This window comes from Phymastichus coffea, unplaced genomic scaffold (genome assembly GCF_024137745.1).
Source record: "Phymastichus coffea isolate CEN01 unplaced genomic scaffold, Cenicafe_Pcof_1.1 PCOF00050, whole genome shotgun sequence".
Classification (NCBI taxonomy): Eukaryota; Metazoa; Arthropoda; class Insecta; order Hymenoptera; family Eulophidae; genus Phymastichus; species Phymastichus coffea.
In genome coordinates, this window is record NW_026706861.1 from 390,744 (window position 1) to 462,832 (window position 72,089).

The 72,089-nt window shown below is 41.0% G+C and overlaps 1 protein-coding gene across 3 annotated transcripts; it reads right to left on the reverse strand.

The window, feature by feature from the left end:
* Positions 1 to 8,975: 8,975 nt before the first annotated feature.
* Positions 8,976 to 34,726, reverse strand: LOC131665374 (zinc finger protein Gfi-1b-like). Of its 3 annotated transcripts, none has more exons than XM_058937232.1 (2): positions 34,329 to 34,726; positions 8,976 to 12,568 (listed from the first exon to the last, which is right to left on the reverse strand). In XM_058937232.1, exon 2 carries the CDS (start codon positions 12,479 to 12,481, stop codon positions 11,141 to 11,143), a length of 1,341 nt encoding a protein of 446 aa, XP_058793215.1. In that variant the 5' UTR covers positions 12,482 to 12,568; positions 34,329 to 34,726; the 3' UTR covers positions 8,976 to 11,140. The 3 variants fall into 3 exon arrangements, with proteins under 3 accessions (XP_058793215.1, XP_058793216.1, XP_058793214.1); XM_058937233.1 differs by lacking the exon at positions 34,329 to 34,726 and adding an exon at positions 27,787 to 28,018; XM_058937231.1 differs by lacking the exon at positions 34,329 to 34,726 and adding an exon at positions 12,748 to 12,807.
* Positions 34,727 to 72,089: the final 37,363 nt, after the last annotated feature.

Here is a 72,089-nt window from a genome sequence, read left to right on the forward strand (position 1 = left end):
TCCAACATTAGTCGAATCACAATATCAGAAGACGTCAAGAAAATGTATTTCATAAATGACCATCACCTTACATCCATCAATATTCATGCAAACTAAGCCCTTCATCAAGTCCTAAATCTTATGCATAAGTATTCCGTTACGCGTAAATGCCAATTCCTCAAAGCACGTGCAGTAGAGCGATAAACAAAAAAGAATATTCCGCGATGTTTCCACCTGACCATCGACCGAGTTGCGGCAGTAACAGCAGCTCGTTAATGATTTGTAGGCTTCCGCATCTCTCGCCCACGCCAAAGTGAACCCGAAGGCTAAACGAGCCGCAACCGCCAGTGCAAGAAGAGAGATCGTAGATCCTATCTGTATACCGCCTACGACTCCTGCATTCCGCTGGCGCAAAAGGTACATATATATACTATATATCGAGAGCAACGACGATGGGAATATGCCCTGCGGGGAATGACACATCTCTCTCGCTCTCTCTCTCTCTCTCTCTCTTTCTCATCGTTAGCGATTTCTTTTTATTGGCGATGGAAATTTTGAAATCTTTCGCGTGCCTAATTGATTGAAGTATTTCAAACAATGCAAAGCGAAATCGATAAATTTCGTATGCACTCGATGCGACGCTTGCACCACCCGCATGGAGTAGACGCGCGGCATTTAGACGAGAGTGTTTGCACGCGACATCGGCCCATTCGTATTCCCCTTGACTTGTGCTACACTCGAGCTCTTGAAAATATTGTCGAGGACGATACCGTGACTATCAAGGACACGTTCCATTGCTTTCGATATCCTTTGCGACAGTTGAATTTGACGTCTCATCCGTCGATGTGAACGAAATTTCGGCAAATTTTATCTCCACAGCCCAGGTCAAGCGCTACGCGGTGTGCCGAGCTACAAGCGCCCGCGCGGAAAAAAAAAACTTCCTCGTATACGCACACTAAGAGCGATCTCATCAGCGATCGAGCTGAAGACGCGCGCGGGTTAATCTGCCTCAACACCGCCATTCAAAAGTCTCTCTCTTTCGGCATTGTCTTACCCGCGCGTAGCACACGCCAATGATTTATGCTGCCGCATACACGTGGAATGCTAATTTCTCATCGCAACGATCGATCCCCTTTTACTCTTTCCCGCGCACGATTATAATGCGCCCGAGGTATTTCCTGTTTTGCGCGCGGCTCACGCCCGATCGCCTTTCTTTTCCGCCGATCTTATTCCCTTTTTTTCGACTGAAAGAGAGAGAGAGAGAGAGAGAGAGAGAGAACGCGCGTGCATGAAAGTAGAGTTCTGGCCGATCATCGCGCGTATAACTGACCCTCGGGCTACGACGGAAGCTGCGCGCGATGTTGATTTTTGCGCTCTCCTCGTTCTGGTTGAGATTATTAAGGGTGTTCTTTGCTGCTGTGCGATTTATTTTTGAAATGAAATAATCATATTTGAAATTGATTTCTATCGATACTTGTTCATTGTCGTCTGAGGCTGATATTACCAATTTCTTTTTTAAATACACTAAGGTAGATCTACTCAATAACGTTACCTGTGATGCACGAACTATTTGATGATCTACAGTCGACTCGACATACAATAAATAAAGTTTAATACTAACTACTTTTTTCGATGTTCGTAATTGAATATACCTCGTAATATCATTTTAAGAAATAACATGTCTCCGATGATTAAAATATTAAGATATAAAATAAAAAACCGAAGTATACTCCGCATTTGGAATGATTTGAAACTTTAAAACTTTTCATGATATGAATGCAATGCCTGCTGCAGCAAGCATTATATAAATTCGAAATTTGAGTAAGTAGAGTTACGAACCTTAGATAACTTTATGAGGTAAACCAATCATATACAAAATTATACGAAACATTGTTAATTTTATAACGGTAAGTTTATATTTTGTACTGTGAATTAAAAATATTTTTACCTTGTACAGCTTCCTGAGTTATTCTAAAAATAATTATGTAAAAGTAATTAAAAACGCAATGCCGTCGTAATAATAAATTTAATTCTCTTATTTCCTAATATCCACGAACGAATATAAACTAATATCTTGAATGATAGAGAAAACTCGTAGAAGAAACAAGTCTGCGTACATTTACGTCAAAGGAATTTTCATTTATTTACTTTGTATTTCTTTTTTCATGAGCACGCATCGCCAAGTGTTCGTGTTATACTAGCGTTATAAATATTTTTATTGGTGAATTGAATGAAAGAAAATACTACAGTCTCTATTTAAACCACACACTGTCGCATAAAAATATCTAGGTGCAGAAAAAACACAGTTGTAAAACATAGTAATCGATTCCCTTATACCGAAACAAAACAGCCGTAGCACGCGCAAGAGCTAACATAATTTCCTCCTCTGCAAAAGAAAATAACATTTCAATATACATCCTATATATCGACGCGCGGTCTTGACAAAAGAAAAACAAAGGCAAGAGATATTTGCGCTGGCGCTCGTGGTTAAAAAATCTCGCGGAGAACGGATTCCTGCGCGAGCTCGCGCGTCAATTTTCATTCATCCTCGTCGAGGCTCGCAATCCGCACCCGTAAATCCTTTCTAACAAAGCTCCACGCGTGAAAAGAATTTCGTTTTTCTCCCACCATCGTGTATCAACTTTTCTCTCTGTCGATCTCCATTATCATTCGCGCGCGCGCGCGCGAGAGAGAGAGAGAGCGAGAGAGAGAGAGAGAGAGCAAGAACGCACGAGCAAGCAGCAACAGCAGCAGCTCGTTTTGTAATGGTAATACGAGTGAACCGGATTGTGAGAGAGAGGTACCAATAAAAACTGGCAGACCACTGATCGACGAGGGGCTCCCGATATATATGTGCCTTAGGCTGCCAGCCCCGACGCCAAGCGTGGGCGGTAGTGCGGAATGTATAAGTTTTCGTGTGCAGGGTTGATTACTTTTGCTCTGATGATTTCGTTATTCCACAGGGGACTTGATTGGTGCCGAGTTTGGGTTTCGGTCTTCTTGGAAATGGAGAATTGGATTTAAACTTATATTGGATCGAACAGACAGTTTATATTTGGTATGGTTTGATTTCAAGAATCCAATTAATTTATGATGCTTTGAAACTCAGTATTAGGGCTCATTGATATGCGCTTTTCAATCTATAACTATAGACCAATAAAATAATAAAATACATGAACTTATTTTGATGAAGATTTTTATTAATTAATTAGAACATATCGTGGTCTCGGTAAGGAATGTTTAGAGGATAATCAGACTGCGAATTGAAATTCACTTGTGAAAGTTATAAAAGAGATTATTTGTTTTTCATCAACAGACGCAATGATGATTGACACATCGACATCTACCACATTCTGAGTCGATTCTGCAATCCGCTTCTGAAATATATCGTTAAAATATCGCTTAAATTAACCGTTACATTTACTCTCGATGAAACATTGTCAAATTTGTTGCGTGCAAAATTTACAACGATCAGAACAGTAAATTAAGATAAATTAGAATATAAAACCTGTTTGTTTTGTTAAAAACATTGTTCGATCGATCTTAATATGAATACATAGCAACAGTTGATTGTTAAATAGCATTCTAGTCCTGTTTATAACGAATATTGCTTATTTTTAATTATTAACATCAAAGGTTAGTGATAGACTTCAAATACTAAAACATTAAACATTAGATAGATCCAGACGCTAGTCCAAATCTTCTGTTCACTGTGTTGTTCGATTTTAGTAATTACCACAAATACTTATAAAAAATTTTTAACGAATATGAGTATTTTTTTAAGAAAAGCGAAATTAGTATCATTGTCTATAAAATCAGTCAGCATAAAGTAAAAGAAAATAGATCAAATTTCAATACTCACCGACAGCAGTGCTGGCCAAGCAAACGATGAGAGCTACAAGAAGCAGCAAGTAAGCGAGAATTTGGCTCATGTTGGCTAACTGTATTAGCTAAAGTTTGACGTACTGTCTAATTCTAAGCTGAAGCGTCGACTTACAACCCCGATAGTTAGGTGTCTCTATTATATAGTCGTCTTTGAGGAAAATATTAAAAACCTTGTATTTCACTGTATAATTAACTGATAAATCCCGTCTATTTTTAGTACAAGAGCTTTGAACCTTATCAATTTCATAATCGTGATAACATACAATAATGATGACGTCACAAATGCGTAGTAGAAAAAAATCTAAATATGTAACAAGCAATTGCTGAAAACCAATATGTAATTTAAACATTTCACGATTAAAAATTCTTGATCCAGTGCTACAATCGATGAAATACATGAATTTAGCAATGTCAGCGGGTCACGCGCGTGTTGCAAATCAATTAATCAGATCAGGAATTCGCCGCAGCTAACAACCTGAAATCTTCATACGGCGGATTGAGAAGAAAACTTCGTCTACGTTATTTTACGAGGCTGAAAAAAAAAAAGAACGTCTAGTTTCTCCAGCTTATAATTAACCTGTTGAAGCTGCGGCCGTTTAACTTAAACAGCGGTGGAGCGCGCGGCTTGCATTATAAGCGTCCGAGCCGAGAGAGAGAAAGAAAAGGCTGCACGTGGTCGTAAGTTATGCCTAGTGATGCGTCGGTGGTACGTACGCAACAACGGGCATATGTGAGATTCCTCGAGAGCCACGAGAGCCATATGGATTATAAAATTCTGGGAGAGTTGCTAAAGCAGATCTGTCGCCCTTTGGATGAATAGTGCCGCGGGTCAGTCGCTCGCGCGCGCGCGCGCGCGTGTGCCACATTTCCTGTGGGAGGAATTGATTTTGCTGAGCGAGAGGATGAGTATTTATACCCAGTGTACAGGAGTTATTTATCGAGCTTTCGATCTCTCGCGCTGACACGTTTGCCAGTGCAATCTTGGTTTGGCTATATACCCAACAAGCATTGCCAATTCCTATTAATTACTAGCCAGCCACTATTTATCGTCAACGTACTTTTTCTGCCTGATCCAAAATATCCATTATTTTCGTGCATCGGCTGATTACTTTTTCGAGTCTTCGTCTGTTTCATTACGCTCGACAAACAACGAGCGTTGCCCGGTGCTTGGTTTTTCATCTTTCGTCGCGTCTTTTCATACGCCTCGAGCGATATACTCGTAGATATAGACCGCGCAGTGCCGTACGCGAAAAGACCACACGACGATAAAGAAAGTTGTGTGTATTCAGGTAAAATGTTGTACAGAAGCACGTCAACGCACGTTCGCGTAATCACGAGAGAGAGTGTGACGATAATGTTAACATACGCTTAGATTTTAGCTATTACAGTTTTGCGGAAACAATGGGTAGACTAGGGAGTGCCGCATTGATAAAAAGCTCGTCTTATTTATTGCTGCTCGCTGCTGACTGTTACATGCCTTCGCGATAATTAAACTGTACTTTTTATTCTCCGATCGATTTTTCTTTTATCTTGCTTGCGGATGAAGCAATAAAAGTCTCGAATATAACTTGGTTTTCAGAGAAAATCACAGAGCTACTTGAAAAATCAGATATCCTCATTCTACGATAACCGAGTGAACTTAATTCCATCGATCCGCTTGGCTAAACCAATTTGCATATATCTACGTTTTCATGCCGACTCCACCGCCGCCGTTGCGACCCCATCGTATAATTGTATCAGTCTCGGGTGAACGATCTCTCTACTATTTGGTTGAATATACTATATTCGTTTTTTAGAATAAATGTGTCAGAGTTTTTGACATTTGATTTCGCATAAATTGGACATGCAAACATTTATGTATTGGGCCAGCGGCGGTGTTAGATAACTGTATATTGCTTCTACTTTTACGATCGGAGGTTAAAATATTTAAACTACTGTACAAAGCGAACGAACAAAGTTTGTAAGATAATCAGGATTCGCGTTAAGATCTAAATGACGAGTAATATACTCGTAGTGGTATGTTCTTGAAGTTTATCAATTATTTATATTGGAGTATTTTTGGAAACAGCAGTAGTCACGCTGATAACCAAGTAACTACTGCATATCAAAAGATCGTCGAAAAATTAAAAAAAAAGATCCAGCAATTTACCTTCAGTATTTGAATTTCAACGACACTTCATCAAGTCGGTAAATACTGTCTGGCGATAAAAAACATGATTTGCGTTGCTAAGAATCCAAATTTACGAGACGAAAATGGCATTAGTGAAATTGGCCCCCCGTTGTTTCTCAGGTCGAAAGGTGAGTGGTTGTAGCATAGGCAGCAACCGATTCGACGACGACGCCTTATCGAGTAACTCGATCATCGTCTCTGCAGTTGAATAAGTTACGAGGGATTATTCTTGCCTTTTCAGCTCGATAACCGTTCCTGCAGCTACGACGGCGTTTTCCGTTTTGAATGAAGTCGCTCGGAACATGACAGTCTTTATACCAGGATTTATGTGTTATTCATTCTGATGGCTGTTGCTGCTTCTGTAGCAGGTTTTGCATACGTGAGATATTTAAATGATAATAAGGATTAATCAGGAAATTAAATCTTTTTTTCACTCCGAGATATTATTAATTAAAATTAAAAGTTATATAAATTAGCATCAAAATGTTAATAACGGCAAAATACAACAGAAAATCACAAGGACAAGGAATTTCAACGCGGAATGAACAACGCAATCATCTCATTTTTCCAAATATATTTTTGTTATGTTCATCTCGTTTAGGAGACGCAATATACATAATTTTTTGTAATTTATTATTCACAGGATAGAACAAGTATAAACAATGATCCGCTCTTTTTTGAAAAAGAGGGATATGCACAGTGTTTACAGGGAATATTCTTGACGGTTACTTTTTCTTTTAAATGCGTCATCCGCATACTGCTATATTATTACGTATGTATCATATATTTTAAAATCACAACCAAACGTAAATGTATAATATCGTGTCACTGTAACATTATACATGAATTGCCAATTTTCTTATCAAAACAATGTAAGTAGCAAACGTTTCGTAGTTCACGCTGTCAAGTGATTGGATTACTTGTAGTGTAAATGAGAATTGTGCCGTATTGTTTATCGTTCTGACGAAAAGAAACAGATCAAGTTAGGATACTATTATACTTATTGGTACTTTATATTTATCTTTTGCTATTACACACGTTCTACAGGTGCTACGCCAATATATCTAATATTTTTTTCTCAATTGGAGACACCGTACAACCGTGTATATTTATATTTATCGCTATTTGTACATACATCGTACATTTAATTGTTATATCACTCGCTGCATCACTTTCTATGATGCAGTTTACAACTGCCGCACGTCGAAAATTCGCAATGTCTGCCAACTTTAAAAATTTCAGTCCGGGTAATATTTAATGCCTTTCTTTCGAACAAAACCGCACACGTACTATGCAATTTTTGCCCGCATCGAGGGAACGCATGCGTGCACATTACTCCACGCTTATTGTCGATGATCAGTGGGCGAATAACGGTGCATGACACTTACAATAAACGCATATGTTGATTCTATCTTTTCTACCTTTTTTATTACGTTTTTAGCTTGCCATTGCGTGTAATGTGCAGGAGAGACTATGCTTATCTAGCTGCGCCTAATACTCGCGCGTGTGTCTGTGTGTGTTACAATAGTTGCTACGAATTCGTTTCTTAACAGCTTCGGCAATACATATATAGTATCTATGCTTATTTTATATTAGAAATTTTATCAAAAATTAGAATTTGTTAAAAATAGTTTTCTCGATCAAATTAGTACACGATGGTTTTCTGATAATTTTGAGGTGGTATAAATATATCAAGACTTAAAATTTTGCAGTTGACTTCATACGAAAGACATGAAAAGTCGATTCATATGCTTGTAGCTTTGAACCCATCGAAATTTTCGAGTAAAGCTGGAATGGCTAACAATATTTCAAAATTTTACTCAGTTTCAAAGTTACTAAAACTTGATACTATTGAGAAAATATATTTCTTCTAATCTTGTTTCTTAAATATGAGGGCAATATATCAGCACTCAATAAAAATTCTGATCGTGTAAAAACCTTCGGCCACTGGACATTCAGTTTTCATTCATCATTATTTAAGAAAAACTATATAATCTGAATACAGTAATGAAAATATAATAAGTAAAAAATTAACAATTTTCGTTCAACTGTGTTGCAGTAAAACATTTTCTTCTAATAATGTAAGTAACGTTTGTTGGAAAATGGAGGATACTTGGTATTTAGTAACAATGTAATAAGCGAATTAGAACAATTATTTTAACAAAGAGCTAGACTTGATTAAATTTTGAATTTCAATTTTGAAATAGTCTAGTTATATTTATCACATTTCAGTGGCAAAGTCATTTTTGGATACAACATCGTTTCGCCAAGCTTCCATTTTTTTCAGTCTCTCCTACAGTATACATTTATGTACAATATGACTTTGAGTCATGGATATACATAGATACAGCGCTAAAAATTTCTCAGTTTGATAGACATGACAGAAACTATAATATATAGCAACCGAAACATCATTATTTTTATCATCATTTTATAGACATGTGTTTTTTTCTGTAACATATTGACTAGGTTATATAATTATTTTTTTTAAATGGTTTCCATTACCATCATGACAAATTGTTAATGCAATGAATATGTTGCACACTTTATTTATATTTTTCTTCAACAACAGTGATATGTCCCATACGACGGTTCGATGCACCATGTAAGTCTATAATTCGTCTTTATTCAAGGCACGATGTTCCTATTTCTCCATTTTTCATTATCAAACAAATTATAACTGAATAAATAAAATAAAAAAAGAGATGATATGATGAAAGAAAAGGATAAGGCATGCGGGATGAACGAAAGACAAGCTTAATGAAAAAATTAAAAAACAGAAAGAATTCAATTAAAAAAATTATATTTTCAAATCTGGCACATGTTGCTGCGACACAACATAATTTTCTTTTTCGTCTCTTTATAAATAAATCCTTACGCATCGTAGACAATATTAATAATTTACAAAAGCATTTGAGATTTTCTTTCTCTTTGTGCTCATATTATAAGTTTTCTCTCTCTCTCTCTCATTCGCTCATTTGTCGACTTTACCATTCTCTCTCTTTCTTCTCTCTCTCTCTCTCTCTCTCTCTCTCTCTCTCTCTCTCTCTCTCTCTCTCTCGCTCTCTCTCTCCGACGTGTGTCTTCAGCGCGCACTCAATCACTTCGACGTGCATCGCTTTGTTTATGTATATACGGAGATTAGCAAGGAACTTGATTGTACACGATGAACAACGACGTAAATGCAATAACCGCGCGCGCATTTTTATTTGTTAAGTAATAATAAAAAATAATAAAAGACACTACGATAGGAGACTTCATTTTTTCATTTTATATTCGTGTGAAGATTCAGAGAGAGATACATTTACATTTTAACGTTTACATACGTTTACATTTTAACTGTTTTGTTCATTTTCTATAGTAAACTTATGCTGGTTTACTATTTTTGCTCCTTAGATCAGTTGCACTTATGACTTCGATTTTTTTAATTGTTTGTTTGTTCTCAAACGGGATAACAAAATAAATAATAGAAGCATTAAACATGATTAATAACGTAACTAAGTAATAATAATAATGATAATATAATAATAATAATATAATAATAATAATAAAAGTAATAACTTATAATAAAAATAGTGATAATTACGTCACTAGCGTGCTCGTGAAGGGACTAAGTGTCAAGATGATAATTACAAAGAAAAACGCAAGCTCAACGCACATACGAAGAAAATTTAGCAAACAAAATATAGGAGAAAAAGTATAATGACAACGAAGAAATAACATTTTTTTTATTTACGCATGTGGTAGTTCTTGCTTGCAAAAATACTTTGTCCGATGAAAGAATGAAAATAAAATAAATAGGCAAGTTGAGTGGCAAGCATTGTCTTCGTGTAGATATCATACAAGAAAGAGAGCAGAAGTAAGTACTTGGCAAATTAAAAAACAACGACCTATCACTTGGTGCGTCGTTTTTTTTTCTCTTTATTATTTATATTCAAACACTTAACGTTTAAAGTACGTACTAGAAAAACGTGCTGTACAAAAATATACAGTTAGAGAGATTCGACTATATTATGTGAATAAACACGAGAGTGAACTTTCAGTTCAAACCTTCCGTTAAATAGTCGCGCGGAGACTCGTGAGGAATTATTACATTCTAATAGACAAAATGGGAGTGGATGCATGAGATTTTATTCCGTTTTTGTGTTTTTATTTTATTTGCTTGGTCCGCGATTTCACAAATAATTTTCTTTTGTAGTTCACGGCCTACCTGCGACCGAACATTATTATCGTCGACAAACAAAACAAATAATTCAATTTTTCAATTAGTAGGGGTAACCTTCACAAGTTTTCCTCCTTTGCTGTTCAGCATTTGTCGTTACAAACAACATCAACGATAGAGCTTAATTATCGACTAAAATTATAATAATAATGCTACAAAAAATCTAACTTCCGCTCATTTAACAAAAAAAAAAAGGAAACGCTCGGTCCAACTGATTTTTCAAACTTAATGTTTTTCCTACAGTCAATCTTCGCGCAGGTACATGTTCGTATGTTTCCAACGAAGAAAAAACATAAAAATAGAAGAGATGAGAGAAAAGATCATCGAATTATATCGTCGAACTTACAAAAGAAAAAATAAACAACCAACGTTATTTGAATTTGTTCTCGTCTTGAAGGGAAGAAAAAAAAAATCGTCACAAATCCATATTAACTACAAATATATATCAAATAAATAAAGAGTTTACATCGCGTTTAACGCGCGTCGCGAGTAAAAAAAACAAGAACGAAAAAAAATAAATAAGTTAAATTCAATTTTATTTAGAGAGCAAAAGAATATCGACTTTATTTTCTTTCAGTCCTGCCGCCCACAGTCTGCTGCGCTGTGTCGAGTAAGTTGCGCGAATTGACGATCACTGACCTTCATTTAAAAATTTGGCACATTTGTGTGTGTAAGTAAGTGTTAAGTGTATGTACTGTGTCAAACACGTAATAATATTCTGTACAAAGCACCTAGTTACAATCAACATGAGAGAGCTTGTTTTTTCAACCGACCGAAGAACATCTTATCTTCGTTTTTCCTTCGGAAAATGATCGGCAAAGTGACACCGATAATACTGATCTCGAGATTCGCTGTCGTTCGGCGGATCATCCAGCGGGTAATCGTCATTCCTGCTTGATCATCGGCAAACTCGTCGGGCTGTCGGGCAACTCGGCTTTGAGCTCTTGCTTGGTCGAGTGCGCGTACCTGGAGTGTGTCCTCATATGCCTGGTGATCATATCCCTGCGACACGCTGCGTAGATGCACTGCGGACACTTGTACGGTTTCTCACCGGTGTGCGTTCGCTGATGAGTGCTCAAGTGATCAGATCTGCTAAATACTTGACCGCACGTCCGGCAAGTGTACGGTTTAACGCCGGTATGCAACCTCATGTGCCTCGTCAACATGTCTGACCTAGCAAAGCTACGTTTACAAACATCGCAAAGATACGCCTTGGTCTGAGTGTCTTGCGAGTTTTGTCTCCGATGCCTGGACGCCATGTGTTTCGCCAGTCGGTCGTGTAGACTGAACATCTGACCGCACACAGGACATACGTAGGCCAAATCAGCACCGGGAGGCATTTCCTCGACCACCGGCGACACGTCCAGATTGTAACGAACAGCGACGCTTTCCTTGGTCGTCGGAGAAGCTACGTCACCTCTGACGACCGGCACGCTTACCGAGCCTCTCGACACCAAACCCGGAGGTAGAAGCTGTAACGCCGGAGGTCTCACGGCTGCTAACAAACCCTTCATCGACAGGTCCAACGGGGAATCTTGCGGACTTGCCGTCGAGTCTGATTCGAGGCTGCCACTTCTTGGCAAGTAAACCTGTCGACTATTCGGTTGCCGCTGGCGTGTTTGCTGGTGATCCCATGGCTCGTCCGAGTCGGAGTGGCTACGCGACAAGGGCAGGTACTTAGTATGCAGATAATGTTCGAAGCTGAACGACGACGGCGACACCGGTGTTGCGAAACTCAACGGCGTCAGCGGTGTCAGCGGCGATGTCGGTAACATCGGCGACGACGAGCAGTGCATGCAGCTGCAGCCGCTGTAAATCGGCGCTGGAACTTGCTGCTGCTGATGATGATGATGATTGTTGTTCCGATGATTCTCGTGATTGTGAAGATGACTGTGATGCTTGGACGATGACTTGACGGTATTGTCGCTGGATGGACTTGGTGACGACGACGTGGCTAGGAATACGTCCTCCTCCTCGCTGTTACTGTCGCAACGCTTGCTCGTCTTTTGGAGTTTGTCTACCACCTGAGACAGTCGCTTGCGTTTGCGTATCGGTGCGGCTGCCGCAGCTGGCTGTTGCTGCTGTTGCTGCCCTTGCTGCGTCTGCTGGTTGCGATTTGCCGTAGCGGCGAGGGTGTTGTTGTTGGTACAGGTGGGTGGTGGCTTGGCCGGGCCCGGCGGTGCGGCTTGGGCCGAGTCCTCCAGCGCGCTCTCCGCCATCGTCATCGAGGTGGCGCGGCACCCGCCGCCTGGGCCCCCCTCGGCTACGACTCTACCCGCCTCGGCTACCACCGTACTGCCGGTTGTGTCCTCCTGTAAATATAACCAAATTACGATTGAGGTTAGTCCTTTGTACTTTTCCAGCAAGAATGTGCGCTTATTATGTACTTTAATTTATTATTTATCGCGTGGAGCGCAAAAACGAAAATATAACCTCAATTATGAAGGAGCGTTCGCTTAAAAAAAAATTTATTGTCGCTGAGAAAACTTACGAATAAGTCAATCGCATCGAGAAGAATGTAAAAGTTTCCAATCACACGTCGGCTTATCATCGAGAGGAGAGGAACGTTTTGAGAAATGTGCGAACGTGAGATTATATTCTCTCTCGAGAGAGAAGAGACGTGACGACGGCAGGTTCACGCAACCCACCCACGGCGATACGAGACAAGAAAAGAATGTCGACGATATTACGATTTCTGGTCACGTATTACACACTATGCAGCTGTGTGATATGTAAATCTTCTTCTCCTTATAAGATGAATTAAAAATTACAAATTCGCAATTTATAAACATAACCTTGCGCACTGTGATATTTAAAATTCCTTTCTCTCCGCGAACAACGGCGGGCAAAAAAAGCGAATTCTCACCCACGCCGCCGCCGACAGAGACCTCTTGTACAATTTCTCGCTTGCGCACAAAAGCACGCGGCGATAAATAATTCGATTCGTTCAAGTCTTTTGCGCGGCGCGACGCGACGCATTCAATTTAATGGTGAGTAATGAGCCGAAATCCGTTTTCATTATTCTCACTCTCTTCTTCTGAATTATAAATCTCAAGCCTGTAATTTAGGCATGCACACGCGACCTCATGTAACGCATTTTCTTTTTTATACGTTACAACATAGTCTATTGAAACTCGTCATTGCGTTAAACAATTACAGATTATAATTTGCCCTTTTGCGCGCGTGGAGAAGAGATTATTGATTTAATGCACTGCAGGCAGGTTATTGGTTTTACAATCGGTCTTAAGAAAAAATCATAAAAACATAAATTTCGCTGTAAATCAACGCGTGCTGAAAAATAATCAATCCGAGAGAGCAGCCATTGAATGAATTATTTATTATAGCGCACATAGCTGTATAATTAACAGATAACAGAGTTATTTAATAACTTTTTCTTTGCACGCGCAACGAGTGAAAAGAGAAAAAACGAGCATCGAGATATATCGTGAGCCGAAATGCGCGACACATACATTCGAAAGGTTGTCGTGAAGCAGGTGCCAATAAGGAAAAAAGTTTTTTCGCGTCGATACACATCGATACGTGCCTTTCATTGTACGCCTGTTCATATGAATTGTGGAGCTTGTCAAGTGATAACGTAGATGGAGACAAATTGCCGCGCGTTCGCCGAGAGGAAAAAACGTGCGACTCGCAGGCCATTGTGCAGAAATTGATTGTCTGTATAGATTCAATATAATCCCTTTAAGTTTTAATAACGTTTAATTGCAAATTAATTTGTGCGATTGGCCAATTGCCAACGGTTCTCTGCGAGACTTACATAACCAAACAATAAAATTTTTTTGCACTAGATAACGTATCTCGAAAAAGAAAAAATCTCAGCTGCGGTAGTGCGCAAGAAATCGAAAGTGACGGTGCCGCTGCTGGGGCAATAAACAACTTCCTCACCGCAAAAAAGTGCACACGGGCACACTGCCGCTACTATGCACCCCGGGCCGTAATCATTCATATAAACGTGGGAGGCACGTGTGTGTTACTTGCAATTTCCTCCCGTGGTAGCCACACAAACGTTACGAGATCATTGGAGCAGTTAATGGCCGTTCTCCCGGTTATTAGATAGAGAAACACAGAGAGAAGGCGCGCGCGCACGCGTGTTATATGCACACACACGGCGACGAGACGGAGGGCACCGGAAATTGCGATAGGTGCCGGTTAAAAAATTCACCGGATTGAATTTCTCCTAATGCGCGAGCGAGTAACCAACCGCATCGATCTGTTATGCGCTGCGTTTTCACGCGGCCGGGAATATGGGGCGAAAGTTGGTTTTAGCCTTCCGTAACGAGAGATGGGATAAATTGCAACTTTACTTTTTCACGAGCGCATTTATCATAGTTATGAGTATTGTCCAGTGGGAGCATTAGGTTACAAGTTTGCGCGCGTTTAGTTATTGAAAATCTCGCGTTACAGGCAATAAACGCAACATAGTTATTTATACCGAAAAGCGTCCGTACGCGGGAGAACGTCAACGAGAGAGAGAAAGAAGGAACAGTAGCCTCTCGATATCTCGTTCGGACATCGGCAGCCGTGAAAATTCATGCGCGCGCGAGGCTTTTCCGCTATAGGCATGGTTGATCTATGAGGCGACAAGAAAAAGAAAAAAAACCCCGAGAATTCTTCTTTCTAAGTATGGTGAGCTCACGAAGATCGATATGTCAGCCCGAGTGGATTTATCGCCGTTTCAGTTGATCTATGGCCCGCAAGCTAATTTTGCAAACCATGAATAGTTTCAAATTAAACGACACTAGATGTACAAATTGAAGTAAAAAAATGAGAAGACCTAATTGGAAGATATCGGCGTGTATATACAGGTAGGAACGATTCTGCGCGTGCGTATCGAAGAATCACGCGGATCATTGGAGAATCGATCGAGAAAGGCAAAGAGACCGATGCGCCGCTGCGCGCACGTAATTGGTAAATGGAGCGCGCTCGCGGTGAGCTTTATGGCTGCGCGTATGTGTTTGCAGGATGCCAAAAATGCCAAGTTGCGGCCAAGGTAATCACCGACCTGCCGATCGAGAGTGACTGTGTGCGTGGGTGACGGGATCTACCGAGCTAGTCGTCAAGCGTTTCGATAAGGAGCGAAGTCGCGAATGCCGTCGTCTCATTTTTTTACCGTCATTTACATCCTTCGAATCTTGCGGACGCGTATGAACTTGCCGATTGAGAATGAAATTTTTGCAGGGTACTCTGGAAATTTTTCTTTTTTTCGGAAATTCACTGTATACGACGGTACGCACGCGAAAAGAAAAAAAATTACGACATAACCCTTCGGGACGTTTACACAACCACCGTACAATCGACACGCTCTTGTCAAGATTTTTTCTCTTCGCGCGGATCGCGTAATTACAGCCGGGTAATTCGCAAATTAGATAGGTTGGTGGTTGGTTTATTCATATATATATGCGACATTTATCGAGATAACCCAACAAGCCAATTACCGGCAATTTTTTTCGCATTTAGTTACCTTTGAATTACAGTCGTGGGAGAGTTGTAATAAAAAAAGAAAACAAAGTAACAAAAATAATATGATGTTTTTTTTGTCAATACGAGCGACGAATTTATGGAGAGTATATGTACTTGTTAACGAGACGTATCTAATTTTGAATGCTTTCCGGCAATTAGCTGCGTATTTCTAGCACCGAATATTCAACTACACTGGGAGGGAGGGAGGGAGAGAAAGAGAGAGAGAGACTGACCTACTTGCACACCTGAAGTGAACGGAACCGGCTTTTGACTGTCTTGTTGTTTTCTAGCCTTAAATATATTTTTGCGCTCGGATATCTTAATTGAATCCCCTTTTTATTCGAAATATCACGAATTTCAAATATTAAACGCACGGCGAGGGCAAGGAAAAGGAACGCGCGAGGCACCTGCGCATATTCTCTACAGCGGAGAAGCTGAACAGGTTGAGAGAAGAAATGCGAGCGCGTAGGTGGGGCGGCATCGCTGAAGGCGGTGGCAGCGACATACTATAGGTATACCGCGAAGAAGCGCGAGCACACGCGGAGGCTTCCAGAGAGATGAGTCGGTTCTTTCTCGCGAAATAATCAACGGCTCTCTCTCTCTCTCTCTCTCTCTCTTTCTCGCTGTTCGTTTTCGCTTCCTAATGACGCCGTTTCATTCTTGATTTCCTTTTGTTTTTGTAATTATCGCTTGTTGGCTGCGAATTTACATTTTCGAATGAGAAGTACAATATTTCATCGCTCGATAATAAAATGACGCCTGGCAACGGTCTTCGGAAAATCAAACTACATCTTTAAAAAGAAGACAGAGAAAAGGAAAAATTAAAAGGAACGAGACACCTTAGAAGTTCCCTAAACATCACCAAAATAAGTACCATCAAATATAATCTGCGCTCGTGCGCCAGGAGCGAGAGAGACGCTCTTGCGTAGGCTGCTTCTCGCTACCATCTCTCTCCTCCTCCCTCATAAACGAGCGGCTGCGACGGCGGCGGCGGCGGCGGCAGCAGCAGCAGCTCCGCCTCAAGCGGAATATCGCTCTCGCTCATATAGCTGTGCGCTGCGCCAAAAGAAGAAAAGAAAAAACGAAAGAAAGAGGGAAGGTAGACAGCCACGCGGGCTACCGAAGGGCCTGAGGCGGGATTTGCTGTTGCTGCTGCTGCTGCTGCTGGTGCGTTTGGTTTTTGCGCACGAGAGAGCGCAAACGTATAACGATCGGCGAACAATGTCGGCGGGAAAAAGTGGTCCGGTCGGAATGTTGATTTTTGCGTTGTTATTCAATGTTAAGGGCCCGTCCTACCTTGTCACCAGGTCGTTTTTTATCGGCGCGCGGGAGGATTCGATTAAAACGGGATTATTGTATTCTTTGGTGCTCGAGCTCGACGGGAATATTCGCCGTGCGCTTTCCGGTAGGGAAATGCACGGTTAATTGCGCCCCATTTATTGCGAAACATTCGAAAAGTCAAGTCACGAAAAGCCACGCGACACGCACGCACGCTCGACTTTTTGCAATCATTGAACTTTCGATATAAGTCCGAGGCGGAGTAAAAAGCGTGGCAGCATCAAAGGCAGACGACACCGCGCTTTCAATAGATCCGCGCGCGCTCGCTCGCTTTTCCGCGAAACGAGAGTTTGATTTCCGCTACGTGCGTAATTGCCGCCTCCCTTTTTTCCTCGTCTTCGCGAGCGTACTTTTATGGAAATTTCAGCGCGTTTCTGCGCCCAGTCTGACTTATGGAGGGCGCGCGCGCTTTATGGACACTTCTTTCTTGCTGCTGTTCTCCCTCAAGTTAATCAATCAAGTCATCGACGACGCCGAAAGGGGGGATTTAAATGTGCTTGTTTTTTGGTATTTTCTTCGAGGTTCGCGGACGATATACGGGTAATTGTCGTACATCGACTAATATGACAAGCGATCGAGTTTCTTTACACGTGACTTCCTTTCGCGCCAAAGGGGAGAAAAAAAAATTGACAGAAGCACGCAGACTGAAAGACCAGTGGCGCAGCGCACTTGGTCTTTTTAGAAGCAGGAAGCAGCTTTGGCCGTGCCACGATAACGTTTCTCTCTCTCGAAAACTCGCGCAGGTTATAAGCTTCGCAGCGGCTGAATGAACTGAAAATAGAAAAGGCCGATCTAATGTTTCTCTAAAGGAGAGGAGCTTAAGTGGGCGTGTTTTCGGTCTGTGTGTGGGTATGCTCATGTCGCTCGTTATATAGCCGAAGGTATAAGGGATCGCGAGCACGGGTGATAAGTGGAGCGACCGAAAGTTTTATTGGTTACACATACACGCTCACCGAGAGCTTCTATTTCGAGGATTGTAGCTCGCCGCGGCAACGTCGTTTCGCGATTTATCCCCGCAGCTACGTGGACGAAAAATTAATTTCAGACAATTAATGCGTGGCCCAGGTCCAACTTGGCAAAAAGGCGGCTAATGGCCCCCGTGCTCTGCCATATATTTCATTGTACTTAGCCATCGTACACCAATGCGCATGCGTCATTTATAATTATATCATTTTCTAGCTCCGCTAGCGCGCCTAAGTGCGGCGAGAAGCGACATTTTAGAGCGAGAGATTCCTGGCGTCGTCTATTAGTGCCTCACTCGGTTTCGCCGATTCCGACAGCTCCGCCCGTTTTCCGATATCAAACGCAATTTCCCAACGAAAATTGGCCTGCGTGCGCTCGCCCTCGCTCTCGCCCCGATCGAAAATCCGTTATTTGCCAGCGGCAGCACTTTTCCATTTGGCCGGAAATCGCCCTCCCCCTCGCCGATTCGTCGCTCGAGGCCACCGAAACTTTTCGCCTCGCGCGAGAGCGCCTTTTTATCTCTTTCGTCGCAGCGTTCTTTCCGCGAAATTCAAAGAGACACGCGACCGGATTGCGTCGCTGCGCGCGTGGCCGGCAAGAGCCCTTTACGGGCTCGTACTCGCTCGCAAGTTGGCTCATTTAACCGACCGATCTACACGCACGTTCAATGGCCAAAGCTGAAACTATTACAAACTGACGTTGAGGGGGCTAACCGTCCCGTTCGAAGCGCATAACCCCCTCCTCTGCGCGAGCTCAGCTTAATGGAAATGCGAGGCGCCGCTTGAGCATCGACCCACCCTCGCGCAACACGCAAGGTGCGCGCGACGCTCTATCGCTCGCGCGAATCTCGCGCGTATACGTCGAAGAGCCGTGCTATTATTTAGGGTGAAGCCGTCTCGTTGGAGAGTTTGATCGCGCGCGTGCACGCGAATCCACGTCAAGATTTTTCAATTCGTTTTGTCCTTTGCACAATCAATTAATCTACGATTCGAATTCTAAAACTGTCAGCGCGAATTCGAGCACTATTAATATTCGAGGCTCAAACGCGGCGAGAGAAGCGAGCAAAGTGGCTAATTCGCCTTACGAATATATATATATATATATATATATATATATATATATATATATATATATATATATATATATATGTGTGTGTGTGCATGTGTGCGCGCGCGGCAAATTAGCCGAAGATGCCGCGCGAGTGTGCGCCTATGCGTAAACTCCTCTCTTTGCGCTATTCGCCGCAGTGGAGGCGTTGATAATTAACGCCCGCGCGCGTTGGATGGAGAGAGAATTTATACGCTCCCTCGCGGCGCCGCGCGCAGATGAGTAATCGTCGTCAATGAAACTCTCAACTTTTCAACTCGACGAGTTCTTTTTTTTCTCCTCCGAGGCGCGTTGCGCTCACGTTAAATGCAAAAATAAAGAGCCGGCGCTTGGCACGGCGTTTTTTGCGTAACCGCACGGCTAATTATTACATATTTATGATCGACGTGTGCGTGTGTGTGTGTGTGTGACAATTATCATTGAATTATTTATCCGCCGGTCAATCCACAAAATAACGGTAATAATCGTTCACTTGAAAGCCACGCTGAGCTGCGGTAAACCACGCGTTTGGTAATAGAATAAGGAAAACGTTCTAATACGCGTTCGATTGTTTTCCGTCGCACGCGCGATTATCGTTCAAGTTGCGCTCTCATTATGCTCGTTGCGTAAGTGCAGTCCCAGCGCGACAAGTGCGCGCGATTTAAACGAGCACGTAAACGCGGTAAATCAATCCTCCCGTTTGTCATACGATAGTCTACGCCGCAGGTTAAAATATATCTATATCGTTGCGTCAGCTTCCACCTCGTGCGGTAGCTCAACGCACACATGCACACCCACGGAGATCGATTATTTCAACGTGATTTTTTCTCTTTTCTTTTTTTAGAGAGAGAGAGTGAAACCTTAACTGACCGCGAATGTTTCACGTTGAAGGGCTTGCATATTTCGTGTCACACTCGATTGCTAGATGAAAATTCTGTTTATTGCATAGGACAAAACTTCAATCGACAAATTAGACAACTGGATGCCCCATTTGAAAAGTACAAATTGGTAATAGAAGAGACACCAAGTCCCCATAAATTGTTTAAACTCTGCGGAAAACAGCTCGTTAACAAGCCTAAGTGTGATTAGGAGAGAGCAGCCGTGATAAAAATTTTTTCGCGATCGCGCACACCCTTTTAAAATCGCTAATGAACGCGTACATCACGTGGACAACGTTTCCAAATTCGTACAAAGCATACGTGCCATACGTAGCGAGCTTAAGAGATCTGGTTTTGATTAGCCAAATACTTTGGACAGACAGAGAGGTGGAAATATATAAAAATGTTTTACAAGTTTAGCCGCTGCACCCGTCGGCCCTCAAAATATTCAAGAATGGCAGGCTCCCTTTTTTTGCGGGTGATTAGGAAAGATAATACGAGGAACTTCGCTTTATAATTACACTTCAGTGGCTTTTGAAAACTCATCACGGATAGAGCACTCAAAGTACTAGTTAAAAAAATGTAGAAAGAGAGAGATGGAGAGGGAGAGAGCGAGATGAAACGCGATTGAAGGCAAAGAGAAAGGGGGAGGAACTAACTAACTGATACACGCACACAGGCGCGCACACTTGCGCGTACGTACCTATATTTCGAGATGGTATTATATGGCGTGGATGGTGGTGTACTCTTTCTCTCTCTCTCTCTCTCTCTCTCTCTCTCTCTCTCTCTCAAGGCAAGTTTTTATCGCGTCCGACATCTGCACGGTCGCGTCATTACCGTGCTAAGTAATCCCCTTCGTGGCTACCATTCCGTCCAAATTCATCTTCACATTGTAAATATTCTTTTTTTTTTCATTATTACTGAGAATCAAGTCGTTGTATACCGCGAGAGGGTGAGCAGAGGGCTTATTAGATAGCTCAATTAATCTGCAAGAGGAGAGGATCATAATAACAGCGAGAGAATTAGAAAGAGCGAATTGATTTAAGCCGAGGAAATGTCAATTTTCAATGTGTCTCGCTCGCCCACGGGGTTATTAGCTCGTGAGGGAGGAGAGATTCGATATCGCAAGATAATTGAAAACTATTAACTCAGCTTCTCTAAAAAAGTGTAATAAAGTGATTTTCTCGTTGATCTATGGTAGCCTATTATTAATTGCGAACTCATTCAATTTTCTTGCGACTTGATTGAAATACCTTAATGTGCGCCAGCGCGTGTGTATAATATTGCATCATGCGGCAGATGACATTAGGATAAGTTTTATAATTTTCAACGTTAACGACGGAATATTTAGATGAAATTACGTGATTTTCCACAAAGTTGAAACTCCTGCGTTTGCGTTTATATATTCTTTCTGATTTCGCAAGGCGATCGTTGGTAATTATCAGAAGATTTGATCTCGAAATGATGACCAAGCGAAATGTATTTAAAACGACGATGCAAACAAGCCTTTACAGCATCATATGAAATATGTACACGTGTCCTTGCTTTTCGGTGGGTCATATACATATATTACAAGCTTGGGCGCATGTTGGCCCAATCTCACGCACTTGTGTATGCAATATGATTTCTGTTTTCGTTTCGTGGGAATATCGATGCGCTTTTCATTGGAGAAGATCATCGACATAGATATATACATATACGTAAACACAAGTTGCTCTTGAGAAATTGGCGCTTTAATTGAACATTGCGAATGCGACAAGAGAAAGAGAAAAAGTTAGTCATCGGAGCCGAGTCACGCTAATCTGATTAGTGATTGGCGGGACAATTAAATGCGCTATCGATAGCGATTTTATCAGGTGGCATATGGCGCTCGAAGAAAGAGAGAGAAAGAAAAGGAGCTTTTACACCGTGAACACGCGAGATCATTGTTCGCTGATATCATAAAAAAAAAGAGAAAAGATACAAACCTATGACTTTTTCAATGTAATAAATTTATACCAGTCAATTAACGATATCCGCGCTCGCGTTACGTAATCGGCGGCTATCTAGTCGTAAGAGTGCAATGGAAAAATAAATTTTCGTTTTCACTTTTATAAATCGGAAAGGAAAAAACAATGCGACTGTGCGCGCATGTGCGCGCAGCGCGCGTTCATAAGAATTTACGACTGAGACGAGGCTAAACAATCGCGAGGCTTTAACGCATTTTAAAGCCAATATTTTTCGTGTACACTGTCAACGCTGCCACCGTTTGCCCCATTGTGTCCTGTGCGCTGTTTATTAATCGCGCGCGGGCGAGGGAGTTGCGAGAAAGAAAACTTCGGCGTGCATTGAAAAGCAGGTGTGCGCATATAAAGTACCAGCGTTATTACGGCGCGGCAGCGGAAAAACTCAAAAGAGCAGTAGACGCCTCCGTGGCTTGATAACTTTTACGATCGACTGAAAATATATGAAATAATTAGATTACAACTCGTTAAAAGCTCTCCGCAAAAAGAACGAATTTATGAATATGCCAAAAGATATTCCCACATATACGCGATGATGGGTGTGGAAGTTTAAAGCGATAATTAGGTTATCGTCGAATAAATTATACAAACATTACACCGGAAATACCATTCGAATGCTAAGGTATATACAGATGATTTTTATTAAAAGCTCGTAAAACGTAGCTAAGCTAAACTTTCGATCCTACCGTGTACGAAACTTTTAATTAGGCAGCAGCAGCTAGAATTTTTCGTTTGTTATCGAAAAAAAAATTTTATTTTTCCATTTCTCTTTATAAGTCGCCGCATGCAGGCATCTATCGCACGCTCACGTCATTCCAATTTGTATGTTGTTCTGCACACGCCGCTAAAGCGACTCTCGCGTTCAACGCTGAATTCCACGCGTGTCTTCGCCTTTGAAAGGCCAACAACGAAGGACGAAGAAGAATAAGGACCTTCTAACGAAAATCTTATGTAGTTTCCATCTGCTCATTATGTCTCTCCCTCCTTCGATTGTTGTCGCCCCGATTAATTGTCTCGATTGTGCATGTATTGTCCTGTCTTTCACATTTACGTAATCGTTAAGGAGGGAGGGCGTATTATGATTTCTTTTTCTTTCTTTTCAACGATTTATTCAAATCGAATTTGGACCATTTTAATTACGATCAATCCTTTTGATCTGCGTCGCATCTTTAAACTTTTATCCCTTTTAAAAGTGTCGCTGCTGCACCGCGGCTTATCTCTTTACCTCCGTGCTTATATCGTACCTGGACATCGTATATCTCGAGCGCGCGAGCGGCGAAAAAGGTGTTCCGTGGGATTCCCTTCTCTCTCAAAAAAAAAATATATACGCCGAAAGTAAAAAAAATGTCTTATCAGAGACCCTCCACCGATTATAACGCCCGAGTGAAGTTAAAAAAAAAAGTTCGCACGAGGGAGTTTTCTTTGAGAGTGGAATCCGCGATAATCCTCACGTGGGAGTCGAGGTCCTTTATTTCAGAGAGTGGCGCGAGGAAGATCACAGCTGCCGACTCACACGAACGCACAAATACTAGCAAGTGGACTTTTATCTTCGAAGATCGCCTGCTGCTGCTTCTTACAGGTGGAGGTGGACACACACGTATACGAGAGAGAGAGAGAGGAGCTTTCTCAATTGGATGCTGCCGTTGGCTTCTTCTTTTTGCTATAGAGAGTTTACTGTGATGCGGAGGGGCACTCGAGCATTATGAATTTGACGCGGAATTCTCGATTACTTTTTTTCGAAATTCAAAACACGCATTGGCTTTATTTCCTTATGTCGCTTCATATCAGATCAGTCTGAATTGACAAGATAAAAAATGGAAGTTGATCAGAAACAGAAATCAAAACATTTAAAATATGTATCTAACGATCGAGAACAACTAATTTTCAAACTCTAATCAAGCCCATTCGTATGGATATTAATTCGACTTTGAAGAAAAAAAATAATGAACCCACAGCAGCAGTCAGGCATGGAATCTAAGATGAAGATCGACATGACAGATTATAAAGACGGCAGTAACCTTTTGGGATAAATAGTATACAAGCGTAACAATGTGAGGTTTTTTAGGGTCACTCGAACATTTACGGGTTTTCGGCTCTTTGAGCTTTCAAAGCGACACCTTATTACTTGTCCTCTTTGCCTTTTTTAATGTTTTTCAGGTAGATAGACTTTATTTATTGCTGGAAAATCTCTGGGTTCTTTAAGCGTCTTACGAGAATATATAAATTTCCGATTAGTCCTCCCAAGTTTTTTTAATTTGATTTTTTTTTGTAGGTCAGGAATGTTATGCATAGTGGGTGTAGGACGAACTCTACCGTAATTAACGTCGACTAGGAGCAGGTGCCTAGGTATCGGCAGAGATTCTCAAACTGACACGTATATGTGTTTTTGAAAGCCTTTCAAATTGAAAACACAGCTCATGTGTCGCGCGGGAGTTACAAAAAAAACGAGTTTTTTTTTTTTCGTTCAAAACGATATAACCGCAAACGGCATTTAAATTAAATTTCTAAACGTTGGTATGATGAGCATCCGGCGTGTAGGAGTAGTAGTTGCACTTCCGGAGCTGGTTAGCCGCATCCTTTGAAACAACGAGCTACTTATTTTTTTCGCGGAGAGGAAGGACGTGGTCAATCAAAGACTTGGGCGATTGCATTTGATCCAGACAGAAAAATATTCCGAAGTTGTAAAAACTAAGAACCTCTGTGAAAGACCGAAGACACATGGATAGTAGGCGGCGAAGGCGTCCCTTTTTTTCGAACTCGACAGATTGCTAAGACGACGTGAGGGTATCTTTCACTTGACTTGCAAGGAGAACATAGCATGGGAAGATTTCAAAGTTTATACGAAGCCATACGAAAGTGTAGGGGCGGTAAAATTTTTCGCGAATGACGCTCGCGTGAGAAAAAGTGACGCACAGGTATTCCCATTCTAAGAGAGAGAGAGAGAGAGAGAGAGAATGTCACTCGCAACTTATTGTGTACTCGACCGTGTAAATACACGAAAGTTAAAAAACATATACTTTGAGTTAACGGACGCTCCCAGAGAAAAATCGAAGCGAGACTTTTGTGAAGGTCCAATAAAAAGTAGAATCTGTCATCACTTAAGAGATACGGCTGCGACATGGAAAATTTAGCCATCAGAATCTCGTAGGAAAGCGTTTCCTCGATATAAGGCCTGCGATAAATCAAGCTAAGAAGGTTTTTCGAATTCTCCACTAGAGAAAAATTCAAAGGAGACGCACAGAGACACGGACACGCTTGCGCAAGCCATTTCGTCGTTACACCACCTATAACGCGCGCACCTGCCGGACGATCAAACGCGGCGGCACGCGCGCGCACGTTGAGCCTTCTTTTTTCCGACCTGCACTTGAGAAAACTCGCCGTGAGGCGAAAAAGAAGTCGCGCTCGCGGGGAATTTCGTATCGGCGGGGCTTGATGCGCCTACTTCGTCAATTTGTTTTCTCTTTTCCAGTCGTCTGCGGCGGTTCGCGCGCGGTCTCTCTATCGAAAATTGCGCGAAGCTTTATTTGGTCTGGAATTTATGCGATGCAATCGCTATGATGGGTGTGGTTTTGTTGCGAGTCTCGCGCAAATCGTTCTGCGTGGTTTTGCTATTGCTAACAGGACTGCCAGCAATTAATACGTTGAATTTATCATTGATTTAAATGACCGCCAACAAAGTATTCTCAAAAACCTATCGTACATTAACATTACGATGCTAATTACAACCTACTGAAATAAGCTTCCGAGGCGCTACATTCGCGATAAATTTTCTGAAATGTCGAACGTTTTTCCAACTTGAATGAACGCACTTTTCATTTTGCCGATTAGAGAAATTTATTTGTGGCCAAGTTATTACCAAGAAAATCATAAACCCGAAAATTCGATGCGCGCAACAACCCAGACAACGCGCTGATGAGAAGAAGAAAGGGCCAAGAGAGCCATCCGTAGACGTTGACCACACGGGATTAAATCTCGGGGAGGAATTTGGAGGGCCCGCTCGCGCGTGGGTGGACCAGCGTGTGCACCTTGCTCCGAGAGGAAAAAAGAGAAAGCGTCGACGCCGCGGCCGCCGCAACAGGTGTACGTCGTGAACCTTGGGCTTTTGCCTTCTTCTTCTTCTTCTTCTTCTCTCGTGCGTGTGATCGGGCCGAGATAAGCCGCGAAGGGGACTTACAAGCCGCGAATACGCGCTAATGGCGCCGCCGCCGCCGCCACCGCCGCCGCCGCTCTCATCCTCGGCATCGATTCTTTTCTTTCTTTCTACTCCCGCGCCTTTTTTTCACCTCTCATATAGGTAGCGAGACAAATCTTTACAAATTGCTTCGCATGCAAAAGCCTTTTTTTCGGGGCAGGGCCAGGATGGGAAGCACAGCTATGACTTTTGAAAAGATCAATCGAAGGATTGCTGCGTAAAGAATCGCGGGTAATTAGTTGTAAATTCGTATATAGACTCGCGGCGACATTACACAATTACGTATGAAAATTGTAAACCGACTGCAGATAAGCATCGTGGACGTGACGTCTTGTGTACTCTACTTTTTGTGCGCGTGCGCGTTACATCGCGAAGGCTTCTTACGTATACGACGACGAAAAGAAAAATAAAGCGCGCGCGAGCGCGAAAAACGTCAATCGCTTGTTTTTCCAAGAGAGAACTCGCGCGCGGTCGTCTCATTTAGTTAACAGATTCGATTTGATTAAAAAGAGAGAAAAAGAGCGTCCGCTTCAATGTTATCTATATCGCATTATGGACATCGAGGCTTTTCGTTTCGTGAAAGAAGACGTGGAAGGTTGTGTAACGGGTTTATTTTTCTATCCGCGACTTAATGACGACCTCTTTGCTTGACCCATTAATAACGAATCCAGGAATTTTTCGTCCGCGCCGCCTCGAATGTCTCCGAAAGAAAAATCACACGCTCGAGGCATCGTTATGCAAGAAAGAAAAATTAACGAGTTTCTATTCGCGGGAAGCAACCCGCGATCTGCAAAAATGTGAGAGGGGAATCCATATGACCTCGAACTTTGCAGAAAAAGAGAGAGAGAGAGAGAGCATACACACGAGCAAGAGCGTTCGCTGCAGCCTCGAACTTGGACCCTGTATAGATGGTCGGGGCTCGGTCAGGCGTTGTGCGGTCGATAGACACGCGCAAGCTCTGCAAACGGGGTCACAGCCGCACAAGCTTCGTATACAGCATGTGAGAAAGAGTTACGGGGGCGAAAGAAATGCGCGACACGTGTGTGTCATATTGTAACTGCTCTTTTATACGGCGCGTCAAGTATCGCGAAGCGCACGTGTTTGACGATTGCACGGGCAGCGCGAGAGACACATTCTTATTACTTTTGTTGTTGTTTTGATGTGACTGGCTTTTAAAACGAGATTGAATAACTGTACACATAGTTTTAACGAGATTAGCCAAATTTCTTCTTTCTATTCTAAGCTTCGTGTTGTTTAAAATTCACGGACAATCTTTCTTTTGAAAGATTTGCCAAAGTTTTGAATATTTGTAAGAAAAAAAGTTTATAACGCACGGTGCACCTGATATGAAAGAATATGCTATAAAATTGAATGTCGCGAGTAACACATAGTGCTTCCGTTATCGAATGACGAAAAGAAAAAATGTATGATCGAAGCACTTCGTCGGAAGAAGAAAAACAAGCGATTTAAAAATCTCGTAATATCCTGAAAATCAAATTCAATTCAAACAATTTTCCGTGTCGTCTATATCATTTATCTGGCGTGAAAAATATTAAGGAGGAACTACTAAAGTATCGAAAAAGAACACTCACCCTTTGAAAATCGCTCTCTCTCTCTCTCTCTCTCTCTCTCTCTCTCTCTCTCTCTCTCTCTCTCCCTCTCTCTCTCTCGTTGTTTCTATAACCAACACACACTTACGCACAGTTTATAAACGCGTCAAGTATATATACGATCTTCACAAGATTGTACTACGTTACGTTACTCGCGAGAGGGAGAGAGAGAGCGGTGTGCTCTCACGTCAAGGTCGAGCGATCGTTTGGTGGGCTTTGATCAGCTGGTAGACGCTCGCTCTCTCTATCTCTCTCTCTTCCACTACGAAGGATATTGATTTAGCAGAGGAAATATATAGAAAAAAGAGGCTGCGCACGCGAGTGAGAGAGAGAAAGAGAGGGTAGCTTGCGATTCACGGTTAAGGTTATGTTACCCTCTCCACCACCTACCCCCAAGCGAGGGATGCTGCACACGCTCGCAGGACACTCAGATATATAGCTATATCAGCGCGTGATTTCAACTTTGTTCAACTTTTTTTTTACGATTGTGGGATTTTCTTGAGGGCAAAAGTGTTATCTAACTTACGTTAATGTATGAATTGATCAGAACATTGACGATGCTTACCTGAAACAAACAAAAAATATTTTTAAATTAGATACGACGGAAGGAAAAAATATTCAACCAAATGTTACGGGGGATTGTGCAATAAATATTGAACAAAATCGAGCCATCGAAACGCGAAACATAAACATTTAACAAGATTATCAGGGCCCTGTACGAAAGAAAATTGTTTAGATAAACAAATATTTTAACAGCCTCTCGCGTCTGGATTTTTATTCAGAAGTGTTTAAAGGCGAAGAAAATACATTTATCACGTTTAAAAATAAAGAAGGAGAGGGCGAGCTACTTTAAAATTTAAAGCATGCAATCAAAAAGCCGAAACTCGCGCGTAAAAACGACCTTATCGAGGAATTTCCTGTCTAAAAGGCCGAAAAAAAAACGTCTTAGAGCTGTGTGAATCTCGTCGAACCAGTCGTTGGCGTAGGTGGACTTCTCCCTCATATTTATATGTGCGAATTTTTTTATGACCCTGCATGGAAGAGAATTCTTTCAGAGAAAATGCGTGCACGCCTCAACTGAAAAGCCACCATGGATTTTCCAACTACAGAAAGGTTATCAAGGCAATAACTCCAAGCAAACACCGAAATAAAAGGGAAACCCCGCGGAGCAGGCAAAACGTTTAAAGCCTCCATTTTTTTATCCTCTTCTAGGAAAGTCCAAATATCTCGGTCGCTTGATAAATATTCATAGGATATAGTAGCGTGCTTATTAAAAGACGACTGCGATTGACCGAATCAACATACGCACACACACATACACACACGGTGATCACACGAAAATTGATCAGCTGCTAAGATTGTGTGCTGCGCGCGATTTATTCAACCAGCAATTCCATAACTCCCACACGGAGGAAAAAAAAAGTAGGACCGAAAAGAGGAATCTCTGGTCTATAAATATTCATTGCCGTTACAAGTGTATTAGGCTTTACCAAAGTGTACCTGCTGCTGCCTCTCGTTTCAATTTTTTTCTTTTTCTCACGCTGATATTCCATCTGTCGAGACATTCGAAAGCGGCGCGCGACGCGGCGACAGTTCATACAAGAGGGGGAGTCGACGCGAATGAGTTATACCGCTTTTACCGAAAAATCTTTTCTTTTCTTCGCTGTCCGTTAATCACATATTGCGTTCGGATAGACTTACAAGTTGACATTTTATTGCTGGCTGTCTATATAACAAGTGGTTGTACTCACTTGGAGAATTAAGAATTTACGCGAGGCGCATTAATCGTGACACCGGGAATCAGAAGCTTTTTTCCCAACGTCGCGCGTCCGTCGAATTTTCCTCGATAATGATGCACGAGCCACACTGGCTCGCGCACTCGATTAAAGATATGTAAGCTTGCTTTTCGCGTCTCGCTCCCGTTCATCGCGGTCGCGTACATTCGCAATTACGTCAAATGGATTTCCTAATTGCACAGGCGCGCGCTGCCAAGGGAGATTGCCCTGTGCGCGTTCGATCGCGCAAGAAAAAACAAACTCACCGTCATTTCCTCCTTCCGTTTTCTTATTTCTCTTTGCCGCGTCCGAGTTATTAGATGCAGTGCGCGAGCGTCGCTCAGTAAGTACGTGGCAATTTTACGCCTTCGATGCTGATTTCTTTTTTTTTTTTTTCCTTATTGTACAGTCTGATGGGTGTTTGCGTTCGGGAGTTGGCTACCGATGTAATTAAACGGCCTGTTATTGAGGCTTTCGTGTAATTACTGGTTTATCACGGGAAAAGTTGGCATCGGTAATCTCGTGACTAGTTTTGCGAATGATATTGTAAGATATTTCCGTTACATTGAAGTGCCGTGCCGCTCGGTATGCCACTTATTGATACATTAAATGTATATTATTCAATCGAACGATAAACCTCGTCGGATCGAATTGGCACCGAGGAGACAGGAGAAGCGCTCGTGCGACGCAATGGAGGCTGATTGGCTTGCGCAACTGCGTAAAATTTCGCAGGCCAAACAACAAAACGCGCGCGCGAGAGCGCCTCCCCATCCTCGTTACTTATTTGCTGTCATTTTTGTGTCACTGGAATTCTGCCAGCTGAACGTATAGTGTCTGCGAGCTCTCGCTTGGGCCGCCTGCGCGTGTACCCTAAACCGTAAGCGTATACATATACGCGCGCGTACGCATTTCCTAATATCCCCGTCGCCGTGTGAAATTTATCTGCGCGAGATACGCGCAAGGAAGGTTTTTGTGCTTCGGTTCTCCAATTTATTATTCTCATTATTTACGCGTGTGATTGAGCGAGACACAGCGCGCCGCCTGCGCGTGTTATTTTGGACTTTTTATTGCGAGACTGAATTGCCGTTTGAGCGATCATTGCCAAATTGTTATTGAGCGGTCAAGAGAAGCCGTGGCGTCTAATTCGCCAAACGAAATGAAAATCCGAACGCGGATCAAGGACACAAGGAACATTAAACAGTAGAGGCAGGAGCACGCACGTGAAAATCAATCTGTCCAATATTTATTTTGCCTCCCACTCACTTGCCCACGCGAAAGACACCTGACACTGTGTCTCTTTGGTTTGTGAATTCTCACGAGCCCAGCGAGATCCAGAGACAATGGCGCTCGGCAACGGCAGTTCGCACGAGTTGAGATGCATAATAATGTTTCGATGGGAGTGCTGGCGCAGATAGCGATTTTGACGTGTTTATCGACTCGCTGATAAAGTGCGAATATATTTATATGCTTTTTCGCGATATCGACAGTTGCGAAAAGGTTCAAACTCTCGGCGACTGTATAAATAAACGCGGGACGTTGCCCAAGAAGCGAAACAATGTGTCGCATTTATAAAAGACGCATACAGCGGATTTCGGATTTATCGGTTATATATTTATTGTGATTCGTATACATCGCCCGACCGGTATTGCGCAAACGCAGGTGCGAAAATTCAATCCGATTCCCGGAATCGCGCGGACGCCTACGCTGTGCGAGCGTGGATTAGCATACATCGATAAATTTTGATGGTACGTCTACTGCCGCATTCTTCGGGTTTTCTCTTTTTTTTTCTTCGACGCGCTCGAATGCCCGACTTGGAACAATGTTTTCGTCTTTCTCTGATTTGCCGAATATAAACTAATATAATAGAAACCTTCTTAGAAAATAATAAATAAATAAGGCTCGAGGCTTATCAAACAATTGATACCTCAACGATCAATATCGGTTGGTTTTGCAATATTTTACACCACGTACACGAGGGATCGCCACATTAACATACTAATTTGAAGAAATTCTTCGCAGGTATTTTTTTTTTAATTGACAACTTTTTTTCGTTGTATTGATTGTCATAAGCTCGAGATTTATACGCTATGACTCGCGCAAATTCCAATTCGTTTAGAACGAGCGGCTTGCTTGCATATATACGTTGCAATTTATAAATATTCAAGCTTATGTTTATTTTAGTGTTGGCTGTTCTATGCTGTAAATTATACATATTTCTTTCTCCGATACCGCGGAGTAACGAAAGAGCGATACCACAAATAATTTCCCGATAGCACGCAGAAAAATCAGTGACGCGGGGCACGCGTCGAAACAAAGGTTTGTCGTGACAAGGGATCGTCGTGGGCACGCGACGGGAAGCGCGCGTTTGTTGAAAAAGGGGGAGGAAAGGGCAGCGCGCATGCCGTATTAAACGCGCGAGGAGGAGCTGCCGCTGCCGGCGCGCGTCACCTTTGCGATGAGCCCCGCCAAGCGTGAAGCGACACACGCCGCTCGCGCGCCCGCGCCGCGTGTACGCGCGCGAAGTTTCACGCGCTAGCGCAAACCGAATGCAGCGCGCTTTCACTTGTTCACTGCTCGTCGTCGTCGTTGTCGTAGTCGTCGTCGTCGTCGTTGTCGACGTCGTCTTCGTCGTCGTCCCTCTTTTCGATTTTTTTCTGTTTAGTGCGGGCCTCCATTTGATGATCGCGATCTTAGATATATCGAGCGGAGGTTTCTCATTAATTGGGCTACTGCACTGTAGCGTGAATCGATGTGAAGCTGATGCACGGGTGGTTTCGTATTAGTCACCACTCGAATGTCCGAGAATGTGATTGATCTATTATACCGCAATGACGAGCAAAAAAGCTGATAGGTAAATTTACTGAAAATTTGTGCGATATGCACTGATTTCTTACTTTTCAATTGGCTAAAATAGGTATGATGTGTCTTATTAGCGAAAAGAGCAATCAACACCTGGAGGTTTATCACAATAAAAAATCAATTCTAATAAAACTAACTAAATAAAGCAAAAGCCAAAGCCAATGTCTGTCTTACCTCGGGCACGCGCGGACTCCTCCACATAAATGCACCTCTGCTCTGTACGACAATCTCGCGCGCATATACGCAAGGATGTATTCTTCAGAGCAGGCAATGAAAAAAAAGTCCTCATACATATATCTAAATATATAACATCATGCATACACATATATAGTAGGGGTTGAGATACGCCTCTCGGGGCCGTCGGCGCGTGTCCGCTCCACTTCCGACGCTTAGCGCCGCGACGCTCGGCCGAGCGTGTCGCAGGTGTATCACACACGTACACATAGAGCGCCGAACGCCCCCGCATCGAACGCGGAATAGCCTTGCTCCACAACTCTCTCAAACAAGATACGCGAGCGTCATCCCCTGTTTTCGTATATGTATATATATTGCTGTGTGTTATTATTTGCGCGCGCGCCAAAGCTTCGCAAGCGTGCAGGGGACAGAGCTGGCGTTCTTTCTGACGGGCAACAATTTTTGCATGATCGCCGAACGATAGTACAGTTTGATTGAGTTCGCTTGCTCTTTTCGCGCGATCGAAGCTTGACCTTTTATCTGCTCGTCGCGAGATGATCTGCGACGGCGAGATCGGATAGCCAATCTCGACATTATTACGACTTCATTTTTCCGATTGTACGGAATGCATTCACTTTGAATATCATTTTCGGGAAACTATTATAAAAGCGCACATGCGCAATTCACTATCACATATCTATTTAAATTCAAAGCTCACTATAATTAAACGGCAAAACCGCACCACTCTAAAATAGTTTAGAAACCTCTGACGTAAAACGCAACAATTCTATTTTCCACGTGGCACAGTAGCAGCAAACCATCCAACCATTCCGCACTCTTGCGATAATTTCTTTATAAAGTTACGGACGATGCTCTCGTATCACTTTTTCCCAGTGCAAAAAAAAAATTATAACGTTTTTTTCTCCCCCCCCCCCCCCCCTCTCGCTGCATATAGTCTACCGCACAGGGCACTTGGTGAAGAGATTTAATCGGGATTTATTGAAAGAGCGCCGATGACGTAACCCCCGGCAAACGATACGATGATGTTGCTTTGTCGCGTGTGTGCTATGCGCGCACGCGCATCATTTTCGATAATAAAAATAAACGGGTGGATTGTTAATGCTCGCGAGTGTATAGGCGTACGTTTTTTGTTTGGTTGCCGTTTTGTTTGAAAATTCCGTGTGTAAATTTGACCTATCAAGCAGTGTTGGGTCGACCGTGTGTGGTGCCTGTCCGCATCCTTTTTTTTATATGTCGAGACCTTTCCTTATTTACGAAGCATTATGTCACGAATGTTTAAGATTTACTCGTCTTCTTTTCAATAAGAATAGATAGATTAGAATAACTTGGGGCTTGGCTGATATTTTTTTATAATTTATCGCAGAAATATCTATCACTAAACACCGCTGATTTTCATCCTGCTACGAGTACACATGCAAAGCACATTCTTCATTTTCAAGCTGAAATCCAAAACCCAAATGTTAGCAGAAAAACCATGACTTTTCTGTAATACATGTTTCCACCAAAATTCAAACTCAATAAATTCTCCGAATCGCTCTACACACGTGAATTCTAGCGTTAATCGATACCGCTCTTTAAAAAAAAACGCTCAAAAGTATCCGCCCGCACTAAATCACTAGGCAAGGAAATGAATGCGACATTTGAGATAATATCCACTTATCCGTCGGTCTTCGATAGGAGATATACATTACTCACCCAATGCTCCTTAAAATCAGCGGCGCAGGAGCCGCATGCGTGCGATATCGTTGTGTTGAAACCTTCGACCGCGAGACCCAGCGTAGCAGATTTTTCTCATATGTCAAGGCAATATACAGATAAACAGCTTATATTCGATCAAGCCGCACTTCGCCTACCTATACTCTCTTTTTTCTCGCCTCAGAGTATATGCATATCAATAATAAAAAGCACTTATCTTATCACTCTTTCTGGTCTTCACACGCATAGTCAACAACACAACATATACGATCTATATACAACAAAAACACACGAGGAGTTCTTAAAAGAATGTATATATATGTATATATATGTGTGTATATATATACACATATATATATGAAATAATAACATATATAGCATGTATAAAGCAAGGCACGCTAGCGCGGTCTCGCGCCGACTGCCGAGCAAGTCCGTTCCGAGAGTAGCGCGGCTGATCTGTTTCCCCTTCTCTCTCGGCACCACTGTCGTCGTTCGTCGCCGTCCCCATACACATTTCGCTCTCTCTCTCTCTCTCTCTCAGGTTCTTCCCCCCTGCTCGATTCTCACTACTGCTGCCGCTGCGGCTTGGCCGCCCTCGTACGCCCCCTCTATGCGGCGCCGCGCGTTGCGTGTGTGCGCGCGATATACACGCCTTTTTTCTCGCCGACGACGACGACCGAGAGAGAGAGAGAGAGAGAGAGGACTACTGCCGATTTGTTTTTGTTTGTCGCCAGCTGACCATTGCGTGCTTGCTGCGAACGTTTTCTTTTCTTTTTTATCTTTGCCACGATTTCGATGAGGTGTCTGTGATGTAATTGCACGCAAGATGCAAAAACGCCCGAGGATCTTTTTTTTAGCAGTTTTGCCGTTGCTTTTTCCGATGACTGAGGTTTTTGAAGTCGATGCTTGATTAGTTGGGATGTTTTATTCATTGAACGCGGATGATGATGGAATTCGAAGAAGTCTGATTGTGAGATGAATGTCGAGGCTTGATTGAAAATATATTTTAAGAGTGTGAAACTAATTTTGTTATAACCCAATAAAGCTTTGAAATTTTCATTGAATATCAGAACTGACAGTGGGCATATTATTAATTATATGACCCACCGAACGGTTTAGTCAATACTGGTAATGATAAATTTTTTATGAAACAACTATAATTTATTTAGTCACTCGACTTCCAAGTTATGATTAAAGAGAGTGAAATATGTACGTGTATATATCAGTGGCAGTGCTATATGAAAATTGCTTTCAAGCTAAAGTTTCAATTATTCAATTATGATTATAGTCTTTTATCACACTACTCGCATTTGATATACATACATACACGCATTCGCATCGGAGCCTTAATCGAGCAGTGCTAATTTGGTAACTCTAAGTACAAATATACGCGTTGTAATTTTGATCGACAACCACGATAATCAGAAATATGTGGAACAATAAAAATGAAATCCACATTAAATATTTATTCAGCTTACTGTAGATTGCAAACAAAAACGTTAAATACCCTGTATAATCCCTATGATCACCATCGAAAAATCTCTTCCCTCCCCCCTAAGTCTATACCAATCCAAAGAAACACGGGTTGCTATATTTCCCGCGCGCGCGAGTATCTGTGTATATGTGTGCGAGAGAGAGAGAGAGAGAGAATGAGAGAGAGAGAGAGAGAGAGAGAGAGAGAACACCTATACACGCGATTGCGCGCGAGGAAGCTTGAACCACGCCTACCGATACGGCGCGGGGGAAAATGAGCAAGAAAGAGACAAATGGACGTGTAGAAAGAGATAGAGAGGGAGAGAGAAAGAGAGAGAGATCGCCTAGGTGCATCTCACTCACGACTGCAGTGGCTTTTGCGATTCTTCCGCATTAAACGTGCATCGTTGGTGATTGGAGTTAGACAAGTAGCGAGTTCTAGTTTGGATTTGATTGGAGATGATATTGCGTGCTATATAGGAAATGCATCGGTGTTTAGCTAAAGAAAAATTGTTTTCACTCTTCGATAACAAATGAAAATTCATTCGATTAGAATGACGGTTGAACTTCAAATTGATATATTACAATGATAGTGAATATAAATTATATAAATTCATGGATTTAATAACGATCAATTATGTATAGGGGTTACGTCCAATTAAAAATTTATTAATATTTCACAATCACTTTTCCCTTGCAGCATATCGAATATTATCAATAAAATACACGTACATTGAATAACATCGTAAAATTAAATCATTAAAAACATGATACAAGGAGCAGCTGTTGTATAAGGTTCATTAAGGCGCCACGTCGAAGAGCGACGACGAAACAAAAGTCTTTATTAAAATAGCTTACCTCCCGTCAAAAAGTTACGTATATCAGCGGAAAAAATCAACTGCCCACGCAGGGGGTGGCACTGAGGATAAAATCCGGTTTCCTTCAACGGAAAAACCATATACGCGCGCGCGCGCGCGCGCACGGCAGTGAGAGGGAGAGATGCCACCGGTCGCGCACAGCGCCCAGAGACGAGAGAACGAGTTTCTTTGCCTTCACGGGAAAAAGATGCGCTGAGTGCACTTGTCGCGCTGGGATTTCAAAGTGCACTGGCACCGCTGCAGTGATTATTATATATACGCCAGAAGATTGGCCAATGTCCCTGATGATTAAAATCAATATAATTAAATGCACTTGTGCGTGGATATTCGTGCACTCGTAAATTCGGATACATTTGAATAGACTTACGTGAAATATTCATATTTCTTCGTTTATTTTCAACGGCAAAGTTTTATTGGTGAGCTTTCGAGAATCAACGATCATCGCGTGTTAGTTGTATATCAATCCTTTCAGATCATATCAGTTAAAAGTCAATTTAAAAAATATCAAATTAAAAAAAAACAATTATCGAGATTTATTCAAAAGCAATCGCAAAACAATCAAGAAAAGGAGAATGAATAACCGCGGATATTCTTTACTCCTTGCAGAAAAGGGTAGACAGAAATGCAAAGTACGATAGAGAAATTGATGAACCTGAATTCTCAATGATTCTTTGCCTATAGGTACATGCGTACGTTTCCGATCCACACGCCAAGCGAAACAAATTGTAACGGCCTGCTTGAAGAAGACGAATTTCGCAATCTCGTTGATATGCTTGAGTCTAACGACAATATAAATCTCCGCAATTACGAGAAAAGTATGCATTATATTCTCGGAAGCTTTCAGAAATGTAAGAAGGTAACGTAGCAAATAAACGTGCGCGGGTGAGTCAACTTCATACGACGCGACGTGAGTGTCTGACTTGTCGCAGCATTTTCTTAACTGATATACTACATCTACTTTGCGACACGTAGGACGGTTATTATTTTCTAATATTGGACGATAAATTGTTGGTATGCTACAGTCGCTGTACTATATTTAACCGGCAAGTTCGTTTTAATGGAATGTCCGGAATAATTTTTCAAGTCTATGACGTTAAATTTGTTTTCTTTCGAGTCACATTCTCGACACTCTCTATAGTTCACTCGTGAACTGAGATTTACATACAGAAAAACGCTCTAAATTCACTGTAATGAAAAAAAAAAACATCTCTCTCAATAACACCTCTGAGTACGATAAAACAATCCGTCCTTCATGCATGCATGCAATGTCGCTCTACTCCCTCAATGCCTTTTTTTCTCTCCGACATTTTTCCGTGAGCATAGTTGCGTGTGAGTATACATATTAATACTCGCCTAAGCTATTATTGACACTTGGATTCGCCCGCGGGCGCATTAGTATATACTTGCGCGTTTTGTCACTCGTCCGCGCGCGCTAAGTGCCGCACACGCGCTCGTGACTATTTGAATTTTCAAGTGAGTTATTTACTCGCATTTTTTTTTCTCTTGCGCTTTTCCGATGGCGTTTAAGGCTCTGCGTGAACGTATATGGAGGATCGTTTACGTGTTTGACCTATTCAAGATTGAATGGATCGCTTCTTTTCAAAAATTTTCGAGCATGTCTTATTAATTGTCAATAGTGGGATATCTCACGTCGATATTTATGCGCGTGAACTGGTAATTTCACATTCAAAGATTATGAGTCGATTAATAAACAAGTTACTTATTTCATAAATCGAGGATGTAGCGAGAAAACGAGAAAAGATATAACAAATCTTTCTAAGTCACGAATAATTCACAATTTTCTTTCGGACGAGAATAACCGATAAGAAATCGAGCTTGCTAACGTAGATAGATATGCACTGATAATTAACTCTATATCGTGGGCACTTGCACCTCTCTACCCTTCGTCATTTTTCTCTTTTTGATGCACGCACCGAGAGCATCGTATCTCTTACAACGATCGTACGGAGATGATGAGCGAGTTAGTGCAGCGATACTTATACGTCGACCGAAGTTCCTAAAAAAGTATTTTTTCATCTTTGCCACGCGCGCGTGGCATTGGATAAGACGAATGCGCGCTCAGAGCGCTCCTACTGCAAAAGCTTGGATGTATTTTATGTTTGCCCACAAATTGAATCAATCGTTTTTCTCTCTATGAAAAAAGTGAGTTACCGTAATTTCGTAAGTATCGCGTTTCCATTAAGTGAACCCTGCAGCTCGCGCGCGATTACAATTTTTCACGGTTCAATTTACAACCTGATAAAGTGTAAAATTAATTATCGATCTGTGTAACGCGAACGTGGTTTCGCAAAAATTCATTACAACCCCGGCAACGCGCAGCATTGCACTCGAGGCTCTGAGGTCTTTCGAGCACTGTACGCACAAAACAATACGTAAGCTCGTGTTCACGACAGCCAGCGTACCATTAAAATTTCGAGCCTAGTGTCCCGCGGACAATAGCTCGAACAGTCGGTGTAATTATAACAAATTGATACGTTGGTTCCCTAGCGTTTAGTCGAGTAATTGCGCGATCTACACCATTAGCCTTAATGAGCCGACTTTCGAAAAGTCCCCCCCCCCCCCGCCGTTTTTTGAACTTTCTCATGTAGCTCGGCCTCTAAAAGCTGCATGGCACCTCGGCACACATGGCCTGACACTTTTTTTTATATTTTTTTAATTTGGACTGAATTACGAGCGTATACACGTGCGTGAGACGAGGTTTCTTTTTTTTTTTGCCAGATGGTAGAGCATCGATATGTTTTCGATTGGCATGAAGGTTATTGTAGATTTTAATGATGAAACTCAATAAAAATCACAAGACAAACAAGGATTTAATTTTCAACGCCATCGATGAGTAGCGGTAAAAAGAAGATATTATTCGTATCCGTCAAGTGCGCGAAACAAAGCTCAATTAAACTACCGAGAGCTAAAAGATAAACGTTTTTTTCGTTTAATCTCACTCGTCAATCTTTCCAGCTCATCTGATTCACACACGAAATGATTATTTCTTCACACCATCTCGACAAAATGCCCACGCACTTAACAAGTTGCTTGCCTTGTTGACCGATGCTGGTAATTACATAGGCAAGTGCGAACGATATTCACACGCCTATTATTACTGAGACGGAGAGAGAAAGAGACGTCCATTGTTTTTCCTTCTTGCTTACTCTCTAGCTTGTACGTTTAGAAATCTCATTAATTTTTATTGCGTTATTTTTAGGAAGGGAGAATTCGTGCTAAAGCCCGCGCGCGGCAAAACAAACCTGCTATTATTCGATGAGAGCAAAAATTACTGATTACAGCGTGCGTCAATCCATTGCCTTTCTTATATATTGATTGTGTCAAAGTGAATGATTATTGAAAACTATCAATAAACGCAAGATAAATTGTGTGTTATACGATGGCTTAGCCTATTTATTACGAAATTTTTATGCGACGTAAACTCAATCACGCTCGTAAATAACGCAGCTAACCGCAAGTAAGAAAGCGGCAGTCCGCGTCAAAAACGAAACATCGTTGGGACGATCAATAAGTGTAAAAGCGCATATAGGAAGACCTATATTCTAGAATGAAGAGTGTCACGCTTGGAAATTGACGGAAACTAACATAAGGCGAGAGAGAGAGAGAGAGAGAGAGAGAGAGACGCGAGCGTAACGCGATCTGCTCCATTGTCAAAAGTTCTCTCGTTAAATTTACAGCTGCGGCCATATATCCCTCGCGTTCTCCTTACATCTTCTTCTTTTTTAAACGGTAATGCACCTTTCACGGCGTTACGCGCTTAATTTTTTAATGGCTGGCGTGAAGCACGTGAGTCTTCCGACTTAATTTTTACGTGATGAATGGACTGACCGAGGATCCGTGAAGAAAACACTTTTTTTTTCTTCATGCGTATGTCCAAACGAAAATGCGCGAATAGGGGTTCGTCCGCAAGGAAACTGGGGCAGCGATGGTATTGTTGATGAGTACCTTTTACTTTCTCCTTGATCTTTATTTCATGTTTCAGTTATCTTTTTTGTTTTGCTTTTCTAATGGTCTTATTTATATTGCTTAATAATATGAAGCAATGATTATAAAATTTTGATTTTGTTAGAATATTCTTCATCAAATTGTTTCTACATGGACTGTCTGTTTTTTGATATCTTAATTTTGATTAAAGAAAAGAGTTTTATTGATAATGGAAAGATTCGGAAAAAAATACTTTATCTCATCTTCACACACGATTGCCCAATATGGATAAATATACCGATAAAATTTAATATTTCATTCACTGCGAAAGTGTTGGTATCTTTCTATGATAAGTTGATCAAATGACTTTTTTAACCCTATTATAAAAATCTCTTAAAAAATAACGACTCGCACAAAGGCATTATGAAAAAATCGATCTTATCCCGCATATAAAAAAAATCACTAACGAACGAAATTTAAATAATTTACATGCTGATACTTCCTTCCGTCCTATATGGTGACACCCGAGGCATCCATTGGAATCTCCCTTATGTAAAGAAAAAAAATCTATTCCTCCCCAAGTTCCTTCAGCACAGCCATAATCTTTCGCGTCATAGACGCATCGCTCGTCTATTACACTTTGCTCCTTTTGAATGGAGAGAGAGAGAGAGAGAGAGAGAGAGAGAGAGAGAGAGAGAGAGAGAGAGAGAGAGAGAGAGAGAGAGAGGAAAAGAAGAGTCGTCGTCGTCTTCCCCTCATATACCGGCGAAAAAGTCGAGGGGCACCTGGAAGAAGAAGAAGTACATGCGGCGGCGGTGGCACGCGCCGCACGCACGAGATGATCCAGCTGTTTGATCGGCCCACGTGCCTCCTTTATTCACATTCGTCGCGCGCGCGAGCGCTACAGCATCTGCAATGCCAAGGATTAGGCGACGCTTCTTCTTCTTCTTCGTCTGCTACCTTTTTTTCCTATACCTCTGCTTTTTTTTCGACGAGGGACGATCGATCGATTCCCCCCGCAAGATTTCATCGCTGACTGCGCCAAAAAGAGGACGGATCCCCATCCGATAATTCGAGATCCGAACTGACTTTTTCTCTTCTGGGGGCGGTTTGATATGCAGTGATTTTTTTCCCTTTAGTTTTTTTTATTGCTATGTTCTTATACAATGCGCATGGGTTCAAAGCAACATATTTTTGTAGTATTTTTTTTTGACAATGGCAATGTTACGGTTCACTGAACTCGGTAGCAGGTAACGCTATTTTTCCATATCAAACAATATATTCAATGATCTAACTATTTATCTTCGATCTACCTGACATCTTCCTAACAATTTGCAATGATCCTTCTGTAAACATCAATGTCCATCCATATATCCTCAGAAAAAGAAATGAAGCGTCCGTATATACCCCCCGTGGAAGAAAGGCAGACATCAGAGAGTACGCGTCAGGGAGTAAGAATCGTTAAATGTTCGCAGCGACTTGAAGATTTCGAGCAAATACACGTAGGCGTATACTGCATTATGACTATACGTGTGCAAGCTGTAAATTGAAAAAAGCTCTTTTCTCTGTATGAGCGCGCGCGCATGTGCATGCGTAGCTGTGCGCGCGTTCACCTTGAGAAGGTCTTGCGCTTACGTGGGATCGTCAACCTTACACAGCTCTCTCTCTAAGACCTTCGATGACCTTCGCTTCGAGGAACGAACGACGATCCTTTTAAAGGGACTTTTTCGCGTTTGCATACGTATATGCGAGTGGTGTGTATGTGTATGTATGCGTGTGTGGAAAATTGCCGCGTTTGAAAGAGTTCCGTTGCTATTGTGTTGTTGCGCTTTAAGCTTTTCGTTTTTTCTTCTTCGTTCAGCTAAGTGGCAGTCTTTGATGTTGCTTGGCTAATATTGTTGCCGGCTATAAGTATGGGCATAGAAATGAGCGATGGCGGTGTTTCTTTCTACGAAAGATGCGATGTTAGGCAAACTTGCCTTGGATTGTTACCATTGACCTTCTAATATTTTGATAGACTCGAATGCTGGTCTATTGATTGCGAATGAAACAGACTCGTAAATCTATCGCTTTACTATTCGTTTAGAAACGCATTAAAACGCTCCCACAAGCTTTTCAGGCAGACAGAAAAAAGAAGCAGACGTCTTTAAGAGACTGTGCGTACTCGAAAATCGAATTTACGACGTTAGCAGCAGCGCGCAGTGAACTCGTAAAACTCCTGGAGCGCGAAAATCGGCAGCCTCATTGTATTCCTCCGGCGCACCACGACAATACTTGTCACTCGCACGCGACTCCTTTTATCAGACTGTTACGTCCCAGATATACCACAATACCTAGTTTTTGTGGTTGTTTTTCCGTTCGATGGTTAAACAATGAGGCCAGCCTCGTTGATTACAGAGAGCTCCTCGTCGCGTATTATTTCATTAGCGCGCAATCTTGTGAAATTGATTGGGTGTTGGAGGAACGCGGCGCAAGTAGGAGAGATGCACGCTCATTGACGACGTCTTTTGCGAACCGTTAAGTTTGTTTATAGAGGTCGGAGGTTTTTCTGTAATACTGTTCTATGAGGCGAGTGACGCATTCACGAGGCATTCCACGTATTTACGATGATTTTAAAAGTACAGTCCTGTTTCGTTGCAACACCGAGCGAAGATAATTCCACGGTGTAATGGAAAATCGCGCGCATCGACGAATTCATCACTATTTCTCAACGCGGAGAATTAACCAATGTAATCTTCCTTTCCAATCAATCCGCACGCGAAATAAATAAATAAACGAACTTTTAGAAAAAGCAACGGCGGACTGATCACGGAGATATAACTTTCTAGCATACGTGTACTTTTTAGCCGCCTGCGATATCGTTACATAACGAGCGAGAGAGCCAATTATACCTGTTGCTCAAGCTCGCTCCAGCGTATAGCAAAACTGACCGAAGGGGAAAATCGGCCTCGGCAAGGCCGCGACTCCGACGCTCTCTCAGAATGCAGGTGCTCGCCGCCGCTATGCGCCCCGCCTACGCGACTCGCGGCGGCGACTCAATTTACGCCTAATTGCCGCGACTAATGCGGAAAACGCGCGCGCTTTCCATGCCTTGTCACGATTGAGCGCTGGTTATAATGCCGCTCTGCTCGCGCGCTCGCACCCGCCTACCAAGCCCGTGTAGCGTCGAAAAGTAGAAGTCATTTCCACGCGAGCCTGCGACTATTCAATGTGCTTTGGCTGCGATTGGATGATTGCCTTTGTTCTCAGTCGTTTCGCGTAATCGTGTGTTCAACTCTGGGCCAAAATATTACGGAACACATGTTCAAAGTGAGCAACACTCGGCGCGCGACGACTCTGAATAACTTGAATTGATGCGAGCGGTCGACACTCAGATTTGAAGAAATCGAGCTTCCGTTTGCTTCTTACTGCCACACCGATGAACGCCGCCTCGCGCGAAAAACATTATAAGCCTCAAAGTAATCGCGCGACTCCTTGTAAATTTTCACGCGCTTCTTACTTACAAACGAGCCCGCGCGCCTAATTACGTAGCACCGACAATTAAGCGCAAAGCATTTTGTTGCAATCAATTTGCACGATAATATCGCGCGTGTATCCGTCCACGAAGGCATGTACGATCAACGAGGAGAAAACGTGCACTGGACGCGCGGAGCGTGTCGCGCGCGCATGGCGCGCTCAATAATGACTATCGAATCTCCGCGATACATCTTGCCGAGAGACTATCGCGCGCATACGTATGTATTTATACGTACACGCGCACGCATTATGCATCTTCCGCAATCGATGCCGGGAGATAAAAAGAAGAACTGATCGATGCCGGATCATCCTCCATTACTCGAGAAACTTCAGCGATGACTTTTACCCGCGTGCATCGAGCATGGAAAGGTGTCGAAGATAGATTACTATGGCACGATTCAGCATTATGAGTGATTAATTTCTCGGAAAACTCGTGCGCGCTATACGGCAATTTGCAACGTTTCGCATGTATGAGAATTATGAGTTTTATACACTGTAATTTATCTATATCTTCTACAGCGTGAAATGCGGGGAAAGGCACATGTGCGCGTGTGCGATATAAATGTCTATATCGTTCGAAGCTCGTAAAAATTCACCGCACTATTCTTTTTGCTCCTACGCGCGATTGTAAAAACTCGTTAAAATATCGTTAAGGCTCCGAGACGACGGCTGATCAGAAAGAATTTAAGAAAATATCCCCCGCTAATTATCGTTCAAATTAGTGACGCACGCCACTGAATCACCTTCGAAATTCCTATATCCTCCTGCGACAATCGAGGATGCGCGTAGCTCTGGTTCTGCTGCAACCGCGAACAACGAAGTGATCAATAACGGTCACAGCGGCAGCGCCAGCAGCAACGTAGCCTCGTCGACACTTTATATTAATTGAATACATACAGCAAGCCAAGCGCGCGCGCGCGAGAGAGAGAGAGAGAGAGAGAGAGAGAGAGAGAGAGAGACTCGTAATATAACTGCAAGGCAAACAGGCAAAAGCCTGACAATAAAATCCGATACATCCGCACGCTCGCACGCAAAAGTTATGTAGGCGTAGACCATTAACTTTCTGTCTGCCGGCAAATCACGTGCCGAGCGACTGTATGGGTATTACTCGTTGTCTAGCGCGCGCGAAAACGAAAAACTCTCTGTCGCGGCGACGTGTTTACGCGCCACGCCACTTAAGTTTAGGCTACGTGACGTCTGCGACTGATAGTTTTTCAACTGGAGGCTCTTCTTTCTCAAAGCTTCCTTGTTATTTGCCTGCCTATTGTCTTAGTCGCGCATTCAAGAAATGATAAGATGTGCGAGTGCAGCAGGTTTGACGCGTTATACATTTCAATGCCAAAGTGTACGGTGCATTTGGATTTTTTTTTCTTTTCTTACGGGACAGCAGCGCACGCCTGATAGACAATTACAGCTGTTCCCAGTGAACTTTAACAAGCGATTTGTCAAAGACCATGCCTCAGCTTTAGCACTCGCAAACTCGTGCGCGCCGGCACTTGGAGTGGGCTTTCCTTTTGGATTCGGAATCCATTAGCGTCAACGAAGTGCACTTGAAAGCCTGTAACCCCGATCCACTTTGGGTCTCGTTAAACGCGCGCGCGCGCGCGCCTCTCTGCGCCAGCGCAGCGCAGCGACGACTCCGAACGAAAGCCGCTCTGGATTTCCCTCCACAGAAAACAAGAACCTAAACGCTGCCACTTACTTAGCATAATCGCCGTGCGGCGGGCGAGCGCGTCAAGCTTGCAAATTAGCTTTTGCCCACGAGGAATTTATCCGCGCGCGCAGACACATATAGCGAAACGCTCGGGGCCCAATTTCGAGCGCGCGAACCGACGCTTCTTTCGTTACGCGCGCTCAACACCTACGGTGATTTACGGGATGAGCTGGCAGCGGCCGCAGCCGTTTCAGCAAATCGTCGAGGTAGGTGAGAGGAAAGCTGTGCCGTCGGTCGGCTTAAGGGCCATGCGTATTTTTTAATTGTTTTTCCGAGGCAAATTCCCCACTTTCAGGTGTGCCACACTCGATTGGATCACGCATAGACTCGATTTTTTACGTTGACGGAATTTCAGCTTGATCCAGCCTTTCGCAAAGCTAAACAACAATTTTGCTTTTTAGTAAAATTAGGTCGGATTTTCCGATCGACCATCTGCATTGGCAGCTTCGGGATTGTTGGCAATTTTATGATTTGAGTGAAAATAAACCAGGAAAACTTGTGAATTATCTTCAAGATCCCCCAGCTAGTCTGAGACCTACAACATCGTCCAACGACAAAGCGGATAATCCACCCCTCTCACGCAGCATGATTGATAAAGATAACCGGGCGAAAAAAAACCGAAAGCGGCCGTACAAAAGGAAAAAGCCACCCCTGGAGAAAGGGAAGTAGGTGCGCGCGCCAACATCGCAAGCCAAAGGTGAAGAGAGAGAGAGAGAGAGTGAGAGAAAGAAAACTACCTAAGAGAGCCAGTAGCCGGGTGAGAGAGAGAGAAAGATAAAAGGGAAAAAGCAAAAGCGAGGGGCATAGGTAACAACCACAGTCGGCCTGCTTCCCTTCGGGGCGTGCGAGGGGCTACCAGGTAAGATCAAGCGTAGAGATCGACCCGTTGCGACGACGACGACTTACGCTTTTGAGTCAGAGGCGACCGTTATGACGAGGCAATTTCAGTGATTTTTTTTTCCTTTTCGGCGTTCTTCATTGAACTTGTTTTTTCTCTTTATTGTTTTGCTTGTTTATGCGCTGGTTCAGTTGAACTTACAACAAAGTAAAATTATTGCAGAGGGTGATATTCGCAAAAGCCGAAACTACAATGCCCGCCACATATTCTGCATCAACTTCGTTAAATCGTTGAACTTAGTATAGTAATGGCATCAACACAGAGTAGTACAGACACAATGAAAAAAAAAACGACTTGTAACTTGTAAAATAAATTCCCAATCGCCTCAAAAAACTTTAAACTTCAGCTCCAAATAAGAACTTGCTTGCGCGTGCATTTCGCCGAGTCTTGTACATCCTTGTCCGCCCCCTTCCAATCATTCCTTTCTTTTTTTTCTCCCTTTCCCTTCTTCTCTTACTCGTTCGCTTGTGCAGTGTAAATGTTACTCGCCGAGGCAAGCTCGGATGTATAGGATTATATGAGCTACCGTCGTGTGTGTACGTGTTGCTCGTACGGGGAAGGTCGTAATTTTTAAGAACTTCGATGGCTACATTGTAATTGCCGCATAGCGAAGGAGAGAGGCTACTGTTTCTTTTGATGCTGTTGCTGCTGCATGGAAAGTCCACGGAGATGAGAAATGACACGCGCGCGCAACATTGTAATGGAAGTTTATGACGCTTTTTTATGCTTTCTTGCCTCGCTGCTGCCGCTGGAGTCTCTTTTTTCTTCTTCTTCACTCGCAATAGGTGACAGAGTGACTTGCCTCTCTCTCTCTCTCTCTCTCTCTCTCTCTACGGTTATTGATCATTTTCCTATTTTTATTGTTGGCTGCGCGTATAGCGAAAGAGTTTCGATGCTATTGCGATGGTTTTCTATTTTTTTTCGTAAGTGCAAAAATGCGCTAAGATGTGATTTAGTAATTTACAAAAAAAACTTATTTATTATACGAGTATTTCACGTTGGCAAATACAATTTTCCATTACCGTGGCAAGACTTTATTTATTACTGTAAGAGTAAATAGATTCAATATTGTAATTTCCATCGGAAAATAATTAATGAAATCAGCTTTTCATCTTCTGCATAAATCAATTGTAAATATGAAAGAAATTAAAGATTTTCATTTCTCAATGTCATCCAACAATAAAAGGTAAATTCTAATCTACGTCTCCAATCGAATCAAAACCCCACATACGCGAATGCATCTGAATTGTCGACGGATGAAAAGACCAAAGTAAAGTTCTTTTGCATCGCGGTATACAGCAGCAGCAGAACAAAGAATAAAGAAATAAAGTTTCTCTGGCTAAATGCAATAAGTCGAAATTTCCCGAGGTCGCGCGTGGAGCCCAACGCACGCAGTTGGCTTACATGCCTCCTCCTAAGGGGTGGCTTTCGCGCTTGCGCTTTCGCCCTCTTCTTTCTTCTTCTTCATCTTTGCTCCGCCTTCTTTTTCACCCCCCCCCCTGATTACCCAACTACTGCCACCTTTCTCTCTCTCTTTCTTTCGTTACTCTCGTACACATACGCGAAATCACGCTGCGATTCCCATGTTAATACTTCAAAGTCCAGGTGTGCAAAGCAATGTGCTTCTCACGCTCTCTCTCTCTCTGTCTCTCTTTCTCTCACACGTATACAGAAGCACAATGACCTGTCGAAACTTCATTGCGCGAGCTATAGCAGTTTTTCTTATTTTATGGTCAAACGTTAGATATGTTGTATATCACACGCAGGATGACCACTACTTTCGATTTATGGATGGTGCGATTCACTCAAGTAATGTTTTCCACGAATGGGTATTGAATAATAGACGGGACTAAATTTTACGAGGTCGTCTTCATCTTTGATACAATGTCCATCGCTTTTGTTTTCTGGAGTCAGTTATAGTGTCATTCAACCACATTATTATTTAAATTTAAGCTTTAAAAAGATTCACTCGTTGATCTTATTACGGTGCTTACACTTTATTTGACTTGATTAGATTCAAATTTCGAATGCTCAAACATTGTTGTGTGAAACACTCTAAGTATATTATCAAATAAAATATTATCAGTCATATCATCTTAAAAAATAATCAAATGATTTCCGAATAAAAGCGCAATAGCAATTAAGCGATTACCTGAAAAAGCTGTTGGGAAAACAAATTCGCGCGCGCTTCCTTGTCTTCGTCATCGCGTTGGCCGAAAATTTATGATCTTGGAGGTCTTTTAGGCGTGCGCCGTGTCACCCTGGCTAAACGAGAGGCAAACAGCGACGACGGGCGGTCGCATCTCGAGCTGCGGCACGCGCCCACCTTCGACTTTTCTTTTCCGCTTGCTCCCCCGCTTCGCATGTATGTAAGGGGTCAAGGGGAAGAAAAAGACGGCGCGCGACACCTATTTCTCTCTGCGATACATGCGGGCGCCCCTTGCTCAAGACATTTTTCAAAATCTTTTAAGGAGGTAACACATAGCCACGAGTCGTAAACGGACAGATGGAGGGGAACACGAAATGTGGGTGAACACGTAGGTACGTTTTTATGGATGTATACCTCGTAGATAGACGTTATATACGGCTGTTTTATTGTTTGCGGTTAAGTAGTGCAAATAAATGTTTGTTTCACGGGGATATCGTACGTAGTTCGGATTTTGGTTTGATTTTAATGTCATTCGACAGATTAGGTGTATGTGTTTGCATCAAAAATTAAAATTGTAAAGAAACGACAACTTGACGATAATAAACCTTAACCATTCCATATCTCACTTGGAAACGAGTTTTACGACCCTCTACTTTCAGCAATGAATAAGTTGTCGGTTGGTTCACAAAAATACGATCGTAGCTCAACTCGTAACTTAACGCGCGACAAAAGACGAAACAAAATCATCATCGTTATGTCACGAAAGGCGTCGAGAAATTACACGCTCGAATTCGCCGTCTTGTATAACAATCGCTCAATAAAAGGCGACACGCTTTTGGCACCGAGAACTCTTCGAAATCGATTACGTCTTCTTGGCGAAACATCTGAGAAGGCGTTCTTTTTTTTCGCTTTCTTTTCTTGCACGTATGCACGCGCCCCCCTGAGGAGGCGTACAAAACTGGACCCTCGTACGACGTTGAATTTATGTAACGTGGGCGGCATTGTCGCCTTATATACATCTGCTCTGACAAATTGCCCTGTGCACGGAGAAGACCTTCTTTTCTTGATTTTTCACTTCCAAGTCGGTCATCGCGTCATCGCGCTTCCGTTGCCCTTCCGGGGCTGCATGGTATACGCTACTTTATTGCTTCGCTATCATTTCTACAAGGGCGTTGTGATTAATTGTTTTCTGAAAGCTACGAACGAATCGATGCGATTTATTTTGTCGCTGCGCCCATGTTTACCCGGAAATCGCGTAGACAGCGTCGCGAATCGATATCAAAAGTGGAATGCTCAGTGAAAAATTTAATTTTTGCCGACATTTAGAAAATAATCGATCTTTTAATATTGTAAGTCAATTCGAACAAGCCTTCGCAGTTCATCCAACTGCTAAGTACTTTCCTCTTCGGTACCGTCGAAATAATTTGTGTTATTTTAAAGCCAGCTGGATGATCGATTTACGGGTCAAGAAGTCAACTCGGCATGTGATTGTACTTGCGTGGGAGCACAGGCTTTTATATGCAGCGACATTCGCGTAATTCTTCTTCATGACTCACCGATTGAAATGCAAAGCGCTCGCTTCGATTAACAATCAAACGAAAAAAAAAAATCGAAAAGACTAGCTCGAGAGAGAAAAAAATGGAGTGCCACGTGGCTAGAAAAGCGATCAAAATCGTGCTTTTTTGTGCTTATGGCGCGCGCGCATCTTACACAGAGGAACGAGGGTGGCCACGTGCCTACGGTTCATCTTATGTTTCCAAAGGCTTTCTTCTACCTACTTTTAGGGATAGCATCTACCTACTAGAGCCAGTTGGCCTTCTTTTCTTTAGAAACTCAGATCGGCTTACGCGCTCCGATCGTGAGTGTGCTAATTTTTCTCTTTTTGGGGATATGTTTTTTGTACCAGTGTTGGGCTTCGCCCATTGTTTCAGAGAATAGATCCTCGTTCTTTTGACTATTGAAGAGATCGCTGTTGACTGTTTTAGTTTTAATGATCAGGAGTCTATTTTGAGAGCTGAATTGGGATTTGGTTGCGCTTTTGAGCATCTGAAATTAAACCGTTTGCGTGCTATTGTAGCAAGCTTTTGTGAGCATTCTAGATACATAAATTTATTTGTCAAGGCAAATACAAGGCAATTACGCATGCAACAAAAGCTTATGAAGCTTCACTGTAATTTTGGCCAAATACATCAAAACAATATTTAAGCAAGTATAATTTTATTCCTACTTTATTTCTCAATCTATTCAGTCTTTTGTCTCAAAATCGACTCTTTCGCCTATTTTATTTGGTTAGCAAGCATCTCGGTGGTCGTTTTGTAGTCTTATCTCCTCTTTCTCCATTCGATCAGCGAATCCTTTATTTTCTGTCTCTAGGCATTGCGCGTCATTCGTCTTTCGCGTACGGCTAGAAAGCTAAAGTCTCGCTATTCTCAGTCGTGCAACAATCGGGAGAAGTCAAAATCAAAATCCGGTCTGATAAGATATTGTCGATACTTTTTTACGGGATTCCGATGTGCATTATTTTTACTGGGTCGAGGCAACGTTTTTGGCCCAAAAGTATTGACAACAAAGAGGAAAAAAAAGAACTGTAAAAACTACTCTCACTAGACAGACAAGCTCTTTCACCGTTTCTTTTTTCATTCGTGAGGCGAGAGAGAGAGAGAGAGAGAGAGAGAGAGAGAGAGAGAGAGACAGCCTGCATGCATACATATATATCTTTCGAGACTAAGCACGCATAGCAGAAAACTAGGTTTCGGACTAGACGACGACTACTACAACCGAAAGGAGCAGCTGCCAGTCGTACGTGCGGCATCGAATTTGCAATTCATTCGGGCGGCTCGTCTAGCGCTTAGGTACATTCGATGATTGCGCGCGGAAGTCACCGCGCGACGAGCTGTCAAATCTCCATTTTATTGCTGCTGTAATCCTACTAGTTTCTCTCTCTTTTACGCGACGCGATGCATATTCCGAAACAGTTTTACTTCGGCGTGTAGCGGGGATTAGTATTGGCACGCACATGCGCGTGGATGCTTTCCACGCGGAAATATAACTATCCACAACTATTTTCCGCTTGGGACATTAAAATATATGATCTCAAGGTAATCGTAACCTGGTGGAAAGCTACAATTTAGTTAACACCTATTTCTCAATTTCTTTTGTTTTATCTAGAAAAAAAAGAAAAGTTAACGACTGCGAAATTAAAACAGGACGAATAATTCAGCAATTTCAGACGAAAAAGCCAAGCAATAAAGAAATACAGGCGCTCATTAATTATCCGCCCTCTCTTTTTCTTTAACGAAAAACCAGTTTCAGACGCATGTAACGTATGTACTAGAGGCAATTTGTATACGTTACTTGCACTCGTCAGCGCTGCTCGCCTGTCTGCCGTGGAATTGAGATGAATTCAAGTTTATTACGTCTACGTATATGAGAAATTTTTCAAGAGCGCGCGACTTTTACATCTGTTTATCGAGCGGAATATGCGGGCGCGCACGCAAGTCCTTTGTTAACTGTCATACTACTACTACTGCTGGTGCTACACGCGCAAGGTCGCTTTAACCGAATGTTGTGGGAGTGTTTACACGCGTTCACAAAGTCAATATCAAATGTCTGATAAGGATGTGACCCTCGATGTCGGCACAGTTCATAATAGCTTGGATGCCGAAACATTCAAAAGCACTTCCAAACGACTGAATATGGTTTCGAAGATTTCTTCTCTCCTTACAAAGTAAGAAGCACGAGGAGGAAAAACCTCGAGTTTCAATAACACGCGTTAAAAACACGACTCGGCTTTTATTTCCAACGGTCCCAACAAGAAATCTCTCCAATCCAATGTAAAATTAGATCGACTTCCTCCGTCGTGTCCCATCGCACACAATGCAATAATCATTGGCTAATTGCGCGCGCGGCACGTACCACAACAGCTGTAAACAGTCCGAAAAAACAACGGCAAAACCATGTAATACCTTTCTCGCTCGCTCTCCGGCGAGCTGGCAAAATGATACGAGCTCGGGGCACGCGATACAGCTATACGTGACGGGGCGCAAATTCGCGCCGCAAACAGCTTCCGTTCCTTTTATCCGCGCTCCCACCCTACACGCGTTTTAACGCTCGCGAGAGCCTCTGCAATAGCTGTGACTGACGGCAAGCTTCGTCGCTGCGCTTTTTTCCTGTGGCTTGCGGATTTCATCGTTTCGCCTCTCTAACTTTTCGGATGCTCATAAATTAATGGATCGAGATTCATTCATTTGGAACGCCGTCTCGGATTTCTCGACAGTCCAAGACGTTTAACGAAGGAAACGCAGTCTTACCTTGGTCAAAGCTGGCAGCGTGAATAGACTCAAGAACCGATAAAGTTCAATCTTGTCAAAGGCTGCTCAACATCTTCAGCAAGCGAAAATCGCCGCTCGATCTCACAGAAAATGACGTCGCGGCTTTCCACAAACTTTCACTTTCAAGGTTCAACCCTCTCTCCTGGCCGAGTAGAGTCAACGTCGGAGAATGTTCCGCCCACTGACGAGGATGAATCACTTCTGAACGCATATATCTGATATCACGCGAGCAACATCAAGCGCGCAACTAAGCGTCTTTGCGAAAACGTCGTGGCGGGTAGTAGCAAAGCAACAGGTGAGGAGGCGTCTCGTGCGCGGCGGTACACTCGTCGTCCTTCTCTCGCTCGCTCACTAGAGTGGGAGGTGGGACACGCGACACATTGCACAGACCTATGCCGCGCGCGCGCGGAGTGGGGATGTTACTATATACACATCTGTGATTCGGTGGGGAGGCAAATAACTAAAACTGCTCCCCCTTCGCGTGGCCGTCGCGCTCTCTCACGTGCCTGCGTGCTTACACCTATGCGCGCGTGAGAGCCCACAGGCCCTTTATTTATTTCTTTGTTAATTTTCCGCGCCCTGCTTTTTTGCTTTTCACCGAGCGATGGGCTTTGTCCCAATACCTGTGCTTGTGATTTTTCGATGGGCGCCTTTGTTGATTTTTTCATTTATCGCGGGAATAATCGAGGGACTTGTTAGTTTGGAATGGCATTAGCATAATTTGATTGGCTTTTGTCTGCCTTGCGCGCGGATGAATAATTTGTAACTGATCGTCAAGTTTTGACGTGCGGATGTCATATTGACTTTCATGTTATAACTTTAAATTACTTTATATAGAATGTCCAAGTAAGTTTCAGCTCTCGCTGCATCCACTCAAAGTAAAAAAATTGGATCACCTCACTTTTGCCCCCTGCCCCCTCCCGCCGGAATAAAATAAAAGCGCCGCACGCGTAAAAGAAGCCTTATTTTCCAAGAAATGTCAAATACCAAAAATCTCGAGCAGCAAGCACGTAGCATGCAAAATAACCAGCCATTTTCTCCAAATAATTACACGTTTCCTCTCGTGTTGCTGCTGAAGCTGCGGATATAAGTATACTGCATTGGCAAAAAAAAACCACCAGCGATGTTATTTTTTTTATCGTTTGCCAGCTTGACGTAAACATCGCCTTCACCTCCAACGCGCTTGCGACCAGTTTTCTCTCTTTCTCTCTTCATTTTGTCAGGACGCCATATACGATGGAACACCCCGAGGATAATCGTGGGCTGAGTGACACTTATCTCTTTCTCTTTCGGCATGTACTATTTCTGATCGGCGCCTTCGATATCCTCACGCGCGCGCGCGAGAGAGAAAAAGAGAGAGAGAGATGCGTCGCCGTGTATCGTATTAATACGATAATTGCCGCCAGATTTCTCTCTCTTCTTGTTTCGGTGTATTATACGAGTATTTAATTTGAATATTGATTCGTGTATTTGTGCTTCTTCTTCATTTTTCAGGTGGAAGTTCTGTCGAGTTAAACATTGTTCTGCTTGGATGCCGTGTCTCACATATTGAATTTAATTACATAGCAAGAATGTTTTCCAATGAGGATCAAGTATTTTCGTATGTCAATTTAGGCGTGAATGAAACGCCTTTGATAAATTGTTAATTGATATATTAATACGCATTTATATAGCACAATTAACAATAAGAAATAGGTAGGTTTCAACTAGTTGTAGGTCAAGTATATTGCAAAGTTATTGTTCCAGCATTCTACTTTCGTAATATGGGTATCGAACCCAAGCGAACAAAGCAAGGTAAAAAGTCATCGTCGGATAAACTCTCACAACCGAATAATGCAAACCCACCACTGAAAGGAAAATGCTTTTCCCAACGCCGCTAATCCCCGATCCCCATAATCGACACAAAGACTACACGTGGATCGCTGTAAATTTCTTCGATTGAAAAAATGTGTGTAAGGTAGAAGGTGTCGTGCGTATGCGTGCGGCAACGTCACCGAGAGCGAGATCATCATCACCCACTTTCCCACGCGATTGCGCGTTTGTCTCAGTGCCGTGCTACGTGATGGCATTTTTCTGCTCGACGCACCCTTGCGTTTCTCGTTGGAATTCCACCCCTCGCGCTTATTTTTCCCACCCCACTTTGTCTGTCGTACAAGCCCAGGTGCTGAAAATTCGTACCTGGCGCGCAGGCTTGCCGAGAGTCCTGCGTATAATCAATAAAATCACGGAAAGCCTAAGGCTATTAATCGGAAGAGACTGTCATCTCTTGTACGGGGCTGAGTTTTACGATGGGAAAAACAGCTCGGAAGTTTGGATATTGTCCTATGGGCTTTGCGCTGATTATCGGAGGAGTCAACGTAAGTTACACACTGGGCCAGGACGAGTGAGAGTCGCATTGCGATGGCCTTCGACGATTAGTTTTGAGTCGTTTGCCTTCTTATGGTTTGCCTTTGTGCTACACATTGGGTTTTACAACAAATGTATGCTTTGCTATTTTTCGAATCCATTACTCTTCGATCGCTTGACTTGAACTTCGTAATATTTGTCGAGTTTCGAAACATTTGCTTGAGAAACAAAAATTACGCAGCTGGCATAGATTCGGCGCATAAATAACCACTGTAAATTAACAACAACTACTAGTAATTATTAACAACAACTAGTAATCGGTGACACACTTAACTCTCCATTGCCCGAAATCCTGCTTTTTTGGCCGCCAGGTGATTGCGTCTGTCGCTGTAAAGATGCTTGGGGAGCACGCGTGGTCCACGCGCACACTGACATCTCTCGTCATTGTGCTTAACGTACAAGAATTCTCGTGGGATCATTGAAGACGTAAAAATTTTCATTTTTCGTGAAATTCGAGGTCGAAATCGCGAGTCGCGAGACGGGTACGAAAGCGTCGAAAATTAATTTCAAACGGCTTCGACAAAGGAGAGCAGCAATAAAAAGACCGCGAGCGCGCGTACACGTACGAAAGCACCCGAAGCGAGAGAAAGGAAGCGATAAAAGCGCGACATGAGAAATCACATTTCGGTCGATCAATTCTGGGCGTGAGCGCGTCCTGTCGGTCAAACTGGCTCTCTTTCTTTCGCGCGAGATGTTTTAATTAACGCATCGGTCGCGCGGCCTTCGCCGATTTATCGGAGCGTTAAAGGATGTCTGCGTGAATCAAAGCGATATAATTTGAGCTGAACGGTATTTTTTTAGCTTCTTATTTGCGACGGATGAGGGCGAAACTTTAACGACATATTTTATTACAAAGCGATTCTCCAACAGTTAATGTTTAGCTAGTTTATTAATACCTGTATTCTGTTACTGTCGATTGAATAAGCGTTGGAATTATTCACTGCAATAAATTGAAAAATGATATAACTAGAGAAGTCTACCGCTAGTAAGATCATTTGGATTGACATGTACCAAGAAAATATGATATTTTCAATTTATTTTGTTGAAACATTTCGAAATTGGGCCAATTGTATGTTTCATCATAAATCTTTGAAAACGATATGTCGTTACGTCGTGATGGCTTTAGTAATATCAAGCTTAAATTTTAACAACTGATTAAAAATAATTCAAATAATTAATTTTCCTAGATCTTTAAAGCAATGGATTATTAGAAAACACTAATTTTCAAAAAGCTCAATGTACGTCAACGCTTATTTCAAACCCAACAATCAACTCTCTCGTTCGATCGACCAAGACAAGAAAAACGCAACCGAAGTTCGCCGGCGCTCTTATAAATAGAGCATATGATAATCCGACTTATCGGTGCTGAGCTCTTTGCGCAACGATTGCGCGACGTATTTACGTGGGTGTCACGAGTGCAAAACAGACGCGGAAATTCTGCATTGATATGGGCGGCCTTGAACTCGCCTTGCTATTTTCGACGTAAGCTCGCGTGAGCGATATATATTTACATATATATAAAAACATGCCTAGTGTTAGCCGATAATCTTTTTTTATCGCGTAGACGATGACGACGACGACGACGATAGTTTTGCTTTTCTAATGATTGTAATAATATACACGATCGTAGCTTGCTTTCAAAACTTGATATTTTTCAATGCGTAGTAACTGAAATATTTCACGACAAAGATGCAGTTTATTGGAATAATAACCGCGATCAACTTTTTATTCTCTACCTCAAAGCCTCCCACAGCCGCAGATTTTTTCTTTCTATTATCGGGCCTGATTGGCCGCAATTGATCAAGCGCGTCACGGTCAATTCTTCCCATATCCAAGCGTGAGCGACGTCAAGACTCGCTGAATGTCGAATCGCGGTCACAAAAAACACTAATCTTCCCCTCAAAAAAAAAAAGAAAAAATATAAAAAGAAAAACTTATCGTGTTCATAGCAGGTTCGGATTATCTCATTACGTCGTAACGTTTTAATTGAATTTAAATTTAGTTAAATATATTTAAGATCATAGAAATATGAGACTTTTGACAATGATACAAGTCTGATTAAATGTAACTGTATTTTCGAGCCAATTACTGACTGCGACCTTTTATTAGCTATAAAATTGAAGCATTCCACTGATTTCTGACGACAGTCCTACATCTTTTAAAACAGCGCACTTAATTGTGGACAAAAGGTGACGAAGAAAAAGTCTGTTAGGTTTATTTGTCAAACCGCATACATAATTTTCCCAAACAGAACCTAGATTGTTCCATCGACATCGCGTCGATCCGAGGGATTATCGCATGTGGGCGTAACGAAAAGTCGAACGTTACAGATAAGACGTGAACCCACGCAAGCCACACTGAACTAAAAGATTAAGCGCAGACTCTTGTACGACGACCAAAGAAAAATACGTTTGAATGACATATGTAGCTCCAAAGTCGCGCTCGTATTTACGTTTTTTTTTTCTCTCGCTGCGAGAAAAAATTAGACGATGAATGTTGATAAAATGCGTACGAGTATTTCATAGTATGTAGAAATTGCGTATAAAGGATTTATACGTGTAAGATTTTTTATATTCGAAATATCGCGAAATCGAACAAAATTCCCAATGAAATCCCGACAAACGAAAGTCTTTTTTCCCCCAACAACAAAGCGAAAAAGAATGTCCACAATTACTACAGCAATGCATCGCCTTGAGCACTATCAGGTCGGCTATCATTCTTCCAACTCCGAAAACAATCCAAAGTGTGGCCGGGCCCCGTGTACAATTGACTCGAAAGGCCCACGAGCGACGTTTGTCCCTTTCTCTCTCACACGTACAAAGCGTTGGATGTTTCTTGTCAGAGCCGCGCGCGTTTTTCGAATTTGATAATAATCGTGATCAAGCACAGAAGTAGCAGTTCTGCGGAGAGAAAGACGGACGGGGGCGCAAATAACATGGATTCTAACGATCAAATTCTTTCAAGTTCGAGGGAGACGCCCGATAATTATTGGCTTGTACGCACTCTGGAATTTCTCGCATCTGTGCTGATATATATTTCTGCCGCCAAAAAATCATTGCCAGATCGGCGCGAGCGATTATTCGTATACAGTTATTGCGGGTGGATATTTTTGTCGGTTTCATTGACTTTGCGTGGGATTATTATCTGCTCAGGGAATACACACATTTTTGCGAAAATAACTATTCGCTGTGCTTCGCTTAATTCTCGCAATGAAAATTCTACTTTTCGAAAAATGCCGTGAATAGTTGTTGCCATTACGATGAATAATTAGCTTTCAATTTTCAGCTACTTGCCAACATTGATCGTTAGAAAATTGTAGATTACACGCGCTTCCAATATCAACATTAATATTACACTGCGAGATGCATGTATGCGTAGACACCCGTACGCAGCATAGCACAATGCAATCCCATTAAAAAGCAACCCGCAACGTCGCAATAAATACAATCTCAAAATTTATGTTTCCTCGGCAATTAACCCGAATTTTTAAATATTTCGCGTGTTTTATACTGACCGATAAAACTCGATCGAGGAAGAAGCAGAAAGAAATGTATAAGTTAGCTCCATTTATTAAGCGTCTAATCGACTTTTAGTTTCACTAGCGTCGCGTATGTAGTGCAACTTATAGCGAAGCCGTAATTAGTCACGACGTTTTTTTATTTTTGTTGTTGTTGCTTTTTCGCGTTTGCCGCGCGCAGCGGCGGCTCATAAAACGAAAACCGCATAACACCGCGGCGGCAGTATTTTTCAGGGGAAAATCGCACCGAAGAAAATACACTTAATAATAAGGTTTAATTGAATTATCGTTTTCAGGTTTAATGCCGTCGCGGCGTTAATCATTTATGCCGGGCGCGATGTTTTTCCCCGCGGACGAGCGTTTATTACCACTCGGGCGAGCGCGCGCACTCGAGTTTTACGCGTGTTTGCTCGCACCCTCTCTCGACATTCTGCCGCTGACTCTTTTTGCATACAGCTGAAAAGTGCCGCGGCACGAATATGTACACGGTTATAATTTTATCGTGCACGCAGAAACTGTATAACTAGCTCTCCGTGCGTTTTCTTCAGTTCTGTATAATAATTATGTAACGCTGTAATGCTTTCTATAATCAGAAGTGTATTTTTAGCGTCTTAATAAACGTCGAAATCGTAAATTTTCACCAATTTTACAAGATATAGATAATTTTATACCATTCTTTTTGGCTTAACCATTAATGATTACGTTAAATTGAAGATTTGTTTACAATTCCAAAAACGATGTCGTGGAAATAATAATTTTTATATACTCGACGCATTACAAAAAGCGTACAATTTAACAGTGAACCATTCAACAACGTAGATCAAGCAAGCTAATCTTAGTTTATCGTGCTTCGCTAGATGGCCACTCGATTCGCAAACAATTGCAGGTGAAACCCTCGAGAAACTGTCAACCTAGCACACCGTTCACTTGTACGAGACAAGAATATTAATTTTCATACAGCTCAAAATGTTCGTGCCTTGTCGTCCTTCCCTTTGTTTGCTTTTTCCTATTCCGAGGAAACCCGTTATTCTAATGAATATTTCACTTTCGTTGTATTCGTTCACTCCTTTATTCCTGTGTATGCGTTAGTTATTGAAAAAGTTAGTGATCAGTTGAAATTCTCACGGTTGAATTTAATATCTCCGAGAAATTAAATATGCCTATGGACTATTTTAATACTTGAAAATACCAATTTTTAAGGTACTTTGAAATTTTTCTTATAGAAAATAGCGAGTTTGTTGTATAAATATATAGCTTTGTTTTACAAGATGATTTAACATGTTAAAATAAACATTTAGTATAGTTGACAGAGTTAAGAGTTTGGCGCAGACATTCAAGGACTAACATTGAATAGTAAATTAAAGTATAGGAAGGATTCTTGGAATTCGTATATGCAGATCATATCAGCAGCTTGTAGACATGCGCATTTAGAGGAGGAGAAAACTTTGAGAAATTATTTCAAAGCCAAATTTTTAGAAACTATGTAACAATAAAATGATGTATTCAAATCAAGCACAGTTTCTCCAGCAGTGTTTCTCATGCTATAATCGAATTGTTCACGCTTGACAATTATTTATACAACTGGTCCACTTTAGCAAATATAACTCTCAAATTTATTCTTCATCTTTAACGCAAATAATAACGCAAATAATAATAGCTCATTGTTACTTATTATTTGTAACAATATTTTAAACAATATTCTATGAAAAATTTCTTTTATCTGTACGAAATTTATATGGAATAACATACTTAACTTACAATAATAATAGCCTGCACAAACTCACTAACGAGACAACCAGCTGCTATTGTGATGTTGATTAATTGTTACCTTATCAACAACGCAAGATTTCTTCGTTATATTGAATTACCATCACCGTATCTTCGCCTACTTTTACTTTAGCTTATTTATTTCGTCGATATACTGCTTCTGCATGGTTACGTGACTACAATGTGCAATAGATTAGATTATCTTAGGCTTCTGTTTTTTCACGATGGTGGCATAAATAATTTTGAAAAGTTTCTTGATTATTGAATGATTGTACTTTCGAAGTTATGAATAAAAATATGAAAAATTGGTTTTCATGAATAAACTCGTCGCATTATAAAACATTTTCAAGTTGCTACCGTAATTCATCTCATGCCTTTACTTATGATACTTATTATTATAGTATTTGCATTTTTTTTTAATTTTATAAGATGCCAGCTTCAAATAATAATTTGAATATTACGTAAAATAGGAAAGCCTGTTTCAATACTATTGCTAATAAAAGTATTTACATATCACGGAATTTAATTTAGTTCAAGTGTACAGACTAGATCTAATATCAGTGAAACACTACCAAACTAGGCAACCGTAGACAAACGACAAGGCCATTAATATGTATTTATTCGTCTGACAATACAAATGTCACACGCACTTTACAATTACCTCCTTCTTCATCACGAAGCCTTCATATTTACCTGGTGGCCTTGAAAGTCGAAAAACACGAAAATACGTCATATATTCGAGGCTCATATTTTTATATTTTTTAAGAATCTATTTTTTAAGAATCTAGAAAGTATTAATACAATTTTTTTACAGCATGTAGAGAAACAATAAGAACGCCCAAATTCATATTTTAACAAACATTTATTAATTAATTACAAATACTATAGGAGTTCCAAATCATTAAAAATTGGTTCTTATATAATGATACAAATGATTGATAACCGTGATGAGGCATGTCATCTTTTTATTATAAATTAGCACTTACAAGACTTTGAATAAGCATTTCACAAAAGGTAAATAAAAATGTTGATGAAGAAAATGATAACATTCGTCTCCTTGGAAATAATTCAAAGTTTCATTTAAAACTTCATGTTGTTCTTTTTTAATTAAGTCGATCATTTTAAAAGCTTCATTTATTCTTTCTTGAAGATCATTTGCGTGAATTGGTTGAGATTCGCCATTTTCAAAATCCTTCAGCCCCTGATTTCATACAACAGAATATTTTCATGTAAAATTTTATTTATTGAACAATCGAAAAAATATAGAAAAGTGTCATTACTGTTTGGATTACGTTTGTTATAAAAGTGTTTAATTCCCTGTAGTGTTTAGTAATTTTTCTAAAAAGTTTATTGCAGATGCTCATTTTCACTTTGTTATATTGTGAATTATATATATCTTTGCATTCTGGAGTAAGGCAACCTCTTTGTTTGTAGGAGGTTAAAAATTCCTATAATTGATGGACAATATTAATTGTAATACAGAAGTAAAATATAAATGTTATTTACCTCAGCTGTGAGTACAATAGAGTGATTTTCTAGTTCGGTAGTCATATTTATACTCATAATATTTGTTATATTTTTTCCGATGGCAGTAACAAGATCTTCAATCTGATTAATACGCATTTTAATATCAGATGTTTGATTTATCATTTGTTGCGAGGCAATTTCACCATTTATAATTCTTCCTAGAATGCCACTCTTTACGAAGCATAAAATAAATAAAATGTAATCACTCATAATTGATTTGATTCAATTATATTTAGTATTACTCGTTACATACCTGTTTTGCTACAGCGAAAATCAATACAAGTAGAAGACCTTTCATTTTTGAAAAACACGTGGCTGAACGTACTTTATGTTCTTTGAAGAGGTAAGACACGTATGCCAGCGACTGTCGTTAAAATCGTATATATATGTGCCTCGTGCGATAAGTTTTGTCGTTGTGACCCACACTTCTCCAAGAGGTTTCGCTTGATTTGAAATTTGAATAGAAATAGATAAGAGCTGAATTTCATCCAATTAAACAGAAACATTTTTTATCAGTATGGCGTAATTTAGCAAAGAATTACAAACTCGTTGGTAAAACATCGTCTTCAATATACATTTTCCCATTTTCGACATCCTTAAAAGAGATCGGGATAATTTGGCACACATCAACGCTCGCGCGCGCTTTTTTTAATTAACTTTCATTACTCGAAATTTACACGATTGTCCTCGCGCGATGGCGGCATATTTTTGTCTGACCGACGTGCCTCGAATCAATTAGACTGAGAATTTTCTCATTTACGGCTACTTTATAAATACTGTAAAATACGGCCGACATAAAATCCAGGATCAGGATACGCGAAAGAGAGAGAGAGGAGAGAGAGAGAGAGAGAGAGAGAGAGAGAGAGAGAGAGACAGATAGACAGGAAGACAGAGGGAGAAAGAGAGAGAGAGTGAGAGAGAGAGAGGGAGAGAGAGACAGGCAGACAGAGGGAGAAAGAGAGAGAAAGAGAGAGAGCTTTTATCGATTCGTGCCGATCTCCAGACGGAATCCGTTGTCGCGTAACGTATTCGAAATCAAGGAGAGAGAGAGAGAGAGAGAGAGAGAGAGAGAGAGAGAGAGAGAGAGAGAGAGAGAGAGAGAGAGCGAAAGAGAGAAGGAGGAAGAGAAATAGACTCGGATTGAATTCGATTAAATTTGCTAATGCACGTTGCACTAACGGACGTCGACTCTTGGCAATACTACCACTGTGTTTTATGTCTTGTTTACCAATGCTTCCACGATTTTTCGTCATGATTATTCATCGTGAATTATGGCTTGAATGCCATTATCAGCTGGAGATGAGAAGTTAAGCGCAATACAGTGTATCTACTCACTACTTGGACAGTTTGTAGAAATTCATTTGCATATATTTCATGGAATTTTTACTTATAAATTGATTTTTCAGTCGCCCCTAACGGAGTGTATTTAGCTGTTCTCAAAATTGTACACAAAAACTCGCGAACCTATTTCAGAATCTCTAAACTTATATCGTCAACAGATAGCAGAATACAAAAGAGAGATCAGGTAAGCGACAGACAATGGTCAGCCTTGCATCGAGATTCGAGTAATATGCATTGCCAGTTTGGCCCATGAATTATGCAAAGACAGCGAGAGGGAGACAACGGCTTAGAATCGATCTTTAAAAAATGCAACCTCTGCTGACCTAGAATTGGCACTGTTCCATGATCCTAGACACGCAGAAACTGTGAAACTTTCGTTTCTGCACTATTATCAAGATCGCACTGTCGAGACACCATTGAAATTTCGGATTTTACATCCACTTCTCCCCCCCCCCCCCCCCCCCCCATTTTGTAGTTGGCGAACACGATTTTCGACGCAGAAGCTGAAGTATTTCGTTATCGGTGAACATCTACCGAATGCTCAACTTTTATAGAGGGTTTTTAATTAACAAAATGTATGCTGCCAAATATTATCGTGAGGTTGTATCTGCGCGGTGCCGAAATTTGTGCAGATTCATTATTTAGCAATGAAATGTATAAATAACATGAACCGCAAAATCATTTAATTATGTGATTTTCATCTCTTTATTCCAATCAACTCTCTTAAATTACAGAATATATTTGTATGTAACTTAACATACTTAATCTAACAAACATTCGTGGAATTTTTCAGAAAAGATGTCGATACATTTCTCGTCTACTTAGAAAAAGTCATACGTATTGAAAAAGTATGTTCTCATACATTTGCGACAATCGGTATATTTTATCGTATTTCGATAATACCGAAGTATCAAACACAAAGACGTATCGTTCAACAAACAAGCTTCTTGAACGCATATACATACTTCATTCACACAATTGCGATACATTCACAACAGTCATACGTAGAAGCGTAAGAAAGGAGGCAAGGGAAAAAGGAGGCTTAATAATAATATTTCAAATTAGCCGCTTAATGAAATTCAAACTCTCCCTCTGCTGGTGGGCAGCTTTCTCGCTGGCGCGCGCGATTCTCCCTTCCTCTATAGCTTATTCTCAATTGTCCTTAAGGGTGGCTTTTGGACGCGTGAGAAAATCTCTCGTTGCGGCACAGCTGCCTTTGTTCTTAAAGAGTCGTCTGTATATACGCGAGCTTGTTTATGACTCGAGGGCTAATGCGGACGACGGTCAATGCCGACCAAGTGCGGGATGAGATTGGTCAGAGGGATAAAGTACCTATGTGTTGGTATGTTGCCAAAAGGGCGAGAGAGAGAAAGAGAGAGAGAGAGAGAGAGAGAGAGAGAGAGAGAGAGAGAGAGAGAGAATGAGAGAAAGAAGAGATCGTTAGGCGGCAAAAGAGGGAAGAAACCCCTGAGTGAGACACTATTTTGAAATGTGGATTGAATAACTGACAAAATGTACGTTAGCTGTTTGAGGGATTTTTTAGTCCTCATTAAAATTTCCTAATTTCTTGGGGCATTTATGCATAAGATTTTCGAAAGTCTTATTCAATCTATAAAAGTTGTGGTATTATTGATATCCAAATAATACAAACTTCTTTACCATTTCTATTGATTATATATATCCTATATCTTATATCTATTGATTATATTGCTTCTATTGATAATTATTTCTTAATATTAATATAATATATCGTATGTAAAAAGTATTCTTGAAAAAAGTTATTTTTCACTACTAATTTTCAAAAGCTTTGTTCTTCATACTATAGATCGGCAAAAAGCCGCCATTCCAAAATGCCATGCCAACTCAACAAAGACGGTAAAATTTTATTTGAAAGCATCTCTCAAATAGTCGATAGGCGTTCCATCATCCTTGCAAAGAAAGCAAAGTCATCTAACATTCCCTTGCATCGACATGTTACGCGAGCACGTAGGCATAGCGTAGAGTTCACCCCTCAAAAAAGCCACCACCACCCTTAATCCACGTGTTGCTCCTGCCCGTCGGGCGGTAACATCCCACCACCAGCCTCCCCCCGAGAATTCTCTACCCCTCCGTTCTTCCTTCCGTTAACCTGTTTACGTCGCTCGGAAGGAAGGGAGAACTTGGTAGCTCCCACGATTACGCAAGCGTTCAAGTCCAGGTGCTCATTCTCTAAGGGAGGGGGAGGGAAGGTGGGGAGGAACTTAGCTAAGGGGTGCGCATGCGGATCATTCTTCTCTATTCTCTCAGAACACGTCTCAGAAAACTTGCGCAAAATTCGAATGTGGACGAACAATGCGTCAGAGAGGAGGTTGAGGGCGATGAAAAAAGAGGTGCCTTTCGTAACGAAATGATGAGAAAGGGTGCTTACGTTGCAAGTGGTGGTTTCTTTTTTTAACGTTATTCGGCAAGACGATATGAAGATTCAAGCTGAATAAATACTTTTTATGAACGACGGTTTCACTTTGCGTGTTTTGAAAAACTCGTTTATGATTAATTTCGACGAAACATTTTGTATGAGAATTCAAAAGGTCTGACAGCTTTGCTTCGTGTCATTTGACGTGACATATGATTGAATTATGATGTATTAATACCATTGACTTTATGATAATGAAAATAATTATAAATATTAAAAAAATGGAAATTATATGTTATCGCATTTAAAAAACTGTTCTTCATTTGTCTTTTCTTACAGTATGAATCATGATCCTTATATTAATTTTGCATATCTGTTTTATTAAAGTATTATTTTCAAAACAAATTAAGCTCTCAGTTCACCTTCCTTCATATTCGGGAACTTGAGGGATTTTCGAAACATTTGAATAATGATTAAAGAAAATGGTCTTTTGGAACGTTGGCTGAAGGCGCTACGTCTAAATTGTATAGGGTGTTTTGTACTAGAACTCGAAGGGTGTATTTCAATCGTCGAACAATGTAAATGTTACCTTCTAAATTGCTAATAATGTTTTTAACTGATTTTAAGTTTGATATAATTTCGTTGACGAAGCTATTTATAGAGCCGATTTATGAATATTTCTATTTTATAAAGATCGCCGGTGTAAAAATACATGGCTATTAAACATACCTAAAATAATCACATTTGATTATCGAATTTCAGAACATCAAACCTTTTCTATAGATGTAAAATTGTCTTCAACTTGTCGTATATCTTGTTAGTCATATGTTTATCCACTACCTATTTGTACCTTGTATAAAAACGTAAATGGGTAGTGAGTAAACCTATTTAAATACTTTGTATACATTTTCTTAACGTGTTTCTTTATCTTTTTTTAAAGCATTTTTAAGTAAATTTTCTATATTTACTAAATCCTGCAAAGTAATATCACAGTTAGTACTTTTAGATAGATTGTACAAATAATTTATAAAATTTTATCATCGTCTCAAAATTAGATAATTAAATTTCAACCGTTCTAATCAGTTCTTTTAAGATTTCTGAACTTATCTTTTTTACATTAAAAGTCACTTTTTCTTTTTTGCTTTAAAAATCTTTTGAAATTTATACTAACTTATTCAATGCAGTATTTTCGAAAGTTTCTTGGAATAAGTTTAACATAAAAAGAATATATTCGTGTCAAACTACATACATAAGTCATTTTTATCATAGCACCCAAATATCTAATTTCGCTTCCTTCCTTAACATCCTCGAGGGACTTTTTTGAAGTTCTGGTATTGACACAATTAGTCTTTATAAGTCGGCTACAGTAACTAATCAACTTCTATATTATTTTTTAAATACTCTGGTTCAATTATTAATTTTTCGGTAACTTTCTTCAAATATACATCCCTTACTTGAAACTTTAAAGTAAATAAATTCAAAGTAATAAGAAAATTTTAAGTAAATAATTCATTATAAACTTATAAATTATGAATTTATTCGTGTAAAAGCAATCAATAAATTTTACTTACAGATAGTCGATATACGATTGCAAATATACTAACAAGCAATTCTACTATTGTAAATACCATCTTAAGTAATTGTAGTAAACAAAATTAGTAAAATAAAAATTACCATATGAAATTCAAAATTTCAATGGTTAACAAGCTTTATTCTGTCAGATTAATTTAAATAATTGATATTTAAATTTTTCAAAAATGCTACTATCATGATGATCTTTTAAATGTACAGAGAAAAGATTTATGTAAAGTTGATTAGGATCACTGATTGATGATTCTTTTCTATTTATTTATATTGAGTGATAAAAATTTTTTGCTCAGCGGTTTTTTACGATTTCTAACAAAGAATATTACATATAGTATTATATAAAATGTGTATTCCTAATTTATCAGAAGATATACTCGTAAAGCGTTAATTTCGGTATTAATACTGAATTTGATATGTTTAACAAAAACTACGTTCGTTGCGTAGACATTGGTTTTATACAATTTTATTTTGCAGATATTTTTTGTATTTTGTTTATAGTGATTACATTATCGTTTCCAAAGCGTTTATTAGAGAATCATGAATATAGATAACATAAGCTGGCATCTGAAAAATCCAGGAACACGATAATATATTTCCGAAGGTATTCAATGGGTTGAATCCGAATCTGGTTTGAAAATTGATCCATCACCTAAGGTTTTTGAGTTATTCTAACCTATAAGTGCAAAAATCGCGATTATCGTTGATTAATGTTAAGTATCTTAGCAGTTTCGAAACAACATTATAAACACAGGTTACAGGGGTCAGAGGTTCAGGAGTCTGGGGTTATGTAGTCACAGGTTACAGGAGTCGGAAGTTAGGCAATTGGATTTCAAGGGTCTGGGGTTGGATTGAATTGAATTACATCGTCAAAAGTTACAGGGGTCGGGGTTAAAGCAATCGGGGTTCATTAGTTTAAGGTTATATGGTCACAGGTTATAGGGGTCGGAAGTTAAAGAGTGGTGATTGGGCTATTTTAATTTGCGAAATTGGTAAAGTAATTCGAATCTTTTGTCATGACTCTACTTGCTTTTGGAAAAAAAATTTATTTACAGTATTACATAACCGCGAACATAGCAATATATCGTGATTTTCGTGCATTTAGGTTAGGATATCTCGAGAACCTTAGGTAATGAATCAATTTTCAAACCAAATTTGGATTTAGCGCATCGAATACCTTCGAAAATAAACTATTGCGTTTCTAGGTTTTTTTCCATTTGAAATTTTGTCGGCCTATGTAATCGACAAATAGATTAAATACACAACATAGATTATCGAAGAATACATTAAAGAATACGTGTGCAAACTCACGTGTAAAAATAATCTCTGATGCTATTGGCTGTGAGCGTAATCTAGATAATAAAATTATGCTTATTTCGAAATTCTTTAAAGCATTAGAGCATTAGTCAACCGCAGATAGTTTTCTTCTTCTTATCGTGGGTGTCGTTATGACCATGAGGATTCATTCGTTTGGAAAAATGCCCACATACCCACACATTCATAGGCCATAACGTTACCTAATGCCACATTTGTGGTGACAAGTGGTGATGGAAATACGGAAATACGTCTTTCGCTTGAATACGCTGCCACTGAACTTTTGCTTTTATTTTGTTAGATGCATTTGATGCATGCAATGCGGTCAGATGGCTTCGTATTTTCAAGGGTAGCAAGCGTGGGAGTTTTCATGCAAACTTACCAATACATTGAAGTATCTTTCGTTATTTATAATTGGTATTTCTTTATTATGTTATTAGTATTATCTAATTTAAAAAAAAAGCTCGTTACTCTATAGCAACGGAAGCAACAACTTAAGTTGGTTGATTGCTTTTTCAAATCCATTTCACTAAATTGTGTACGATTATAAGTTGCATGCATATAACCTTCAACAGTTATACCTGTGGATCGATTTTTTTCCTCAGTCAGAAGAGTACATGAGAAAGTTGGAACTTTCGGAAACGAATCGCGTGTCGAAAATTATACTTGCGGCTAAGCAGAGCACACATGATTTTTGCGGTTGATGAGATTGCGATACCAACATTACTAAAAATTCCTATTCAAATTACAAATAAAATCACGTGAAATATTATGCATCCACGTGAAGCAGTGAAGTTTTTGGTTTATCATGATATTATGACCAGTGATTTTTTTAAATATAATTAACAATAATATAATGTAATATAATATGAAAATATTATTCAAGATTCAATATAGTTCAATAAAGCTAAATTGTCGAGTTAACTCACTTGGAAGCACTTAGCTTTGTAACATAACAATAATTTTATTATCTTAATTGCCTTCACATGCGTTGAATTTTTCTTGTGCACTATTTTAACGTAGTATAAAAAATAACGTAGTATAAAAGATTTTCCAAAGTTTTCCTTAATAATTTCTAACTGAATGAATCTGTTTCTATAAACACATACATAAAAAGCTCGAAAAAAATCGATTCTCTGAAAATCGAAAAGAAAAAACAATATCGTCCACACCTACCGCAGTATCACTTTACATAATCCACGACAGCTCTCTAAACCACCCGAAAACAAAGAGATGAAAAGCTCGTTGACGTGAAACATAATGTCGGTACTAATAGTCAAGACGACGACATGCCGCCGACGATGCCTCATGAAAGCTCGTAAAGACACGACGACACCCACGTGAGATGATTCACTCCGATGGTGACGGCGACAATGACGCTCTCACCCACACTAAATCACTACGATATGTCTCTTCGCTCGCTTCGTGTGGCGGCAAGTGTCCCGTTCCCGGAATATACGCTGCCCATTTGTCTTTAATCGAATTTATTTTCCATTGCTTTTATTACACTTGCGATATGAAATTTCGTGGTTTACAGCATCCTTCTGGTTGCTTATAAAAATAAAAGAAAATGCAATCTTATTTCGATGAGGCATATTTTTTGTTCGTATATTTTTTTATCGCTTAATGTGTACGGAAATAAAAAAAAATAATTTTTTGAATAACGCTTGTGCAAAATAATAAACATTTCAACTGTTATTAATTACGATTGATTAAGCATTAGACAATCAGGGAACACAACCCAGATAAAAAAATAACTCACTGATTCGTAAACACTGACTGTGCTTGCAGATATCTCATAATGACTTTTAAGATTGTGGCAAACAAAAAGTAAGACTATATGTCCCACGCAATTCTTAACGTCCTCGCTATATATACACATGCCTCTTGCGCATGAATAACTCGGTTCCCAGAGCCCTTCGTCTCCCTCTCTCTTAATTTCACCAAAAGAGTTAAAAGGCACACGCGCTCGCGGGAATGAAAGGCAATATCAGAAGGAGCGCCAGTGAAAGTTAAGTGCAAGGACATGTGCATGGTTGAATATGCCTATAAAAAAGCCAGTCAGAACAAAACAATAAGAGCAAAGGAATGAATGAGAAGTTGAAGGGTTGTACCTATGGGATTTCGTCGGGGAAATTTGCGTGGGAGGGATTCGTTTGCTTGATTTTATTTTAGCTAATGACAAAATTTATAATTTTTTACGAATTCTTCTTCAATCGTTATATTTATTTTGATATTTATATAAAAAATATAGTTTCTATATGAAAATGCACTTTAGACAAAAAGACATTTTAATTTCGTTAACGAATAACTTCGCTTTCGTACAAATATGTAAAGTCATATGAGAAAAAGGCGAGAGAGAAAGCCGCGCCGCAAATTTCGCACCGAAAAAGCAATAACTTTCAAAGTAATTTCAGAATTCTATGAAAAGGGCGCTCGCGTTCGCGGCCAACAACGAACGAGAGCTTCCAAAGAATCGGAGTTACAGAGGCTGAGAAAAGAATAGAGCACAAAGTAGAGTACAAAGTGTTCTTTCTTTTTCTCCCGAGGAGAGAAGGAGAGAGAGTAGCTCAACTCGGGGGGCCGCCACGTACATGAACAATAGCTTCTTACGTGAGGGGGTTTGACTCCCCATTGGTTTGTTTATAAATACGCGTGCGCGTACTGTACCTCGAGGGTGGCAGACACCTGGTCCATATCTTTCTCTCTCCCCCTCTCCCTTTTTCATCGTGTGACGTCACCAGTTCAGAAACTCCGTTACTTGCGCTCGCATGCACCGGAATCACTAATACCGCGGGGATTTTTAATGAGATCATTTTTGGAGTAGTGACAGGATGTGATGACGTTGCAGAGGTTAGCTCGCTCAAGGACGATGAATTTTGCATATTTAAGTGTTTAGGCAAGACGCCTTTCATCCGGAAAAGATTTTGCGAATATTGAATATAAAATAAATGAATGTTAATAGTATAATACGATAAAAGTTCGCAAAGTAGGCGATTCCCGCACATG

Bases quoted from the DNA above. Each gene is read 5' to 3' on its own strand.
- LOC131665374 (XM_058937231.1), bottom strand. From the start codon at position 12,807: ATGATAAGCCGACGTGTGATTGGAAACTTTTACATTCTTCTCGATGCG. The intron at 12,569-12,747 runs GTAAGTTTTCTC...TTATATTTACAG, and splicing joins TCGATGCGATTGACTTATTC to GAGGACACAACCGGCAGTAC.